This window comes from Zootoca vivipara, chromosome 2 (genome assembly GCF_963506605.1).
Source record: "Zootoca vivipara chromosome 2, rZooViv1.1, whole genome shotgun sequence".
Lineage (NCBI taxonomy): Eukaryota > Metazoa > Chordata > Lepidosauria > Squamata > Lacertidae > Zootoca > Zootoca vivipara.
The window spans coordinates 29,544,324-29,616,412 of NC_083277.1; the positions used below are offsets into that span (position 1 = coordinate 29,544,324).

General features: G+C 43.6%; 1 protein-coding gene across 1 annotated transcript; it reads right to left on the reverse strand.

The window, feature by feature from the left end:
* Positions 1 to 32,112: 32,112 nt before the first annotated feature.
* Positions 32,113 to 59,013, reverse strand: EIF4E3 (eukaryotic translation initiation factor 4E family member 3). The gene is made up of 7 exons (XM_035106632.2): positions 58,681 to 59,013; positions 43,585 to 43,657; positions 40,659 to 40,753; positions 37,756 to 37,816; positions 36,756 to 36,822; positions 34,608 to 34,763; positions 32,113 to 34,276 (listed from the first exon to the last, which is right to left on the reverse strand). Exons 1-7 carry the CDS (start codon positions 58,878 to 58,880, stop codon positions 34,230 to 34,232), a joined length of 699 nt encoding a protein of 232 aa, XP_034962523.1. The 5' UTR covers positions 58,881 to 59,013; the 3' UTR covers positions 32,113 to 34,229.
* Between the last annotated feature and the right edge of the window lie 13,076 nt (positions 59,014 to 72,089).

A 72,089-nucleotide genomic window follows, 5' to 3' on the forward strand; every position in this document is an offset into this window, starting at 1 on the left:
CTAGCTCACAAAACATTTGACCACAATGCCTTTTCCATTTCACAGAAGCTTCATTGGCTGGTTGCAAGGAGGCAATTATTGCTTGTCATAGTCAACCAGGTAAGTTACTAGGTAAGTTACAAGTCAGTGATAGGCACAAGAAACACTGAGTAAGTTGATAATTTAGGTCAATATAACACAGACATGGGGAGCCTCTGGCCGAAGAGCAAATTAGGCCAGGGAGGGATCCTAATTTAGCCTGCAAGTCTGGTTTTCTCAAACAACGCCTACCTGTGACATCAGCTGCAAGGAAGGACACAGGTGCAAAGGAACCCTTGGAGCTTAAAGTGAGCTCCCAGTTGTTCTTCAGCAAGCAGGGCTCACTGGTGGGCATTGACAGCAAGTCCTACTGAGATGGGCTGTACTAGGGAGTTTTCCACCAGGAACTCTCTGGTGCAGCTGAGGTGACTCACTGGTTGCCACTGTCCCTGATGCAGGAGGCTAGGATTTTGTTTTCTGCTGGGAAAAGTTCCCCAGTCCTGATTTAACAGTTACATGTAGGTAGCCATGTTGGTCTGAGTCGAAGCAAAATAAAAAAATTCCTTCAGTAGCACCTTAAAGACCAACTAAGATTTTATTTTGGTATTTGGTTTTTATTTTGATTTAACAGATTAACCTAAGAAGCTAAATATGGTCTTCTTCCTACTTTTACTAATGCTGTGCTGAAAAGTTCTTCTAGATATTTTCCTGACCATTCTCCATCAATTAATATGACTAGAAACTGCATTTGAGAATTATTCAGGGGAGAGGAAATTGTGGTGTGTGTTTGTGTGTGTGTGTTTTTAAGTGATTACCTTACTTTGGAGGTGGTGTTTGTGAGCGTCCATTCTTTCATTCTATGCATTGTCTCTCAAGCGATCTGCAGCCTTCCTGGGTGCCAGTACTTCGATCAAAAATGCCTGGGAAAGGCATCTTGAGATAACTCCTCCCACAGGGCTTTTTCCGGAAGTGCTAGGCAGCCAGAGAAGCTGCAGAGTGCTGAAAAAATGTTTACTGGGAAGCAAAGCGTATATACTGCTCTTGGTCATATTGCATAAGTAAGCTTAAAACTCTACACATAGAGATGCAGTGTACGACTGCCCCCCCCCCCGATAGCAGAATTGCTGCCACTGGGGAAATACAGGGGCAGATCTCGAATGCGGCTAGGATAGAGCTGTATGTGCACAGCAATGGACACATCACAGTGGCTCACAGGCCTGGCTTGCCCATTGACTCTAGTGGCGCACGGCGCCTGGGCGATCAGGGGGCACTGAGGGGCGCCCCAGCAAGTGGGGGAGCTTCACGGCGGCCTCCCTTTTCCCTCCACCAGCCGCACCGGGAGAGCAGGGAGGTAAGCGAGCAGAACAGGGACACTAGGACCCTGTTCCGCTCTGCAGCGCCAGGGTCATCCCTCACCCCGGCGCTGCGTTTCATTGGTAGAGGCGACGCCACATGGCAGGACCTCTACCAATGAAACACAGCACCCTGTTGGCGGGAAGGAACCCGGCGCGGCCCGGCCTGCCCAGGCACCCCAGCCCACTGGGAGAAGGGAGGAAGGCCGCGCGGAGCCCCCTCCCCCACTCAATCTGGCATCGGACAGGCGGGCGGCCTCCAGCACAGCGCGGCCCCGCTGTGAGGCGTGGGGGCCACCGTGAGGCTCCTGGCGCCCAGCACGCCAGGAGGGATCCCTGCACCAGGGCGCCCGATGACCTTAAGACGGCCCTGCTGGCTCAGCTGGTGCAGCCCCACCCTTGCTGCCACCCTGGATCATCCCAGTGAGGGACAGTGCTGGCACCACGGAAGGATGCTAGCGTATCCACTGAAATTCTAAATTCTAAGAGAGGCTGAAAAAATGGAAACGTCTTTCATAGAATCATATCATAGAATCATAGAATCATAGAGTTGGAAGAGACCACAAGGGCCATCCAGTCCAACCCCCTGCCAAGCAGGAAACACCATCAAAGCATTCCTGACAGATGGCTGTCAAGCCTCTGCTTAAAGACCTCCAAAGAAGGAGACTCCACCACACTCCTTGGCAGCAAATTCCACTGCCGAACAGCTCTTACTGTCAGGAAGTTCTTCCTAATGTTTAGGTGGAATTTTCTTTCTTGTAGTTTGAATCCGTTGCTCCGTGTCCGCTTCTCTGGAGCAGCAGAAAACAACCTTTCTCCCTCCTTTATATGACATCCTTTTATATATTTGAACATGGTTATCATATCACCCCTTAACCTTCTCTTCTCCAGGCTAAACATACCCAGCTCCCTAAGCCGTTCCTCATAAGGCATCATTTCCAGGCCTTTGACCATTTTGGTTGCCCTCTTCTGGACACGTTCCAGCTTATTAGTATCCTTCTTGAACTGTGGTGCCCAGAACTGGACACAATACTCCAGGTGAGGTCTGACCAGAGCAGAATACAGTGGTACTATTACTTCCCTTGATCTAGATGCTATACTCCTATTGATGCAGCCCAGAATTGCATTGGCTTTTTTAGCTGCTGCATCACACTGCTGACTCAGGTCAAGTTTGTGGTCAACCAAAACTCCTAGATCCTTTTCACATGTACTGCTCTCAAGCCAGGTGTCTCCCATCCTGTATTTGTGCCTTTCATTTTTTTTGCCCAAGTGTAGTACTTTACATTTCTCCTTGTTAAAATTCATCTTGTTTGCTTTGGCCCAGTTGTCTAATCTGTTAAGGTCATTCTGAAGTGTGATCCTGTCCTCTGGGGTAGGATCACACTTGTCCTCACTGACAAAGAAACTGGAGGACCGATTGTGGCACGGTGTTAGCCCTTACCACAGTGGACGCTGGTTATTCTAGCTTCTTAAATCCATGCCCTTTCCGGTGACTACTGACTCACCTATCTCATTTGGACTGTGAGCCTTCCGCTCAAAGACCATGTCATTTCCATGCTCTGCGCAGCACCTAGAAGATTTGATGCTGGAGGAACATTAAATGATGATAAAAGCTGTGGCGGTAGTAACTATGCATCACTGCACAAGGAGCACTCTCACACACACACTCAAAGTTATGTATATGCTTATCACATTATTCAACCATTTAGGCTACGTCTAGATCATAACAGGAAGAAGGCATACTTGAGAGTAATATGCAAGAACATGGAGGCCCTATGCAGAACTTCCTTTCCTTCCACAGGCAAAGGTCCTTGTGCTTAGCCACAAATCTCGGTAAGAGAATGCTGCTGGATTGTAATTTATACTTCTGCAGCCTCCTACTGGTAAACCCCAACACAATACATCCATTTGCCTGCAAATTGAGAATTGTGTTCAACCCACTGTGGTTCTGATGTAACAATATAATCTTGCTGAGAAGCTTTTCCCGACTGCTGAGATGTTCAGCACTTACGCTGAACAAAAAGCAAGTTCCCAGCAGCAATTTCAATCCTCACCTACCACCCCCTATATTCTTATTGAGTTCTACTATAATATAATGTTAAAATACATATCAGGCAGCATATTAGCACCGGCAATGTCTGCATTTGTGCTGAATGCGTTAACACTCTCAACTGATATTATAACATGAAGTGACTCTTACGAGTTCCTGAAGTCTTTCGTGCTTTCCTCGGAGATGTACGTTGATTTTGCTCAGCAGAACATCTGCTCATTCTCACAATTTTGCTGCTTTCTGTGACATCTAGTTTTGCATGGTGCACAGTCTGTCACACAAAAAGAACATACAGTATATGTATGGCTATTAAACTTGCTTCCTTTTTAATCTGATAACACAGACAGCAATAGAAGCGTCAAGTCTGAAGAGAGATTCTGTGGCGAGTTTCTCGATTTGCACAATGTTTACTAAGTTCTGTAGCTAAAATCCATGCATGCCCCATGGAGTACATTTGAGTTATTTTGGCCGTGGTTCTTATAACAATTCTTCTGGAGCATCCCATTGGTTTCAATGATCTGAGGTTTGCAGGCTTTAACTTGGCAGTGCAGTTTGAACTAAGATGCCAAGCTGGTGCTTTCATGATAGCAACAATAACTTGAGTTTCAAGCTGGAGCCTGTCAATCTGATCCTAAGCATTTGCAGCAGCCTATCAACCTGCAATGCTGGCATAAAATCACAGCTTGTGATGTTGTGTTGGTGCAGCAGTCGGAAAGTCATTCTGTATTAAGCACTCGCTTTCTAGAGCAATGGTATGCATTTAGACTGGTCTGTTTATAACTTTATGCTTTCACTGCAGTAAAAAGCAAGAGATACATACACATATTTTCTCCCTACCCTCATATTTCAGGTAACCATCTTATGCAAATATTTTTGCTGCCCTGACACACACCAGGAAGGAGGGCAAGCTTACATATTTAAAAACGGGGTGGGTAGGGGAAACCCAGCCAAATGGGTGGGGTAGAAATAAATTATTATTATTATTATTATTATTATTATTATTATTATTATTATTATTATACAGTGGCGCCTCACTTAACAAATTCCCTGCTTAACGAAATTTCCGCTTAACGAAATGTTTTTTCTAGCGGAGGTTGCCTCGCTAGATGAATTTGTTTTATGAAAAATTCGTCTAGCGAATCGCAGTTTCCCATAGGAATGCATTGAAATTCAATTAATGCGTTCCTATGGGCAAAAAAAAAAAAATCAAAAAAATTCAATGCATTCCTATGGGATTTGCTAGACGAATTTTTCATTATAAGAAAAGACCCGTGAAATGAATTAAATTCGTCTAGCAAGGCACCACTGTATTATGAAAACATCTGGGCATAGTGGAGATGGTGTTGGAGCTGAACTGGGGAACCTGATCTCAAATCCTTTCTTGGCCAGACTGCTCACTGTCTGAGGTCCATTCTTAACCTGAAACTGTTCTTAACTAAAGGCGTGCTTTCGCTAATGGGGCCTCTTGCTGCCGCTGCGCCGCTGACACACGATTTCCGTTCTCATCCTGGGGCAAAGTTCTCAACTCGAGGTAACTCTTCCAGGTTAGCGGAGTTTGTAACCTGAAGCATTTGTAACCGGAGGCGTTTGTAACTCGAGGTACCACTGTACTTCCCGGGCTCTGCAGCCTCCAGCAATAAATAACTCATCCTACCTTGATTCATTCAGTTTATACAGTCTTATCTAGTCCCTTAAAATGCAAGCTAGCAATTGAGGAGCTAACTCAGGCATAGGCACACTCCGGCCCTCCAGATGTTTGGGACTACAATTCCCATCATCCCTGACCACTGGCCCTGTTAGCTAGGGATGATGGGAATTGTAGTCCCAAACATCTGGAGGGCCGGAGTTTGCCTATGCCTGAGCCAACTGCTGCACTTACAGTAGTTCTGATGAAAAGGAGAAAGAGCAGAATATGGATGACAACTCCATGCAGATTCATGTAGATATTAAACAGCAACAGAGATGAGATGGAATCCATGGGACTTCACGACACAACTGCGAAATAATCAATAATCGTGCTATGGAGTCCCTCTGCACCAACTTTGGGACTCTATCTGTGACTTAGGAAAAGAATTGCTGCCAAGTAGAATCCCTAACTCCCCAAAAGTGCAGGTGATCCAAAAAGTTGATAGTATCAAAGACTACTGAGAAGGTTTGGAACAAGATTGCAAAATGGGCAAAGATGAGTTCTTGCTCAACCTCAAGGAAGCTCTGGGTCACTTTTGGACATTGAGAAAACCAGAGAGAGAAACCTATGGAGATCGGCCTCACCATCAGCCTGACAAAGGCCAACATCCTGGATCGGGAAGTCACCAGCACTCCACACATCAGCACTGGTGACCGCATGCTTGAGGTAGTAAATGATATTGTCTACCTGGGCTTCACCATGACCAGAAACTTCTCAATCAACTCTGAGCTGGACAAGTGTATTGGCAAGGCAGCTACAGCACTGGCTTGCCTCTCCAAAAGGGTATGGGAGACTGTGATGCTAATGACCAGTACCAAGATGAAGGTCTACCAGGCTTGCCTGTTGAGCATGCTGCTTTATGGAAGTGAGTCATGGGCAACTTGCACCCGCCAGGAGCGATGCCTCAATACCTTCCATTTGCGCTGCATTAGGAGGATTTTGGCATGGCAGGACGAGTCTCAAATATAAGCTCTCCAAGCCCACATTCCCAGCTTATTCGCAACATCTACGAAGGCTCAGTCATAAACATACGATGGAAGATGGCAGGATCCCCAGGGATCTATGCATTACAAAGATCTCTGCAAACATGACATGAAGGCCAGCAACATTATCCCTGCTGTATGGGAATCCCTTGGAGACAATTGCGGTGGCAGGAGACACACAGTCGGGCCATGTATCCACAGCAGTAACCAGAGAGGAATGACCAATAAGGAGGAGCACAGTTTGAAGAGACACCTTAGCAGCAAAACCAGACGCAAGGGCAATAAAACCCATATCGGTCTCCACAGCCACAGGAGGCACTGTAACTCTCCAATGGTTTGACTTTAGCTAACCCTGAAGGCACACTTTCCCATTGTCTCCCAAGGTAGACAGATGCCAACAAATGTACTATGCTCGTCCACTGCTAGTCGGTACTTTTCTCTTGAGGTAGTCTTTGCACAACTGTGGCTGTCACCAACATCAACTGCTACTAAAACATATGTAGGAGAAATTGATGTCTGGATGCCTAATCAAAGCCTGAAGCTCTACAACTGTACAAAAAATGGAAACCGTAAAAAATGGAAACTGTGCTAAGTGGCAAGCATTAATTTTGCTACATACCATGAAATAAAACATAAGCGTTACTGTGGAGAATACTTTAAAAAAAAAAACCCCAGAGGTCATTTCAATTCTAAGCCTGCCAAAGCAAATAATTGAGTATTTGGATTTTCTAAAATATAAAAGGGGGGAAATAAATATGTTTCTGATTACTCGGCACTAAATGTTGTGTTCCGTCATTATAGCAGATTGCTTAATTGTGCTACTGATTACTTTTCCTGAATTCTTCATACCGATGTCGTTTCTGCAGCAAGCGGTGGAAACACTAATTACCAGGAGGAATGTTGTCTCAGATTTTGTTACAGGCTTGTACACATTTTTAAAGGATGAGATATATAGAGTTTGCCTAATTCTCCATCCTGGCTTGTTTGTGTAACCCATCTCACTTGCTATTCACTCCTCCTTGGGGACTGTCAAAAGCAGAGACCAGAAAGCTGCCAAAACAACTGGAAAGCTCTTGGAACACAAATAAACAATTTTGAAACACCCTCCAAATGATGTCGTCTAGTCCCTTGGACTTCCTTCTCACTCAGCAGCTGCATATTTATTTACCTCATTGCTCGGTGCTGCGTGAGGCAAGGCGGTACCTGCCTGCATCTCAATGTATGCAAAGTAAGGTTCGTCTAATATGAACATCTGCACTACGCAGTAATTGTACCACATACCCAGCACCCCTTTCTTAATGGCCCATCAACAAAACATAATTTGATGTTATTTAAGTTGTTTTCTAGTCACCTGCAGACTCCATCCCTCTGAACCTGCTTCTTAGGTTTCCAGCAATGGAATGCTTCACACACACGAGGAAGAAAAGCCTTCAGGTTTGTTAAAATTAATTTGACAAGCTAAGTAAATAAATAAAATACCTTTCCATTAGGGCCTCCTGTTGATAACCGCCCAGCTTACTCGCTGTAAAGCACATTAATGTGCTATCCTTTATTTTTATTTTTGTCATGCTAACTAATGAAGTTAATAGGGAGAAGCACATTGCTCATAGTTTAGAAGCCTGGTAATTGCAACGGCCATTTATATGGATAATAAGGAAAATGCAGGGTAATGATTATGTTAGGGGGGGAAACAAAGAGCAGCTCTGACAAGATAGAAAGCGCTCCCTGCTTTGTGAAATTAATCTCCATATTAGTAGGAAAGATCTGCAATGTGCTCTGGCGTTGTTGGTTTTTGGCTTTTGAATTCATTCTGATGTATCTTGTGGGTCCTTCTGGTGTCTGCCCCATCCCAAAGGGTGGTGTCTGCCCCATCCCACCCCACAGCCATTTAAGTCTGCTGCCACCCACCAGCTCTGAGGCTTTTTGTTGCCATCTAGAAGCACCTGTTGCTTGAGATGCACTAGCCTACCTAAGAGAAGGGAAACTCTGATCCGAATCCTCTGCTGCCTTGTGGGGTATCTTTGGAAGAAGAAAACGCAAATCTGGAGTAGGAGTTCCTAAGATGGTTGCAGGGCACCTTCCTATACCTCCTTCTGGCAACTCTAATGTCCCAGCTAGTGCTTTCCTTTGGACCACATCAGTGAGGCTGGGGGGGGGGGGGTTCTTGTCTTCTGGGCAGCTTAGGACCTCCATACATACTGCCCAGGCTTGCACCCTGGGGAGGTCACTTTGATGCTGCTAACACATATTGGGTGGGCTGAAAAGTGTCCTTTCTCCATATCGGGGGAAACTGTTTAATGTGCACAGAGGTAAAAGGGACAGGAAGTGTTTTCCAAAGCACTGTGGGTTAAACCACAGAGCCTAGGGCTTGTCGATCAGAAGATCGGCGGTTCAAATCCCTGTGACGGGGTGAGCTCCCGTTGCTCGGTCCCAGCTCCTGCCAACCTAGCAGTTTGAAACCACATCAAAGTGCAAGTAAAAAAATTAATTCCAGCAGCACCTTAAAGACCAACTGAGTTTTTTATTTTGGTATGAGCTTTCGTGTGCATGCACACTTCTTAGGTACCGCTACAGCGGGAAGGTAAACGGCATTTTCCTGTGCTGCTCTGGTTTGCCAGAAGCGGCTTAGTCATGCTGGCCACATGACCCGGAAGCTGTATGCCGGCTCCCTCAGCCAATAATGCGAGATGAGTGCCGCAACCCCAGAGTCGGTCACGACTGGACCTAGTGGTCACGCATCATGCAGGCTAACCCCCCCCCCCCCCCGCAGCTCACAACACTATTATTGATAGTTGGGATAGTTGGGTAGTGGCTCCGGGTTCTCTCTCTTTTTCTGCCCATCTGACAAAACAGTTTTGTTGTTGTTTAGTCGTGTCTGACTCTTCGTGACCCCATGGACCAGAGCACGCCAGGCACTCCTGTCTTCCACTGCCTCCCGCAGTTTGGTCAGACTCATGTTCGTAGCTTTGAGAACACTGTCCAACCATCTCGTCCTCTGTCGTCCCCTTCTCCTTGGGCCCTCCATCTTTCCCATGTGCACCACACAAAACAGTTACTGCTTCCTTACACCATCTGACTGAGGGCTAATGCTTCCTGTGTGTTGTGGTTGCCACTTGCACATAGTCAGGCCTTAAACTACACCAGTAATGTTGGAACCACATTGGATGGGAGTATTATGTGGCTGCTTCCCTATCTTGTTAGCTCCCGGCACTGCAGCAGGAAATAGCCACATTACCCATCTGCTCACATGGTTCCCTCCTTCACCTGGAATCAACAAACATGCCACACTGGCAACATTAGACCCACCCAATGCTATCTTTCTAGAAAAAGAAGTGCTGGAACTCATCATGGACACCTTCCTCATTCTCTCAGCATGGCAATGGAGAGGTGCTGGAACTGAGTTCTAGTGAGTTCCGGCTGAGCAACAGGAGCTCACCCCATTGCAGAGATTTGAACCGCTGACCTTCCAATCAGCAAGCCCAAGAGGCTCAGTGGTTTAGACCACAGCGCCACCCACTCCTTTTTTTTACATACATAATGACCACCTGTGGTTGCTCTCCCCATGCAAGCCTCTTACAGGATTTGCTGACCTGTGGGTCAGGATCATCATAATACTGCTAGTGGCTACTGGGGGGGGGCACAATGCTTAAATCAGCTCAGACTTTGAGGGACAGATTTTCTGTGTTCATAAACATGTGCACCACACGTTATGCAAGCTGAGAGACATTCTAAGCAGTCACCATGAGGGAGAAAGCCACCTTAAAGTAGTCTTAGGAGGAGTGTGCTTACAAACTGGTGAATTTTTGGACTGTTCCTGCTGAAATCAAGACAGCTGGTAGCCTTAAATCCACAAAGGACTCAATGGCTCATGAACATTATTTATCTGAATAGGTTTCATGTCAAAATACTACATAATCCCAATTGCAGAGCCTTCCAAGTTTTTCTTGTCGGTGACACGCTTTTTAGGCATGCATCATTTTGCGACACAGTAATTCAGTTTCACTAGCAAACCAGAGGTTAAACCAGGTATCCCCAAACTGCGGCCCTTCAGATGTTTTGGCACACCTACACTGCAACCGACACACTAAGTGTCGAGACACACAGTTTGGAAATCTCTGCCCTATGGGAAAGAATGGAGATCTTTCCATCTGCACTGATAAATGTTTTGTTCTTCTTCACTCCACCCCTCCAACTAATAGGTGCATGTTGCTCAAATCTATACTAGTTAATGAAAAAGTAATAGACCAAAGTAGCTTGAAAATCATTTAGTTACCGTCAATTGTGACGCTGGATCAATGAGGGACATGATTGTCAATTACCCTTTTGCTTTTTATTTTGTCCATTGCAATTATTTGAGATCAATACTTTCAATCTTAGTGGATAATAGATATCAACAGTACTGTACTGCCTTGCTGTAGACAGACGTCTATATTATGGTAGGGTAGCTATCATAACTATTTAACTAAGTGACTTCATTTCCACTCAACTAGGAGAAATATGGCATCCCAAACCAAGGGCATGTATATCATTTTTTGAATGATTGCATGTCAACAAGCAGTTCACCATGAACGGCAAAGGAAGTGAAACATCTACGTTTCATTCAATGGTATGGCATTGGATGAAAAATACTATTTAAATATTGTGGGGTTTTTTTTAAAAAAAATCAGGGACTGGATAAGGATGATAGATGATAGATACAAAAAAGAAGCACTTGGGGTTGTGCTCACATGAACATGCATTTCAGTACGATCTGTTTTACAGGATTCAACTTGTGCACTGTCTGTGCACATGTGCACCCTGCCTCCAGGGGTGCCCAAACTTTTTTCAGAGAGGGCCAGGTTTGATGATGTGAACATGCATGAGGGCCGACCAAAGTTGTTGAGCTTTTTTAGGATTTTCACCCCATGACATATACTGCCACGGGGCCGGATTAAATCAACCGGCGGGCTGGATTAGGCCCCCAAAACTGACTTTGGACATGCCTTAGGCACTCCAGGCACTCTATTCCCTCTCCTTATTCCCACAGCACCTGCTTTGCACTGCCTCCCCTACTGTTCCATTTCCCACCCGCTTCCAAGTCTTCCAAACTGCTCCCCCCCCACTCTTTTAGGTGCTCCACTTTCTGTTCAGCTGCTCACAAACTGAAAAGAGGAAGTGGGAGAGAGTACCGTTCTTCTACTTTGTTCTTTAGCTCCATTTACTTTTCACCGAGGGAGGGAGGTAATCACCCCCATCAACTCCCGATGAAGGGGGCCAGTGAGTGGAGGGGTGGGCTCAGCGGCTTTGTGGGCACCAGAGAAACCACTCACCGTGGCCCCCTCCACCTCTTTCCCCCTTTTCTTCCTAATGTAACACTAATGTCTCAACAAATGAAAACTGATCTGTAGAAAATGTAACTTGGAAAAAAGAGAGACATTGCACGTACTTTTGTAAACCAAGAAATCTTTAATAAAAATGTTTTTTTAAAAAGAGAGAGAGAGTGCCACTGCACCCAGAGGCGGCACACTGGTGACCCCTACCATACTGAGTGTTCATAGAATTGTACAGTTGGAAGGAAGGGTCATCTAGTCCAACCCCGTCCAATGCAGGAATAACAACTGTTCTAGCAACTGAGCCAGTGAATTTGGGGGATTTGAAGTTCAGCAGGAATAGGTCACATAGCACATCAGAAAATCTTAACCTCTGTAGCAGCTATGAACTATCCCATCCATGTCGAGATTCACTGATCCATAATTGGACCACATTTGTGACTTTTCTGCCAGACTGTATACAGGCCTGACTTTCCAGAGGCCTTCAAAATAAATCCTAGCTACCTTACACTTTGCTCATTTTAATGTTCAGATGCCACAGCACTGATGTTAATGGGGATTAACCATTAGCCATCTGATTGCAACATGGGACATTGCCAAGGCTTGTATCTCTCTGTTAATAGACAGTGCACATGTTAGACTGAATCGCCATTGGGGGCAGGATTCACCCATGCTAGGATCTGAAAGTATAGTAATGCTTTACTTATTGGCATATGCATTGATGAATAAGTTGCAAGCTGTACAAAACTACAGCTCATCCGGGTGCATAGATGGCAGCAAAGCAATTGGGTCATGTGACCTTTTACCCCTTTGCACTTTAGCACCATCAGTCAGGATTCGTTTTAGTTATAAATGTATATGCCACTAGATTTCTCGTAATAAGTATCATTCAATGCAGTGGTAGCTGCTGGAATAATCCTTGCTCCATTGAAGTTCATGGGTTAATTCCCCATTGGCCTGCCTTTAAGATGTCCAATATTTCACCACCTAGGCAAAGGGAGTGATGCACAAGCAAACCGTGTTTGTCCTTGGCAAATCCAAACATGTTTGGCCTTGGCAAATCCAAAAGATTTTGTACCCATGAATGAAACCAATCACTGTTCCCACTAATAGAGAAGTGGCTCCATACTGGTTAGTATGGCAGTGTATCAGGGCCACTCATGAAGAAGGAGATTGCTTCATGCCTGGGAGACACCCTAAGTATGCAGAAGGATGCTGCTTTTAATGCCCCCGTACTCAGCTAAAATAAAGCTTAGATTCATGTACATTTGGGAGTAAGATTCAGGTAGGTAGCCGTGTTGGGCTGACGCAGTCGAAATAAATTAAAAAAATAAAAAATGTCCAGCAGCACTTTAGAGACCAACTAAGTTTGTTCTGGGTATAAGCTTTCGTGTGCATCTGAAGAAATGTGCATGCACATGAAAGCTTATACCCAGAACAAACTTAGTTGGTCTCTAAGGTGCTACTGGACAATTTTTTAAGTTTTTAATTTTGGGAGTAAGGTATGCCTATATTTTGGGACTTCCCCATTTTAAGGCTTACTGCATAAACCAGTGGCAAAGGTTCTATCAACCTGACAGAAATGTATCTGACTCAAGAGGAAGAGGATGTGAGGAACAGCTGGGTTGGATTCATGGCTCATTAACATTAAAACAAGTCCAGTCCTTCTCTGTATTTGGAAAAAACTCCAGTTCCTAAAGACTACTTATGAGTGCCATGGAGGGCCTGCGATCAGTTGTTCAGAACAAACCAGACAACACAGAGGTTCCTTTGCTCTCTCCCCCTCAGCCTTCTTCAGTGTCTAGCTGAGCTTTAATCCACCGTGTCATTGCCAAGTGCCGTTTTCAAAAACAATGTGCTCAGAACCAATCTCCCCTGGCTGCTGGATGGTTGCTGCATTGTGCCAACTGAAGGGATTGTTTGGCAGGCTGCTGTTATATAACAGAATGTGACTAAGATGGCCAGATGTGGCCTGTCACCTCAGTGATCAGCCAGCATGGAAAAGGCAAGGACAAGCTGCTCTCCACAAACACGAGTTACAAGGGTGGAAATATAAACAGAGCCTACCCGGATATGGGAGAAAGCGCAAAATAACCGAAGCTTTTGGGGGGAATGTATAAAGAAGGGGACCAATTATAAACAGAAGAATATTTACTAGTGCTTATTTTATTCTCAGTTAATATTCTACCCCACAAGCTCCAAATTCTCTCATACCTTTAGGAAACCCAGGCCAAATAGCAGAATTATATGTTAATACAAGCCAATAATAGTTGCATGTCCAAATGCAGTTTTAGCTAGGCACACTTTTGTGTAGCTTCTTTGGAATTCTTAGGCAGGGATAAGTAAGGTGGGAAGAGAAGCCAAGTGAAAGGTTTGGTAATAACAAATAAGTGTTGGCAGGCAGGGTGGGGGGGGGGCAGTTCGACTGGAAGGCGATGGAAGAGAAACCCAGGCGTTCTGTTCTGAACAGAAATGTCTATTCAGATCAATTAAATTCCTGTTCAGGTCATTTCCAGTTGGGTTTTTTTTAGACTTTGTGTGATGCAACTTACATAGCTCCAATCTTATCCCTGCAATGATGATGTCTAGAAACTTGCTTTAATGCAAAGAAAGCTGGAATCCTGCGGACTTCTCTTTCAGGACTCTCCAACACTGAGGGAAGGAGAACCGTCAACCACCTCGCCCCCTTGGTGTTCCAGCTGATGTGACCTTGACCTCTGCCAGCTACTACCAGAGGGCCGAGCAACATCTTGCCTTGAAGGGAAGATAGAGGACAGAATGGCCAACATCTCGCTCCAGCTGAGGTGCTCACTGCCTTTCCCAACCACTGCAAAGACTGTATAAAGGCCTGACTTTCCAGAGGCCTTCAAAATAAATCCTAGCTACCTCACACTTTGCTCATTTTAATGTTCTGATGCCACAGCACTGATGTTAATGGGGATTAACCATTAGTCATCTGATTGCAACATGGGACACTGCAAAAATGATCTTGCCCTAAGATGAGGAAGGATACAGCTTTCAGCCACCAACACCCCCCCCCCAAAGTGGTATATAAATGTCTTAAGTTGGTATATAAATGTCTTAAGTTGGTATATAAATTTCCCCATACAAAACACCAGATTTCACACACACACACACACACACACACACACACACACACACACACACACACAGCGTGCCCAAACACAGCTTGGCTTGTATGTAATCACAGCTTTGAACATGCACTCACCACCACATCCAAAGTGGTGGGTTGTTTTGTTTTCTGTGCATTGTGCCAAGTGCTGCATATACAAAAATACTCATGGCTTCAGAAGTGGTGGCAAATGTTTATCCAGAGCCACCTGCATGTGCTAGCCAAAGGGGAAACAGGGCTCCTTTTCATTGACTGCAAAGGCTGCTGTCACACTTGGTGCATTTGAAACCTAAGGTCTCTTAACACCCTCTCCAGATTTCTGTAGGTGCTGGACTTATTGGACTCATTGCAACTAGAAAGGAATATGAAGTCAGTCTGAAGGTGCTTTTCTTACATTGTACTGACTGCAGAAATCGAGTCCTGTTCATATTATTTGGGTCCAGGATGGTGTTAGTGGTCAACCAGGTTGGGCACTGGCCAGGGGCCCTTTACTGGCCTGGCCTGACTGCACCACGACTTACCATCACCCCTTCTGAATGGTTGTTTAAGGAGTGGGCAGGTGCCACCGCCATTGCTTTTAAATGGGAACCAAGCTTGGCTCCTATCTGTGGTGGCTTCCTCCTTTCTTAATTTACCCAAAATGCAATGTGTTGGCCTATAGATCTATAAAATTCATGAAACTCAGCCTATGTATCTAGAAAACTAGAGGTATCACAGAAAACCCAGTGATGGGCAAACTTAGGACCATGAGTCAAATGCTTCTCTTATCTTGCCCTCAAGGCTGTCCCAGTCCGCACTCCTCACTGGCTTTGCTCCCCGACTGGGTGCTTTTACCTGGCTAAAATGTGCCCTTGAACTTTGATAATGCACCTTGCTTGGAGGATAGCATAGTCTCCACCTGCCCTGAAAATGCTGGTACTGTCACAAAAAACCTTAAGCCCTCCCAGCTTCTCACTTTCTCATGTTGTTGTTTAGTCGTTTAGTCATGTCCAACTCTTCGTGACCCCATGGACCAGAGCACGCCAGGCACTCCTGTCTTCCACTGCCTCCCAGTTTGGTCAAACTCATGTTGGTAGCTTCGAGAACACTGTCCAACCATCTTGTCCTCTGTCGTCCCCTTCTCCTTGTGCCCTCCATCTTTCCCAGCATCAGGGTCTTTTCCAGTGAGTCTTCTCATGAGGTGGCCAAAGTATTGGAGCCTCAGCTTCAGGATCTGTCCTTCCAGTGAGCACTCAGGGCTGATTTCCTTAAGAAATCATACCGAGTCCCAAATCCCCCTCTTTGTTAAGGTACACTAACTAGAAATGGCTTCACATAGGGCGAAGAATAAAGAGTTGCCGGCTGCGACAGTCTCCTCCCCCTCCTGCTTTGCCACTGCTCCTGGTTTTCATCTAAGGAAGGTTGTAGGGTATGGGACAGAGACAGAGATGTGACCAAATGAACACCTGTTGCTCACACCACTTTTGCTTCTCTCCCTGCCCACCACTTGTATGTGGCCCCCAGAAGATTGCATCTCCCACCCCCTTATTGCCATCATATTGCCCTGAAGGGAAGATAAGAACACAGAGTGGCCTAGAGAGCTTCCAATCATATTGGAATTTGCTGCCAAAAAGTGTGGTGGAGTCTCCTTCTTTGGAGGTCTTTAAGCGGAGGCTTGACAGGCATATGTCAAGAATGCTTTGATGGTGTTTCCTGCTTGGCAGGGGGTTGGACTGGATGGCCCTTGTGGTCTCTTCCAACTCTATGATTCTATATAGAATCATAGAGTTGGAGGAGGGAGAAATATTGTTTTCTGCTGCTCCAGAGAAGCGGACACGGAGCAATGGATTCAAACTTCAAGAAAGAAGATTCCACCTAAACATTAGGAAGAACTTCCTGACAATAAGAGCTGTTCGGCAGTGGAATTTGCTACCAAGGAGTGTGGTGGAGTCTCCTTCTTTGGAGGTCTTTAAGCAGAGGCTTGACAGGCATATGTCAAGAATGCTTTGATGGTGTTTCCTGCTTGGCAGGGGGTTGGACTGGATGGCCCTTGTGGTCTCTTCCAACTCTATGATTCTATATTGCTCCCTGTGCTCCAGCAATATTACAATTAAGGGAAGAAAGGAAGAAACAAACTTGGATATTGACCTGTGTGCTGAGATTCCTACATTGCAGGGGGTCCCTTCCAACTCTGCAATTCTATGATTCCATTATTCACAGTACAACGCTTTGCATATCTATGCAGAAGTAAGCTCTACTTACTTCAGTGGAGCTTACTACCAGGCAACTGTGTATAGGATTTATTCATTTTTGTAGGCAGTGAAATAATCTTCATTATACAAGTAAAAGCGCTTTGTGATACCATAAACTTTTAAAGCCCTGCACATTTCCCCTCTAATCAAAGTGATACATGTCACTTTACCTCCCACTGATATATTATTATTCAATATCTGCTTATGTCTTGGAAACACTTTGTTTCAGAATATGTTAGACTGATGTACAAATCAGCTGGGACATTAATAAAAAGACTGAAACAAAGGGGGGAAAGGCTTCGGCAGATATCCATGCTTTTAAAATTCTGTCTTAATGCACGCCACTTAACGTCCTCGGATTGTCTTCAGTACCAGAAGTGGGGAGAGAGAGTTGAGGGAAGAAGGGAGCGAAAGTTAGATGTGTGCCAGTTTTCAAGCTAGCTAGCATATCCCTTTATGCTAGTTTTCTGTTTCATATAGAGATGACTTCTCCATACATTAGGTTATGGTGCCATCTTATGGCAGCTTCTTACCACTATTTTATGTCTGTTTAATGATTTCGTAGGTATCTTCTTGATGACTTTAAAGGTTTACAGCAAGTTAAAAAACAAAGCCTGATGGTCATTTAATGTAGAACTTGAAAGGGAGTTATGGAACAAAACTGGACACACACTCAAGCAACTGATTTCCTTAGAGGTTTTCTACTGTCTTATGGATAATAAAAGCAAATATATTGTTTATTAACTGTATTCTGCACACTAGTTCCCCATCCCATTAAAAAGAAGTGTTAATCTATAGAATTAGATATTATAAGAAAACCATGAGAAGTGTTTAATTCACATGGCATTGAAAAGAATCAATTTCCTGCTATTGGCTGTACTATTGCTAACTGTTTATAGTATGCAGAACCTCACTGTGGTGCTTTACAGCCTTCAGTTAAACACTTAGCTGACATTGATTATGGAAGAGATGTCTCAATTCCAAGTGATCTGCAGCCTGAGGCCTTTCTTCCATGTCAAAATCAGTATGCAATCACATGTCCCAAAGTATGGCATGAGGGGACATGACGAACCCACCTTGCTGAAGTGAAGGAGATCTGGGTCTCGATGGGAGAATGCCTGGGAAGTCCCCATATGCTGCTTGATGGGGAAAGGATGGGACATAAATGTATTGAAAGGGTTAGAAAATGCATGTGCATTTATTAATCTTCATGAGTGTGCACTGAGGATATGCAAGTGCTGGATTAGACCAAGGTCCACATAGTCCAGCATTCTTTGCAAGAATTCCAGCAACCAGCAAGTAGTAGGAGATCTAACAAAATATGTCAGTGGACCATGATCTACTCCAATGTTCTTCAGCTTTGGGTCCATTGATGTTGTTGGGTCAAATACCATCATCCCCAGCCATCTTAGTCAATGGTCAGGGATGATGGGAGTTGAGGAACTTCTGGGGTTGAGGAACACTGAACTATTCTATCTCCCACCCACCTTTGTCCTAAGATATAGGTCGCAATGTTGTATAGTGGTAATGCCAAGCTATCAGACAGAAACGGCATTGAAATACAAAGCAAAACACTAATCTTTACTGGATTTTCAAGGATAATAACTTCAAGGAGTAGCAAAGAGTGTTAAGACAGAATTCATAGCTGCAAGTTGCAGCTAGAAAAACCTTTTATTATTTCAGTCAGAGGGTTCTTCCCCTAGAAAGGTCTTAGCTGATATTCTGCATATGTCAGATCTGTACATGCAATACAAATCTGAACTGCAGGTCCTGTATTGATAGTTGGTATAATAAACAGTGACACAGAATAAAGAAAAGGTAGAAATCGGAGACTGAATCTGTTCATTGCTGTCATTTCAGCATGGGGATTCTCTTTCAGAGCAAATACACGGCTCAATACTTGTCTGAGGCACCACCCTGCTGAAGCTAAACAGCTCTGAGGCTGGTCTGTGTCAGGAGTGTGTGCAGGAGCCAGGCCCTGTGAACAGTAGGGCTTCGCAGGACAGGGGCTTTCCTAAGTTTGTTCTGAAGAGGCAAGGCGCAGCCGTACAGCTGAGGCCGATTGGTAACGCACAGCACCTGGTGGCAAGAGCCGGGAAGGGATATAAGGTCAGCATTTCCCTTTGGCTCTTTGCCACAGCAACACACTTCCTGCCTTGGGCTTCTTGATTCCTTGCTCCCTGATCCTCGATCCTCGGACCCTTGGCTTCCTGACTCCCGTTCCTGACTCCCACCCCGCCATCTTGCCCCCGGTCCCGACATCCTCAGCCAGGACTTCGACCGCCCGTAAACTGGACCGTGACAGCCTGTGCCTCTGGATAGCAGGCCACCTGAGAGCCACATATATGTGTCTGCGAGTTCCACACTGGAGGAAAGGTGGGTATAAATGTGAGAAAGTAAAATAAATCTAAAAAATTCCAGACTTGAATCCTATGCCATTAAGTTGTAACATGGAGGAATTCCCCCTCCCAACCACATTCAAAACAAATGAGGAAATAAACAAAGTTGTTTACTGTATTGCGTAGCTTCTTCTTCAAAGACCAACTTGTTTGACAGAGAAACAGACTAACCAAGAGGAACCTTACAGAGGGAATGGCGCTTCTTCCTCCCCTTTCACTCTGCTGTAAATGGGCAGCAATTAATTACAGAGCAGAAATGAATGCCAAAAACTTAGGTTTCCCTGCAGCGAATTAAAATGAAATCCAGTCTTACCCAGTGAAATATAATTTTAAAAAATTCCTTCAGTAGCACCTTAAAGACCAACTAAGTTTTAATTTTGGTATGAGCTTTCGTGTGCATGCACACTTCATCAGATACAAACGAAAAGCATGCACACGAAAGCTCACACCAAAATAAAAACTTAGTTGGTCTTTAAGGTGCTACTGAAGGAATTTTTTAAAATTTTGTTTCGACTCAGACCAACACGGCTACCTACCTGTAACCAGTGAAATATGTGAACTATTAATATAATAACAAACAAATCAGTAATTTGTGTTTTTTTCAGACATTTCAGACACCAAATGCCACAGAAAGGCCATTTGAATTTCTGGTTCTTGCCTCAGTTCATTTTGCAGTTGACCTGAAGGCGAGAGAATTTCCCAAGCCCCAAAGGGCTACTTCTGCCAGTGAAGCCTTCCTGTTTCCTCTAGCTGTTTTGAGTCCCTGAATACTCTGGATAATGCCCCTTTGACCATTTAGATAAAAGCAGTCCTATCATAGCTGCCTGAAAGTATCAAATATTAAACAGAAAGGCAATCACACGCTGGCTTGAAAATCGGAAAGCTGAACTTTAATTTAAAATGTTGCTTCAAATGTAACTATATGCCTAGCATGACAATTTCCTCTTTCAATTAACAACACAGTCATTAGCCAAGGAAATGAAAAAAAGCTTTCCCTACCCAAAAATGTTTCTCAATTCTAGACAGGGAAACATTTCCTCAGCTCTATAGAAAGAGGCTTTGTGAAACAACCCTCTTTCTAAATGTTCCATATATTCTGGATGCTGTACAGTATTAATCTCACTGAGAAACACCCAGACCCAGACATTGTAGTATTTTATTTTTCTGCTCTTGCTCTCTTGATACAGGACAGATCACCAGCAAGTTCATCTCTAAACTGAGCTTGACAAGAACTGAGTGTCCAGTCCACACACAGGTATATTACAGATGCCTTCTAATTTTCTATTAATTCTGATTTGTTGAAACATGTCTTTATGTTAAGCTTGATCTTGCTCTGCTGGAAGCTATTCAAACCATGCTATTTCTAAAATGTGTAGGCTAGAATAATTTCAAGAGTCCTCAAATGACTTACTTTAATTGACTGAAAATTGTAGCACTTGCAAGTAGCTTTATCGTCAAGAGTGGCTGCAGAGCAAGCAGGCTACATCTCTAGCCAGCTCCAACTATCTTACAGTCATACCTTGGAAGTCGAATGGGATCCGTTCCGAAAGTCAGTTCAACTTCCAAAACGTTCAAAAACCAAAGCACGGCTTAGCCAATCTGAAGCCCCGGAAGCCCCATCGGAAATTTTTCGCAAACCGGAACAGTCACCTCCGGGATTGCGACGTTCAGGAGCCAAAACATTCGGGAACTAAGCTGTTTGACTTCCAAGGCACGACTGTACTATAAAGCAAAGATGGGGAAATTCTGGTTCTCCAGACGTTGTTGGGTGACACGTCCCATTATCTCTAACCACTCGCCATGCCGGCTGGGGCTAATGGGAGTCCAACAGCCACAGTTTTTCCACCTCTGCTGTAAAGTAAGTTTAAAAAATAAATAAATAGCTGCATCCTTCCAATGTCAGAAAATGTTCTTGCTCCCATTTTAAAACTGAGATTGAAGGAATCCAGGGAGAGCATATGTGCCTCCACTGAAATGTGTGTACTCCCTGGATTAATGTTCATCAATTTCTTTTGGAGAGCTTCACACCACTGTCTCACCTTGGGTTGTATGGACAGAGCGCACTCTTCGTTGGTGCTTCTAGATCATCGTGTGTATATTTATGGGGCTAGAAGATGCACTGCAGGAATGATTAAACCCCACGGTGACAAATGGATACATACAATGATCTCAAAACACGTTTTAGGCGGATAACTCCCAGACAAGATAAAGCCCTCAGATTTAAGCTGCTCCAGACACTTTGACTTAGAAGGAAAGAAAGTGAACCCATTTCCAGGTTTTTCCTGGTTGCAGATAAGACCCTGTTACTAAGTTTTGTATTGTCTTTTTGCATTTTTGTGAACCGCCCTGTGATTTTTGGATGGAGGGCAGTATACAAATCTAATAAATGATAATGTTTTGATCAGCTTATAGTTATATTCAGCACAAATTGCCTGTAATTTTTTTAAAAAAAAGGTTCACTTCAAAGCAGACAAATTGAGGTCTGGGCCTTTAGCCACCTCTCCTAATGGCACTCGCTGTTTCAGGCCTGTTACAATGCCATTCTCTACAGACTGATCCATATTCAGCTTTGCAAACAGCCAGCCATCCCTGAAGCCCATCTTTGTAGCTCTGCTTAAAATAAGCTCTCTTATTTGTCTTTTCACCTCCACTCTTTCACCAAGAAAGCAAATCTACAGTAATACTTGGGGATAAATGAGGAGAGCTCTGCCAGATCACATTCCTCAAAGTGGTCAACCATAGGCTTCTGGAAAGCTCACAAAATATTCTTCTGTGTTTTGAGCCTCAAAGAGCTATAATCAGAGATTATCCTCCTAGCGGCAATTTAGTGCGTGGCAATGTTACCTTGAAAAAGAGCCTGTTTTAAGCTGGTGTAATACCAGAGATGTTGAATAGTTCTCTCCCCCCCCCAAAGCAAACAAACAAACAATCCTTCACGTTGTGCATTCAGTCAATTCTCCCACCCCCCTCCTTCTCCAAAAGCCCACACTTACCAGACACAGCTCTGTCTCCTACGCAGAAGAATGGAAGCAAATAATTAATTCAAACTGCCTACCAGAGGATCCATGCGTAGAAAAAGCTCAGGCCAAAGGGACCCAGTACTGTAAAGAGCTACATTCCCCAGAATTCCCTTGGAAGAGAGATTGATTGGTAAACTCCTCTGAGAACTGCAGCTCTGGGAGGGGAATAGGGGGTCTTCTAACAACTCCTAGTACCCTTAACAAACTACAGCTCCCAGAATTCTTTGCTGGAAAGAGTGACTGTTTAAAGCAGGCATCCCCAAGCTGCGGCTCTCCAGATATTTTGGCCTACAACTCCCATGATCCCTAGCTAACAGGACCAGTGGTCGGGGAGGATGGGAATTGTAGTCCAAAACATCTGGAGGGCCGAAGTTTGGGGATGCCTGGTTTAAAGCGACACCATAGTGCTTTAAATGTATATAGTGGGAATGTGGCCTAACTCTGCCCAACATTCCATTCTAGCCCCCTTTCAACAGTGAAGGAGGGAAGAAACCCATAGAAATTAGTAGAGGCAAGGGAAGCAAGAAATAGGACATGAGAAAATGTTGACTCAGGTGCCCTTAGGCTTAGCTTCACTGAGGGCCCAGGCTGCAGTTATGACCTAGTGTCCTAGTCCTTATAATACACATTAACTGGGACAGTATTGAGCATGGAATGGGCTTTAGCCGCTTTACACACACACACACACGTGTCCTTGGCTTTGTTAACACAGTCCGATGTCCATTACAGGAAGTTAAAAGAACAGAACTGCAATAAACTACAGTATATAGATAAAAATAACCTAATGGGTTTCCTCACACAAAATCATGATGTTATAAACCCATCACTCCCGCCCTCAATTACAATCAAATTCATGTTTTCCTCTCTAGGCTTTCGTAGAAGCAGGTTCTGTGCTACTTGAGGATGTGATGGATGGTTCATGTATTGGTCTTTGCCTTCAGCCTGCCTTGGCTCGCTGATTTATGGAGTTTTATTGACAGCAGCTGTAGCGGAAAGCATTTCTCCTAGCCCCTCTCCATCACAGATAACGTGTCATAGACAATGATACTAAAAGCAGACAGTTTGGAGGCTTGATAGAGGAAATTAGGCATCAGTAAACCATGAAATACCACTGACTGGCTTGTCTGTGGCAGAACAGCTTAGGAGGGGCTGTGGTGTCAATTCTAGAGGAAGAATACAGATCACTGCTCACTTGAGAGACGTTAGAACATTTTCAGCTCTTAACTACCCCTCCTGGAGGATTCCCCCCCCCCAAGACATGAATCCTCTGCCTCTCTGTCTATGTAGCAGATGCAAGCAACTGGCAGCCAAGCACGATAGTTTCCATATAGCAAGTGGAATCATGAGGGCATATGCCAAACCCAAACTTTTCTACATTCTCTTATTTGTAGAGTTACTGTTTCCTGAGTGGCTTCCAGGTTTATGTTAAAGCACCAGAGTACATGAAATACCTTAATATCTACTTTGTACCATGCCATTAATAACGGGAATCTAATTTATCATTACAAAATAAAAAAATCCTTCCAGTAGCACCTTAGAGACCAACTAAGTTTGTCATAGGACTCCCCTGCTCAGCGCCTGGAGGCCCCAGTCCTGCCACTCACCACCTGGCCCAGGGCGGGGCCAAGGCCTTTAAGAACTGCTGCTGCTACCAGCCAGGAGGACTCCCCTGCTCAGCGCCTGGAGGCCCCAGTCCTGCCACTCACCACCTGGCCTGGGCGGGGCCAAGGCCTTTAAGAACTGCTGCTGCTACCAGCCAGGAGGACTCCCCTGCTCAGCGCCTGGAGGCCCCAGTCCTGCCACTCACCACCTGGCCTGGGCGGGGCCAAGGCCTTTAAGAACTGCTGCTGCTACCAGCCAGGAGGACTCCCCTGCTCAGCGCCTGGAGGCCCCAGTCCTGCCACTCACCACCTGGCCTGGGCGGGGCCAAGGCCTTTAAGAACTGCTGCTGCTACCAGCCAGGAGGACTCCCCTGCTCAGCGCCTGGAGGCCCCAGTCCTGCCACTCACCACCTGGCCTGGGCGGGGCCAAGGCCTTTAAGAACTGCTGCTGCTACCAGCCAGGAGGACTCCCCTGCTCAGCGCCTGGAGGCCCCAGTCCTGCCACTCACCACCTGGCCTGGGCGGGGCCAAGGCCTTTAAGAACTGCTGCTGCTACCAGCCAGGAGGACTCCCCTGCTCAGCGCCTGGAGGCCCCAGTCCTGCCACTCACCACCTGGCCCAGGGCGGGGCCTGATGGGCTTTATAAAGGACTGTTGCCGCCGCTGCTGCTGGGCAGAGAGGGCTCCATTTTGTTTTGTTTTTTTTGTTTAAATCCCTGTTATTTTTTACCTATGTTATTTTAAACTGTATTAAGGATGTATTCTTAGTTTTAGATTTTGATTTATGTCAAAATTGTTTTCTATTAGGTTGTGTATTTTTTGATGTGGTTTATGTATTGTTTGTGACTTTTGTAATTGTACTATTGCTGTATTGTTTTGATATTCGACTGGAAGCCGCCCAGAGTGGCTGGGGAGACTCAGCCAGATGGGCGGGGTACAAATAAAAAATTATTATTATTATTATTATTCATAGGTATGAGCGTTCGTGTGCATGCACACTTTGTCAGATACACTGAAACAGATACTGTACACTGAAACAGTATCTTATCTGAGGAAGTCAGATTATCTGAGGAAGTGTGTCAGATTATCTGAGGAAGTGTGCATGCACACTGTTATGTATTGGCTTAATTTGTGTACATGAGTTTCTCTGCTAGTCCTGTAACTACCTTTCCCGCTCTTGGGCGATTCAAATGGGTGCGGTGACAGTTGCTATTGGTTAACTTGTTAGCACAATTTAGATCCTCACTCTGATAGGTTCCCGCCAAAATCTAAATGTATCCTTTCTCCAACCCCTGCTCCTGAGAGTATAAAAGGAACTCACCCTTTCCCTCCAGTTCAGTCAAGATTCCTACTGCAATAAAGAAGACTGTTCCTGTTATACTTGACTCCTAGCAGTTCCTTGCTAGTATGCTGAATCACTATTCTGAGCTGACTTCACAAAGAGCTGAAATCACACTCACGACTTAACACACACGAAAGCTCATACCTATGACAAACTTAGTTGGTCTCTAAGGTGCTACTGGAAGGATTTTTTAAATTTTGTTTTGAATGGCCTTTTAAGTTGTCTGGCTTGCTATTTTTGATGTATCACCTTCTTTAACCCTCCATTATTTATTTTTATTATTATTATTTATACCCCGCTCATCTGGCTGGGTTTTCCCAGCCACTCTGGGGAAGTCCACATGTAGACTCATCCAAGGATAATATAATACATCTCAAGTTTGCCTTTTTTCCTTTCTTCAGTGCTCAGGTGCTGCTTAATATATTCCCTAAACCATGACTTTCTGCAGTACCGGTACTTTGGGCATCATTCTGAAGCCCCTAAAAAAAATCTAGGTGATACACAAATATTGAATTTTTAAATAAAAAATAGTATCAACAATACCTGCAAAAATGCATTCCCTGGAAAGGACCTTTTAATATATTTATTCAGTCAGCAATTTTAGAAAATGTTAACACTGCTGTTCTTCATTGCTGTTCCACTCATTTTTGTTTCACTTTCTCTGTTTTGTAGCTGTTGCTGTCCAACCTAATCATAGATAGTATTTTGTCTGCTGCCTAGAAAACCCTAATATAAAGGTGAGACAAAAATGTGTGCAAACTGTTCTAAGGGTTTTGTTTTTTTACAATCAAATGGTGTATAAATTTTATGAAACAAAATAAAAATAAAATAAATGTAATGGAGCTGATTTTTATGATAACTACAATATGACTTCCTACTGCAATCTGCCCTGGCTGTCTTCTAACTCTCCTAAGAATGAGCTCCATGTACTAAGATAAGCTGACAAAAGGACAGCACTTGCTTTCCCACTCAATGGCAGTCTTACAACTTTACAACATTAACCCTGAAGTAGCCAAGCAGATGGTGCGGTTTCCTGTGTGCAGTTTACTACAACGTGAAAGGGGAAGTGAGTGGTTTGATTGCATAGCTGCACAGGAAACAAGACAGATCTAGCCTAGTGTGTTCTTCTGTTCTAGCCCAGGCTGTTCTATTCTGACTGGAAGCTGCTATCAAGGGTCCCAGGCAGAGGACTTTCCCTTCACTGGTTCTTAGGGGCCAGCCAGATGCCTATGGGAACCCTGCAAGCAGCACCTGAGCGTAAGAAGCCATCTCTCCACCTGCAGTTTTCAGGAACTGGTACTTAAAAGGCGTACTGCCTGCCTCCAAAAGTGGAGGTAGTGCATAGACATCATGGCTGGTAGCTACAGATAGCTTCCTTTTCTGTGTATGTGTCTAATCCTCTTTTCATAGAATCATAGAATCATAGAGTTGGAAGAGACCACAAGGGCCATCCAGTCCAACCCCCTGCCAAGCAGGAAACACCATCAAAGCATTCCTGACAGATGGCTGTCAAGCCTCTGCTTAAAGACCTCCAAAGAAGGAGACTCCACCACACTCCTTGGCAGCAAATTCCACTGCCGAACAGCTCTTACTGTCAGGAAGTTCTTCCTAATGTTTAGGTGGAATTTTCTTTCTTGTAGTTTGAATCCGTTGCTCCGTGTCCGCTTCTCTGGAGCAGCAGAAAACAACCTTTCTCCCTCCTCTATATGACATCCTTTTATATATTTGAACATGGTTATCATATCACCCCTTAACCTTCTCTTCTCCAGGCTAAACATACCCAGCTCCCTAAGCCGTTCCTCATAAGGCATCGTTTCCAGGCCTTTGACCATTTTGGTTGCCCTCTTCTGGACACGTTCCAGCTTATCAGTATCCTTCTTGAACTGTGGTGCCCAGAACTCGACACAGTACTCCAGGTGAGGTCTGACCAGAGCAGAATACAGTGGTACTATTACTTCCCTTGATCTAGATGCTATACTCTTTTAAAGCCATCCAACTTGGCAGCCATAACTTCCATAGTCTAGCAATGTGCTGTGTGAAGAAGCGCTTTCTTCAGTCTGTCCCGAATTGTCCTAACATTCAGCTTCATTTATCCACCCACTTTCTCCACCTACTATTTAATTCTGCTTGATGTTAGAGATGGAAACTCAAGAGAGCCTGCTCCAGTACGTAAGTCATTTGTGGGATTTAGAGAATTTGAAATTGAGGAGAGGATGGTATTTTTTTTTGTCCTATAGAATGACCACCAGAATGATCGTTTCATACTCTTGTAGGGGGGAAGGCTTTAGGGTTCACAAAAGTTTGAAGACAGAGACCTCAAAAATAATCTAGTCTAACCCCTTATTTTAGTCTTTAGAAATCTGGCAGAGATGCTGTTCTTTAGTTTAGGAACCATTGTTCACACATTAAATCCAATTCCTGTCAGCTACCCACAATGGCACACCACATATTTTAAGTCTGTTTCAAGTAGCATGAGATTTTTGACAGAACTTCATTCTTCATTAACTTGTCAAATTAGGAAAATTAGGAGATCTGTCAGAGTTAAGTGTAGTTAAGATTGACGACGGTTTTTTTAGATCAAAATTTGGGATATCCCTCCTCTACTTCTTTTATCTAATTTCCCTCATCTCTCCTCCTACTCCCCCAGCATCCTATGAGAAATTAGCACAAGGGGAAGATGAACTGTTATGCACTCAAAACTGCTCATGATACTTTTTTTTGTTAATTAAAGAAAAAAAGATAAATTTTGACATTTAGGTACATGTGAAAATGTTTATACAAGTAATTCACTATGTCAGTTATTGTGTCTCTTGCATTCAGTTATTTGCATTATAACAAGTCTCTCTGTGTGTCTCTCTTTCCCTCCTCCCCACTCGTAGTTCGTAACTCTTCAAGTTGATCCCATGGCAGGAGGAACACACACAAACCATTCTCCTCTGTACATCTTCCAGTTGGCAGAAAAATGCATTGACAGTCCTTGGGGAGCTGTCGCTCCTTTGTACCCACTATGTAGGAGGACAACATTTAATTAATTGGCACTGATAGAAGTGTGTGATCTCTTTGGAGTTTTCCTTTGAAGAATATGTAAGACATGGAATTCAGGAGATGAGTGAAGGCAGACGCGGCAGTTGTAAGAGATACAGGTCATTGATGTACCGTCTCTCAAGTAGCAGGTTGCTGTCTTTATTCCCCCTCCCCGTTTTACTTCCATCCAGTTAAATTCTTTTATCCAAGGCAGGAGTGTTTTGAGATCCAGAGTAACAGCCTCAGCTTTAGCGCAGTGGGACAATTCAATCCTCCCAAGCTGTCAGCAATTCTTGAGCCAGATGTTTTTCAATGTGTAATATGAAGATGTAAAAAAAGTCAATTGCTCTAACTGGAAGTGAACTTGAATACGGTTTCGCTTTCAAATCACAGCATTTCTGAAGATGTTGAATAAGTGCTGCTTATTAAAAAGAGAGGAAACATCTCACAAAAAATATGATGGATATAAGATCTACATGTAAGATCATGTAGATTCAAAAGGCTAACTTTCTCCGCTGTGATGCAAAAAGAGTAAGTTTCTTCTAAGTAGGAATTGTTAGAGCCATTTCAATGCATTTGTTCTGCAGATTCACATGGAGTGCTTGAGACCAGCACTTGCCTTGCCTTGTGAAGCATCTGAGCCTTATTGAATTGCTACAGTTACAGCATTTATTACATATTGAATTTATATTCCGACCTTTCTCCTGATGCAGCCCAGGGCAGCAAATTTTAAAAACAAAGCAAAAACGTTACAAAACAGTCAAAATATTAGAAAAAACTACAGTTAAATATCTCTAATAGCAGTTACAATTAAAAACATTCTTCCATCCAGGGATCTTGTGGATGTCATCAGCCACCCTAATGCCTGAGTAAACAGGAATGTTTTCATATTCCTCCTGAAAGTAAGGATGGAGGCAGGCCCACCTCAACAGGGAGGGCATTCCCAGAGCCTTTTCAGTAGTGGTTCCACAGCCAAGGGATATGCCAAACTCATCAGTCAGAACAAGAAGATTGGGTCCACACAAGAATTTCCACAAATGTCAAGAAAACAAAGAGCAAGAAAAGAGAGCCATTCTTAACAAACCTCAGGCATTTAATGACAGATCAGGAAAACAAAACAAAAGATGCTAATAATAAATGAAATAAGGTGGATAGAGAAAAAACTAGACATGTGGGTCAGAGAAAGGAGAGAGCCTGAGGTTATGGGAAATATGAACTTTTCCTACCTCAGGTTTCTGACATTTCAAATGTTTCTTCAGATGAAGTGAGTGCAGCAGAATTCTATGTAATTACTGCTGTAGACGCCTCTTTAATTAGTTGGCCCAGCGGACAGCCTTTCATCCTTATTAAGAGGAATTTACAATTAAAAGGCATTGTGTTAACTGCAAAGCTGTACTCCGGGGAGCTATGAGCCCTGTTTCACTGAAGAGGCCCATCTCATTTGGAAGAAGCGTTAAACAGGGCCAGAGCTCTTTTTATGCCAAGGCAAGAGCAGCAGAAGAAGTACTGTGTGCATGAGAGCAAAATCATAGAATCATAGAGTTGGAAGGGACCATGAGGGCCGTTTATAATAATAATAATCATCCAACCCCCTGCAATGCAGGAAACTTCCACAACCCTGAGATTAAAAGTCTCACGCACTACCGACTGAGCTGTACTGTGGCAGCACTGGAGAAAGAGGCAGTGTTATTGAGCACCTTAACGGCACACTCCTAAGGATATTTATAAATTAAGCCCCCCATCAACAAAGCCACTTACACCACCCAAGTAAGGGCTAGAAGCCTCTAGATCAAGGGGCATCCCAAAGTTGCAAACTTGAATCGTCAGTGGGCAATGCAACCCAAAAACAAAGAGGAATGTCACCACCCAAATCCAGTGACTCCCCTCCCTAACCGTACTTCCATTTTGTCGGGATTAACTCCAAGTTTACAGTTTGTCCACCTTCATCCAGTCCATTAACTACACCATGAGGTACCTGATATAAATAAACTGGCAGTGATCTACCCATTGAATTGACCAGAGACCAGAGTTGTTGAGCTTTTTTTTAGGGGGAGACAGCGGTTTCTTCTTCTTCTTCTTCGGTCGATCAATTGAGATCACACAATCAACACCAGGATCGACCAGGGACAGCCTGCAATCGACCAGTTGGACAGGCCTGCACTATATCAATGGAAATAGAAGTTCTGACTGTTACAACAGCTGACTCCAAACAACATCATTTGGTGCTGTTGTTGTAGTACGTTTTATGGCACGGCGAACAAAAATAGCACTGCAGGATTTCACAGCACAAGTGTCAGAAAACAGAGCGAGAATTCCCCAGCACCAGTTTCAGGAGTTAATTTGGCAGGTAGGAAAAGAATTACAGTCGTACCTTGGAAGTCGAAGAGAATCCATTCCGGAAGCCCATTTGACTTCTGAAACATTTGACTTCCAAAGCGCGGCTTCTGATTGGCTGCAGGAAGCTCCTGCAGCCAATCGGAAGCTATGGAAACCCTGTCAGATGTTTGGCTTCTGAAAGAATGTTCAAAACCCGGAACAATCACTTCTGGTTTTTGATCATTTGGGAGACGGAACGTTTGACTTCCAAGGTGTTTGCAAGCCAAGGTATCCTAAGGATACTAGGATGAGTTCAGAAGGATACCATGGCTGATTTGTGTCAGATACCAATGATAAATCCTGGGAAATTGCCAACATGACACTCCCTTGCCTTTTCCCCAGTACATATTGTTCATCAGGGCAGCCAAGACTGTTTTGGTGCCAATCAGGCTAAAAGTCACTCCGAGTTGGACTCTTATAAAATCAGTGCCATCCAAGAGTGGCTGGAGTGGAGGAGCTAGTGTTATGAAAGGGAGAAAACTTTTTTCATGCATTGCATTTATTTTTTTCATGCATTGCATAATTTTATAGACTTCTATCACGCCAACCTTTTCTCTAAACTAAGATGTGCCAAACTTTATCCCATTCATCGTTTTGGTTGCCTCTTTCTAAACCCTTTCCCAATTCTACAATATCCTCTTTGAGGCAAGATGACCAGAACTGTACAGTATTCCAAATACGGCCACAACATAGGTTTGTATGAGAACATAATGAGATTGGCAGTTTTATTTTCAATTCCATGCCTAATGATCCCTAGCAAGGAATTTGCCTTTTTAATAGCTGCTGCACCCTGGTGGGTCAATATCATAATTGAGCTACCCACTATGACTCCAAGGTCTTGTCCTGGTCGTTCATTGTCACCTCCTGAGTCACCTCTGTTGCCGGCAACAGACCAAAAGGAAAGAGGTCCCACCAATGCAGGTATGGTTGCTAAATGGTATGGTTTTATTGTGCATGGTCCAAGAGGGTTTTATCCAAGAGGGACTGCAGCAGGCAGACTTTACTATGTTGCTATGGAAGCCAAATAAAATAAAAGTTAGAGAATGACAGTGACATATTGTAGAGCAGGGGTCAGCAAACTTTTTCAGCAGGGGGGCGGTCCACTGTCCGTCAGACCTTGTGGGGTGCCGGACTATATTTTTTTTTTGGGGGGGGGGGAAATGAACAAATTCCTATGCCCCACAAATAACCCAGAGATGCTTTTTAAATAAAAGCACACATTCTACTCTACATTCTACTCATGTAGAATGTCCGCAGGCCGGATTTAGTAGGCGTTTGGGCCAGGTCCGGCCGCTGGGCCTTAGTTTCCCTATCCATGTTCTAGACTAGAGCATCTTGTGATGTTCAGTGCTGAGCTGCCTCTCCAATGTTTCCTCAATGAGACGAATGGTATTTATGAGCCCTTTTCGGAATTCTGTAAATACTGTGGACATACTGTACTGTTAGGTCCTTGAAAAATATAGACAAATGTCTACTCTTATGTATAAAAATAGCATATCAGGGTGGTGACCTTGAAGAACACTTAAATTTCTTTATTAAAAACCCAAAAAAGAGAACCCAATAATAAATGCAGTTCTGAATAGACGTGTACGAGTTTATAAAACTTTTAATAATGCTAGTTAAAATGCACAAATCTTAATTCATAAATACAAATGAACTAGTACAAAAATTAAAAAGGGGAAATTGATTTATTTAGAAACACACTGAATTCCAATGGCTGCCTCTTGTAGGATTAAACGGGTTGTTATCAGTGCAGTCAGAACGATTTCCAAAATACTAAATGCTAATCCAGTAATGTTGCCTAGAAAAAAATGCACATTCCTCTAGCTCATTGTGAGGAACTAAATAAATCTTTGGTACTGTAATAAAAAGCAGAACAAAAACTCCAATAATTAGCACGGAGAGGAAAAAAACACACAAACTAATGTTGATAATTTTCACATTCATGCTTCAAAGTGTAATCAACTTTTCTTCTCTATCGAAAAATGTATTTAAGGCGCCATCATAGCTTGCAACTAGATACAGTTGAACAGTTGGTTATGTTTACAATAAAAATTACTATGCATTTGATACTGACCTTCATGGGTGAAGAACACATCTGATATGATTGCAGGGGGGTAAGAGGGGACGATCTGTTTTATAAAAAGTTTGCTAAAGAAGATTTGTTAAGGTTCCTATTTTAAGTGAGAGCACAGCAGAGGGGTTTACGTTTTGGTGTTGTTTTTTTAAAAAAGAAATATTATACTTATTATTATTTTTAATTCAAACTATATTAGGCACCTCTGGAACAAAGAGTTGTGATTTCATTTCATTCTCGCCCCGCTAAATAGGTATTTGAAATAGCTAAAAACAAATGCCAATCACTTACCTTCCAAGTCCCGGACTGCAGAATCCGGGACCGGCAGCCGTGTGACACCGGAAGTTACGTCGACGTAACTTCCGGTGTCGTTTTGCCCTTCTATGGGCACCAAAATGGCTGCCGCCGGCTTTGAAAGTTGCTTCTACGCATGTCAGGAAGTGCGTCAACGCAACTTCCGGTGTCGCTCTGCCCATCTATTGGCCCCAAAATGGCCGCCGCGGACACCGGAAGTCGCGTCTATGCACTTCCGGACATGCGTAGATGCGACTTTTGAAGCAGGCGGCGGCCATTTTTGGTGCCCATAGAAGGGAAAATCAGAAAGAAAAAAAATGGCCGCCGGCAGGAGAAAACAACGGAGAAAAACGGGAGACGAAGTGATACAGGGGACCACCGGGAAAAGGTAAGTAAAAACGGGGGTTTCCCGGGGGAAACGGGCTATTTGGCAGCTATGCAATCAAGAACTGACTGCTCCACACCTGATGGCAGCTTCCATCAGCATAACTGCATCTGTTCCAGTGTGACAATGATCACAGAAATCAACAGTGATACATGATCACAAACAATGCTTCAACCCAAGCAATGTCCACCTTCAAGCCTCCCCATGCTCTCGGGGCAGATATGGGCCATCATCAAGTGGGAACCAGCCCCTTATTTTAAGGGGCTTGTATTTAAAGAGTTCAAAATTAGTCACAACAGAAGTGTATTTTCAGTCTACAGGCTCTGTTCAGTGATCATAAAAATATATTTACAGTATGCGCATTATCAGTGCATAAGCAGAGGACATTGGAAGCAATCCAGGTGCTGTGCAAGCTCCCTTCATTTCAATGGAGCTTGAGCAGGATTCCCCTTGGGATTTCTCCCACTGCCTATTAGGACAGTGCATATTACAACCTCTCTGGGGGACAAATCTGTGTGTATCTCTTAACATGATAGGAATGTCTCAAAGCAAAGTATTACAGAAAAACATGGTTCACAAAGCTATTAATTTCTCTAGGTACAGCAAGTCTAGAAAGAGCAGCATATCATGCTTGTGCATATTTGCATTTGAACTAGGTATAGTAAACTACTTAACTGTAAAGTCTTCTACCTTAAAAAGAAAGGAATACTAAAAAGTAAAAGTGACTTTTTTTTGTTAAGCAGTCATGAAAGGAAACATCACAATCAGCAACTGAGGCAGCAATACTCCTTACTTTTGAATAGCACCAGCTCAAGAGGAATATAACAATCTAAAATAACAGGCTTTGTGGTGCTTTTGCAAGTGTTTTTGTCCATCTTTCCACTGTGATGATCTCAAAAAACCCCAAAAAACTAAAAATTACAACTTGAGTTCAGGACTGTCTCCTGTGTTAATGTCTCCTGCGTCCACCTTCAAAAGCATGGTGCTCTTTGTGAGCTGAAAGACAAGATGACACAATTATTAAATATGCAAGTATTAAATACATTTTGTTGATTAAAGTCATTTGGATAGCGCACACTGCTTCCTGCTAAAGTGGTACCTCGGGTTATGAACTTAATTTGTTCCAGAGGTCCGTTCTTAACCCGAAACCGTTCTTAACTAGAGGCACGTTTTCCCTAATGGGGTCTCCCACTGCCACCACCGCGCGATTTCCGTTCTCATCCTGGGGCAAAGTTCGCAACCCAAGGTACTACTTCCGGGTTAGCAGAGTTTGTAACCCAAAGTATTTGTAACCCGAGGTACCACTGTACATGCACACTTTACTTACGTTTATAAAAAACTGCTTTAAAAGATGTTTGGGGCAAAAGTTCATAGATCTTTTCTAGAACTGTTGCTTCACTTGCTAACGACGCGTTTACATTCCAAACTTGAACAACATCTTCCCTATCACGAACACTGACGCTAACTCCTATTACTTCATCACCTGCCAAGAGAAAGCATCATCATCATCATCATCATCATCATCATCATCATCATCATTTAAAAGCTATCTTTGTTACTGAAGCCAGTATGGACTCTTTACCCCAAATCAAAAACACACCAAGAATAAAAAACAGCAAATTAGTCCTAAAGGACATTTGGGGGGGGGGGGGCTTTACTGTAAACATGCTTTTTGTACAACTTTCCCATGTAACTGGTATAAATTCTACCTCAATAATTATTAGCTATAAATAGGTAATTTTAGTATTAAGCTTATCATAGAGATTTTTGAAATGTGTTGCCCTGTTTGTGCTTTTGGCTTGTTTTTGTTGGGTTTGCCTGAACCACAGGGGTCTGGGAGATGGCGAGTAATCCAACCCTGCATGGCTTTCCAATCCAATCAAATAATAGTATTATTTTATTTTACTACCCATTGACACTTATTACTTATTTCATCACTGTAAGACAGGCATCCCCCAACCTGCGGCCCTCCAGATGTTTTGGCCTACAACTCCCATGATCCCTAGCTAAGAGGACCAGTGGTCAGGGATGGTGGGAATTGCAGTCCAAAATATCTGGAGGGCCGAAGATTGGGGATGCCTGCTGTAAAACAACTATACCTACAAAAGGCCATTTATTTATTTATGGTTGGTACTATATTGGGTATACAAAGCCAGGAAGGGAGACCAATCAGGAAAATTCAGATTTTTACACAGAAAAGCACCTATCCTATTTCTAATGCTATTTGCTAGCATTATCCCAAGAAGTGCTACATAAGAAAATATGACACTACAGATAAAAGTGCAGACCAGTAAAAAGGTCACAAGCCACATTATGGGGATAATGTAAACAGCTGAGCCCTGTATCTGATTTTAAAATATTACTGTATATGCATATACAAAAAGACCAAATATGGTCAGGCAGTAGCTGAATGCCTGGCTCAATGCATCTTTTCTCATAAGACAATTCTGTTAAATTCAATGGGGTTTCACCCAGGTAAGTGTGTACAGGATTGCTGCCCTAACCACCAGTATAATTCTGTCTGCTCTAATTATTCTGGGGGGGACGGGGACGGGGGACAGAACAGACTATTTAGACATCCCAATCACTATATATAGTGGACATAACTTAAAATGGTACAACAATTGTATTGTTTAGTGTTTTTAGACAATTTAAGAGGTCCCCAAATCACTAAGACTAAATCTAAGCATGATTGGTAACACTGATATTCTATTATATGAAATTTAATAGCATTTGTATTTTTGTTGTTGAAGGTAAGCCTGTTCTCAGAATAAGAGCACAGGAGTCTAGAGAGATGCAAAGAACATCAGCATGATTCGTGAATCTTTTGCGCATAACATTTCTAGGACCCTCATTGCATTGCAGTGTGTGGTGCAGACTTTCTGTTGGTGCATGATCAGGAACTAAGGGAGGCAGAATCTTTTGCCAAAGCACCAGTGCCCTCTTACTTGGTCAAGAAGTACTCCTTTCAAATCATTAACCAACACAGCAGGAGGATGCCTTTCCACTGAAATGACGGAAAGTGATGGCAGCCAATGAAGGGGCAACCTCTTTCCTCTAGGTTCTCTTTTCTTCCTTTGAGTCACTTTGTGCAGGATCTGTGGCAGTCCTGTTCCCACTCTCTGTCCACAAATTCTACAAAAAGCGAGCAATGCTGATATGTCTAAAGTAGGATGGCAAGTGAAGACATTTACATTCTTTTCCTGGCAAGGATCAAACAGCTGGATAATTCTCTTGGATTATGGAGGTCCCCTAACCAAAGTTAGAGAAAATCAATACCTCTCCCTAGAGGCTTAATCAGGCAAAGGGACAATGCACTTTGATAGGATGAAAAGTGTTAGCAGGGGATTTTTATTTGCAAGTTGTGCTAGCAATGAGTAACGTTTTCTGTGTTGCACCTATTTTATTCTTAAAACTTAAGCAAGGGGTGCTCAAAAATCAAAACAAAAGCAAATAACAGGAAGTACTTTCTCACCTCCTGCACAGCGGTCTGTAAACTGTTCCCCAATTGTAGCAAGCAACAGCTCTTTCCAAACTGCAGACTAGCAAAAAAAAACCAAGAAAATGAAGAACCTGGTTACGTTGCTGGAAGTACAGTATTCCATTTGCAGTTTGAACAGCTATACTGTCCGCAACAGCCACAACATTATTCTGGTGCATTTTAATACAATTTCACATAAATTATACCTATAGGTTTAACTTGAACATATTCAACAGGTGATATCCAGCTAATTCATGCTCAAAGCAGAACCATAAAACCAGTGGACTTGCCCATTAATTTCATAGGGTCTACTCAGAGTATGATTTAGTTGGATATCACATCAACTTCAATCAAGACATCAATGATCATGCATCCAAATCTGTTCTGGAGCAAACCAGATACTATAGGCAGGAAAGAGGACAAAAGTAAAAGTGAAGCTACAGGCTGTCTGATAAATATACAGCGGTCATTTGAAGAAAATAATAACAGTGACAGCAGCTTTTAAGCAGCCAGCACCCACATGAGTGGAAGACTGATGCTCAGAAAACAACACACACTTCAGAATGCTATTAGAGGAAGAGGAGGAGGAGGAGGAGTTTGGACTTGATATGCCGCCTATCACTCCCCTTCAGGAGTCTCAAAGTGGCTAACAATCTCCTTTCCCTTCCTCCCCCACAACAAACACTCTGTGAGGTAAGTGAGGCTGAGAGACTAGCCCAAGGTCACCCAGCAGATGCATGTGGAGGAGCGGGGACGCGAACCCGGTTCACCAGATTACGAGTCCACCGCTCTTAACCACTACACCATGCTGGCAGACATAAAATGTCTTGAGCTATCTATGATAAAAAATAAAAAATAAAATAAAAGGCCATCCCATTATACAACTGAAGTTTAGTGTGAGTGATCTATTACTGTTTAATAAGTAGACCACATGCACCTGCATCACCATAACCAACTGGGTACGACTATATACTGTACAGTGTTAAGCACATACCGTATTGTCTTTGGGGACCTTCATTTTCCACACACCTCCCTTGGCATTGCTTTCTTCTTCCCTGAGTTGTGAGAAAAAACAACGCTTGGCTGCACAGGCTGGTAATTTATTTACACCTGGGTACAGTGCAAAGGCACAGATTCCAACAGCCCAGAATCTTACCTCATTTAAACATAAAAATAACTGCAAGTTTTTAGCTCTGGAGCAGTTGGAAATGCCTAGGGAATTCTCAGAACATAGGAAAGGACCAAATAGGATGCCTAGTGGTCAACAGGTCAGGCTTCAGTTCAGGCATTGGCAAACTCGGCCCTCCAGATGTTTTGAGACTACAATTCCCATCATCCCTGACCACTGCTCCTGTTAGATAGGGAAGATGGGAGTTGTAGTCCCAAAACATCTGGAGGGCTGAGTTTGCCTATGCCTGCTTTAGTTCTTCACCCCTTCCCAAGCCAACACAATAAATCGGTCAAAATAATAATAATGGAAGATTTTTTCTGAACATAGCCTGATCATACCTAAACATGTATTTATCATGGATCATTTCCAACAAGTTTGTCCCAATAGTGCAAAGACCATCTTCCTGTGTGATGAGACTTTTCTACCTTCCCTCCCCAATCTGTTTTAAAGCGCTGGAGGAACCTCTAGAATAGATTGATGGATGCAGAGGGAGAGGACATTCTGGTGCACAGGTGAAAGTCTTTGCGCTAATAGAATAATTTAGTTGAATACAATACTGCAATTTAGGTAACCCTACTTCAGAACCTAACAGTTATGATACAAGTATACATTCTAGTGCCATTTAAAGCAAAATCTGGGTTGTGGATAGGCAGCTCTGGTGGTAAAAGTTTCAGAACAAGTGAAAATGTCAGGGAAGAACCACAAGTCTATGGTTTATTATATACAGTGGTACCTCGCAAGACGAAAATTATTCGTTCCGTGGGTCGTGCCGTCTTATGAAAATTTTCGTCTTGCGGAAATGAACGGCAGACAGAAAAAAAAGCGGCCAAAAATAATCCGTCTTGCAAGACGCGGCCATAGAAAGCTTCGTCTTGTGAGGCAACAAAGAATCGCTAGACGCTTTCGTCTAGCGAGTTTTTTGTTGCATGAGGCATTCGTCTTGCGAGGTACCACTGTATAATAAATACACTCCTCAAACATTCATGAATTGGAAGACAAAAACAAGGCCACTATCAAAATAATTAAAAGGAAATGACTTAGCTGTGACATTAGTGCTACCAATTTTGCGCTACAAAAAAGTGACTGTTAAACTTTTGATCAATGGGACTTCAGAAGAAACAAGCATATTTTTTCAATTATGACCTTCAAACTATGACCCCTCTTAGATGCAGCTTTCAAATACAAGTGCAGGTATGAAAGGAAACCAATCAGCTTTCATTTCCTTTTGGCATCTTTCTAGCACAGAAAAAAAAGGGAGCAAATCCCCTATAACAAGTCTAAAATAATTTCGGAAGAGGCAAAAACACTTGCCCAAACATACTGCTCACCTTGATCACTTTTTGCATCAGACAAAATTATAATAATTTTTTTTTCCAGTAGCACCTTAGAGACCAACTAAGTTTGTCATTGGTATGAGCTTTCGTGTGCATGCACACTTCTTCAGATTTTTTTTATTTTGATTCGAATACGGCAGACCAACGCGGCTACCTACCTGAAACTTTTTGCATCAGGTGCAGGTGGAACTTGTCAGCAAACTAGGTGAGGCTCAACAAAGCAGCAATTTTATCAAGTGTTGCTCACTTTTGCAATCTGCCCATGTTTACACCTATACTGTAGACTGGTGCAGCCCCTCATAGCATTAACTTCCTGAGTCTGCAAGATTGGCAGAATGGTTTATTGCCTTTCCCCATTGATGGCCAGTACTTTTTTCAGAACTGCAGCTTAAGCAGCAAGTGCCTTAAAAAAAACACCATCTCTGTGGTGTTTTTTTAATGTATTCATTTGTACAGACTGTTTTATGATTTACAGCAGGCATCCCCAAACTGCGGCCCTCCAGATGTTTTGGCCTACAACTCCCATGATCCCTAGCTAACAGGACCCAGTGGTCAGGGAAGATGGGAACTGTAGTCCAAAACTTCTGGAGGGCCAAAGTTTGGGGATGCCTGATTTACAGTATTTGTCTTGCTTTCCTCAGTAGACTCTTCTCATGGTTTTAAGGCAAATACATTGTGCGTGTAACAAGAACGTGCACCACATTTTGGTCTTAGGTTTTAAAAAGAGCAGACTGTCACCTTCAACATTCAAGTATGCAGAAGTTCGATTCAAGTCAGCAAGATCCATAGGGGTGTTTTGTATAAATACATTGGACTGAGCTACTTCAGGCATGTCCAAGATCTTGAGCATACCCAGCACAATATTTCACTTTGTGATCATAAGATGTGTCCCACCACCACTACCCGCAAAACCCCACTTGTATCTCTGCATTTGTATCCATTTCAAAGGTGGTCTGCCACATGAAAAAGTGCTCTACTGTTCAAGAAACATAAATCCAAAGCTTCATGCTGAGAGAGGGCAACAGATTGCACAGTTCCCTGAAGCCCAGTCTTGTCTATGTAGCACTTGCTACAAATAACACAAATTTCAACATATTTTAACTTGATTTTGCAAGGCCTACTTTTAGGCAATTATATGCAAAAATCATATTGCATAATATTAATGTTTAAAAAACACCGTGGGCAAACATAAACAATTTCAGTGTAATTTATCATGTTTACTAAACATAGGTTGTTTTTTAAAAAAACAACCTCCTGGTCTTCCCCCTGCCCCCACCTCTCCACTTTTGTTCATATTTTTTTTAAAAAAATTATTCTAACTTGCACGTAAATAAGCAAATAATGAATGCAGTTTGTGCCCAGAGCGCCATAATAATGTGAATATAAACATACCACAGTGGCCGTCTTTCTCCACGCATTAAATGATAACTACATCTCAGAGGCAGGTTTGTCACAGGAGGAATATTGTTATAAACACTCCAGAAGATCTAAAGAGAATTATTACACTATATAAATTCACACATAACAGTATGGCATTTCCTTGCTTTCTTTAGCTCTGTGGTACAGCACATGTTCTGCCTGCAAGAGAGTCACTGCCCGTCCAAGGAACTGAATTGGTATAAGAGAGCTCTCCATGTTCAGGAATAGGGAGCAGGGTGTTGCTCTTGGTTTTTTCCACATGTTTCCCTATCCTGAAGGATAGCTGCACCAAGACTTTTTGATTTCCTATATGCCCTTCACCAGAATATGCCAGGGTGGGTTACTATAAAATATAGTCCAAAACCTTTACAGTGATTTAAAAAGCAATAACCAAGTGAAACCGTTTCAAGCAAAATGCAAGGCATTGGAACAAGACCCAGTTGTGTTTCCTAAGGAAGCTGGTTTTCTTTCACCGTGGTAGAAATTAAGCCACTAGCCTACAATTGATCTTCAATAATGCAACAGTTCTATATTCAATGCCCTCTCAGATGAGCTTGTAAGTCACCACTTAAACTTACAGCCCCTAACGTTTGGCAAAACTGACACATTTTAAAGTAAATTGTAGCTATAATGTTATCTTCATAAAGAAAACAGGAACCCCCAACATCCTAAACAACAAGGGAATTGAGTCAACAATAAGTATCTTAAACAATGATTTTAAACATGACATTTTAAGCATGCTTTTTAAAATTATTTTTAAAAGGACAACTATCCAGTATACCTATAGCTAACTAGTTCTGCATTGAACATTCAAAGGGTTGTATCCAATGAAGCAATTGCACAAGCGGAATGAATTCTGTTTCGGCAATGAATCTTCACCTTCCTTTTCATGTGCCTCCACACACACACACACCCATCTGCTCTGTGGGTTTTTTTTGTGGGTACAGATTTTTGAATGTGCATGGGGGGAGTGCATGGAGAGGAGAAATTCTGTTATGCCACTAGCTGCTACTAAGAAATTGGGGAAGGGGAATCCTGAGGTGCAAAATCTTCAAGACAATCATGCGCATACCGTATATTCCTACCTGGCCTTTACTCCCCCAAACTAAAGACTATGGGCGGTATTCAACTAAGTTCTGCTCACGGTGGACTCACTGAAATTAAAGAACGTGACTAAGTTATGTCCAGTGATTTCAATAGATCTGTTCTTAGTAACACTTAGGAGACTACTCAGGGAAGAATTTTATGCAAGACTATGTACAGCTAGTTGCATCCAACCAAATCACTGTGTGTGTGGGGGAGCATCTTCCACTTGTGCAACGGAACTTCTCCCCCCACAAATATCTGCTCTAAGGGACCCTCCAATTCTCCAGAGCAAGTTGGGGGGCGCACACCAGGGGGGGGGGAGCGCTACAATCCAAGGCATGAACAGACTTTATTCCACTCATGCAATGACGTTGTTGGACTCATCTTTGAAACAGATCATTACAATCCCTGTACACTGAGAACAAGAAGTACAGCACAACTTTCAAATGCAAGAGTAAGTTGCCCTTCTGCTTCCAAGGCGGCACTGGCATTTCCCACAAGGTAAGGGAGAATTATTCAGTGCCTTTTTTGCTTGTTGATGTTTGGTCTACAGATTGGTGGGTCCATTTCTGTCTTCCTGAGTAGGCCTCAAAGGATGGGGAATGGACACTGGAAGCAGGAATGAAGCCTAGGATTCTGCCAAACGCATCTGTACTGCAACATGGTGAGAAGGCCTTTACATCACAGGGCCTCCAATTCCTTTTGTTTCATGCACCAAAATTAGTATTCACAGAAACCCCTGCTTACTGAAAATGAGTGCTTTCTGTGTCTGCTTGACACCGAAGAGACCAAGTCAGAATACACAGTAATTTCCTTTGTTTTATTATAGCACTGAGGAATTATTCTGTTCTCAGCTTCAAATTTTTGCCTGTTTATCGTAAACTAGCAAAAACTAAGAGATGCTGGATTCCCTACAGTTCAGCAGCTTGAAGATCCATTTGTGACAAAAAATATTTTTTAAAGTAAATTAGTAAATGTGTGGGTGTTTTCTTTTAAAAGAATAAACTATACTTTTAAATTTAACATATAAAGAATGATAATTTTAGGGCAGTGATGGCCAAACTCGACCCGCCAGCTATTTTGGGACTACAATTCCCATCAGCCTTGACAACTGGTCCTGTTAGCTAGGGATGATGGGAGTTGTAGTCCGAAAACAGCTGGAGGGCCAAGTTTTAGGAGCAAACTCAGTGATACGTAGTAGGTTTTCTATTCCTGTAATAACAATGACTTTAGACCTGTAAAGGGTGTTCACAAAAGCATTTCCCCCCAAATTTCTACCGATCGTAATACAGTACAATGCCTTATTATAAACCAAACTGACTGATTTTTCAAATGTTTTGTTAGATTAGAAGTTACATCTCAGCTCTGGGGAAAAAACCTGTTTGGTCTCTCTATTGATAATAGGTAAAGGGACCCCTGACCATTAGGTCGAGTCGTGACCGACTCTGGGGTTGCGCGCTCATCTTGCATTATTGGCCGAGGGAGCCGGCGTACAGCTTCCAGGTCATGTGGCCAGCATGACAAAGCCGCTTCTGGCGAACCAGAGCAGCACACGGAAACGCCGTTTACCTTCCCGCTGTAGCGGTCCCTATTTATCTACTTGCACTTTGACGTGCTTTCGAACTGCTAGATTGGCAGGAGCTGGGACCGAGCAACGGGAGCTCACTCCTTTGCGGGGATTCGAACCGCCGACCTTCTGATCAGCAAGCCCTAGGCTCTGTGGTTTAACCCACAGCGCCACCTGCATCCCTATTGATAATATCTGGGATTTTATATTGCCACATGAAAGTCTCGTATGCAACATCTTTGTTACCTGTACAGTTTGTACTGTGTAGATCTTCTTTAAATTTGATGCACATTCAGCAGCTGTTGTCCCAGGAAGTGACCTTGAAAAAAGAGAAAGGAAGAAACCATATATTTAAAGATTCAGTATAGTAAGTGTACTCATCAGATTTATGAAAAAAACATTGATATAATAATAATTACAATAACACAAAAGCATGCTTTTAAAATACATTTATATACGATGAGAGCAGGTACCATAACTTACATTATGGAAGTTGACATGGTAAAATGGTGAATCTGATCAATATATTTTGGTGGTTTTTTTTAAAAAAAATCCATATATTTGTGTGATCATCCAAGTCTGCTTCACAACGAAGCCGTGTGTTTGAGAATTACCAATACCACGCGGTTTGTGGGTGGAAGGAAAATGGAAGTCATTAAAAAAAAAAAACTATTCTGTTTTGAAGTCAGGTTTGGGGAAGGTGATGGTATTTCTTGTTTCTCTCTTTCCCTCCCCGCTTCCTTCCAATCCTCTTTTTCGATTTGGTTAATTCATTTTGAAGTAGAACACAGTTTTTATTTAATTTTACAGACATTTTGTTGTTGTAATTCTGCATAAGTTCTATGTGAATCCAGAAATTTCCCTATTTTTTTCCTAAACTATAATCACAAGCGTTGTTGTTGTTTTTAAAAGAAAATAATAATAATAATAATACTGGAAAGAGGCAACATGTGCACATTTTGTTTTGTTAAATAAAAATATTAAAGTTCCAATCTTCCAAAGCCATTCAACTCCTATTCAGAGGGTGTTAAAGCTGTGTAATACTGCAACACACTTGCCTCCATTGAATACAGTAGGAAATTACTTCTTTGTAAATATACTGAACACTGTCAAATGGGAAGAAATGCTGTCTGAGGAGGGTGGGCTGCCCATATACACCAAAACCTCCATGCGCATTATTTAGCTTCAACCCTTATTTTAGCCACAGGCAGTGCTTTTTTCGGGGGGTATGCATACCCCCTACACATTTTGTGAAGTTCTGTACTTTTGTCCATTTACTGTACAATCAAACCTCGGTTTACGTCTACCTCTGTTTGTGACCGCTTCGGCGAGCGACCGCCGCGGACCCGAAAGTGTTTACATCCAGGTTCCGCGGCGTCGGATGCGCAGACGTGATCTGCACAGCTCGTGCATGTGCAGAAGCGATCTGCGCAGCACGTTTGTGTGCAGAAGCGCTCTATCGGCGCTTCGTGCACGCACAGAAGCATGCCTTTTGGGGAGTGACCGCTTCGGTGAGCGACCGCCTCCGTGGAACGGATTGAGGTCGCAAACCGAGGTACCACTGTATTGATTTTCCCCAATTTGAACTGTAAAATGGTAATTGTCTTCAGTCAAAATGAGAGTACCCCTAAACATTTTTTTAAAGAAAACAAAGCACCAGCCACAGGCATATACGTATTTTAAACATATTCTGCATCTCACAAGGCTTAAAAGAGCGTTATCCTCACAACACAGGGGTTTTTAATAAATTATTCTATTCGTTTTACATCTGTGCCACTAGATGGCCACATTCTATAAATCTAGCAAGACCCTCTCTATAGTAAGTAAAATCCAAAAATAAAAGCTCACACAAGTTAATTAATGCCATGTTATTTCTTTTATCATGGGACCCTGTTTTCATACTGAAACGGGCCATATCTATACCATAAATATATCTGCATACATTGCCTACAAATACAGCACAGTACAAGAAGAAGGAGAAGAAGAGTTTGGACTTGATATGCCGCCTATGACTCCCCTTCAGGAGTCTCAAAGTGGCTAACAATCTCCTTTCCCTTCCTCCCCCACAACAAACACTCTGTGAGGTGGGTGGGGCTGAGAGACTTCAAAGAAGTGTGACTAGCCCAAGGTCACCCAGCCATAGCTGCCAGGTTTTCCCTTTTCTCGCGAGGAAGCCTATTCAGCATAAGGGGAAATCCCTTTAAAAAAGGGATAACTTGGCAGCTATGCACCCAGCAGCTGCATGTGGAGGAGCGGGGACTCAAACCCGGTTCACCAGATTATGAGTCCACTGCTCTTAAACACTACCACCATATACCTGTGGTTAAGTTGTCCATATAGACAGTGCTTTTTTCTAAAAAAAATGTTTAGGGGTACTCTCATTTTCCTACTCATATTGAAATACTGCCCCCAATGAGGCCAAACTCAGATTCACAAAATGTTTAAGGGTATGCGTCCCCCAGCATCCCACCCCCCCAAAAAAACACTGCATATAGATACCCTGGAATACTTTTTAAGAGAGACTGACTCTGGCGGAATCATGTTGCTTCCCCGTGCGAAACTAACCTGAACAGCATCCTATGGACTATTAGGTTCCCAGGATCTATCTAATTCTAACCTCATGCAAGCGACATGCACCCAATATGCTTCAGTAACCAATTACAACCACAAACTGACAACCATAGGAGCAAGATGGACAAGTCTTGCCAAGCAAGAAGATCCCATTAGCAGCATCTGTAGCAAAGGGATAGTGTTTTCTTTGGGCTTGGATCCAGTCTTTGCTCACCTACAGAATTACTGAAACCCACAGGCACACCTTTATAGCTACAAAATGGGAACACTTGGCTTGCTGTAAGAATTGACCTTTTTTTGTACCACAAAAAGCTCCAAATTGGCATAATTTATCAAGCAAGCTATCTTTTGGGCCTTCAAAAGAGACCTCCAAACTCAGGATAGCAAAGAGATTATTTATTTATTTATAATAGAAGATGAGCCAAATGAATGTGTGCTTGGAGCTACGTGTCTTCTGATAACAGTTTCATAAGCAAATGATAAACAGATGGAAAGTGAGATAATGCTTAAATGTACTGAAAAAGTATCCCTTCTTGTAATGTTTGCTCTAGCCAGAGGTAATCATTACATTACAACATCTTATTTTAAAAAAGCAACCCAAATCCATGACAATATAGGGAATGAGTGGATTTAGACTCTGTCTGGAAAGCACGTAATGGACAACATCAAAACCAATGGCTGACTGTTGGAATGGCTAGACATAAAGATTTCACTTCTAATTGTACATCTCTCTGGATCACACCTCTTGTTTTTAGTTCCAAATACTATTTCTGTTGATTGGAGAAACACTCAGTACATTTGCAGATGGCAGAAAACTTAGCTATCTAAACTATTTTTAAAGTATGGGTAGAACAGAGATTTTCCAGTAATTTGCCTCACATAGCGATGAACCACATGTCATTTTACAACAGCTTGAGAAAACTGATTTCTCCTTTGGTATGCTGAAGAGACATATTGAATCATCTTATTACAAACTTAACTAGAAAATGCACATGCACTCAAGTCAGATTTTACCCAACCTGATAGCTTCTAACAAAATAAAAAAAATCCTTCCAGTAGCACCTTAGAGACCAACTAAGTTTGTCATAGGTATGAGCTTTCGTGTGCATGCACACTTCTTCACGAACACTTCTTTTTCACGCACACTTCTTCTGCACACGAAAGCTCATACCTATGACAAACTTAGTTGGTCTCTAAGGTGCTATTGGAAGGATTTTTTAATTTTGTTTTGACTGCGTCAGACCAACACGGCTACCTACCTGTAACTGATAGCTTCTAGTTAGCTGCTTAGACTATTAACTTCCATCCGCTGCACCTAACACAAAACAGATTCCTGAGAACCTACTAAAGGTAAAGGTAAAGGGACCCCTGACCATTAGGTCCAGTCGCGAACGACTATGGGGCTGTGATGCTCATCTCGCTTTACTGGCCGAGGGAGCCGGCGTACAGCTTCTGGGTCAAGTAGCCAGCATGACTAAGCTGCTTCTGGTGAACCAGAGCAGTTTTCCCTGTTGGGAAGACATTTATCTACTTGCACTTTGACGTGCTTTCAAACTGCTAGGTTCGGCAAGCCGTAGGCTCTGTGGTTTAGACCACAGCGCCCGAGAACCTACTAGTGATCTACTAATTATTACTATCACAGGCTTCTTTAGTAAGCTTTGATAAGTTGTATTTTAAAGGGGGGAAATACCCAAATGGGCAATAATGGTAAAAGACATATAATTCACTGCAGATTGCCTTCGACAACATAGTTTCAGGATGTTTCCAAGGGCAATCCCACCAAACACACATTACGGGAATCCAGTTTAGAGGTTACTAAAGCATGAGTGACTGTGGCCAGGTCAGTCATCTCCAGGAAAGAACACAGGTGGTGTAATAGTCAAGCCTAGACAAAGGGACTCCTGGATGATCAGGTAGCAGCAGTGATTAGAAGCAGAGACAGATTGACTACAACTCTGCATCCGAAAAGTGGCTGGGGCATGCCCCAGTAGTAAATCTTTGCATGCAAAAGGATCCCATATTTAATCCCTGGCGTCTCCAGGAAAGGCTCCAGAGACCCTTGTCTGAAATCATGGAGAGCTGCCAGTCAGTGTAACCAATAGAGTGCTAGATAGGTTGTTGTTGTTGTTGTGTTGTTTAGTCGTTTAGTCGCGTCCGACTCTTCATGACTCCATGGACCAGAGCACGCCAGGCACTCCAGTCTTCCACTGCCTCCCGCAGTTTGCTCAAACTCATGTTCGTAGCTTCGAGAACACTGTCCAACCATCTCGTCCCGTGTTGTCCCCTTCTCGTTGTGGCCTCAATCTTTCCCAACATCAGGGTCTTTTCCAGGGAGTCTTCTCTTCTCATGAGGTGGCCAAAGTATTGGAGCCTCAGCTTCAGGATCTGTCCTTCCAGTGAGCACTCAGGGCTGATTTCCTTCAGAATGGATAGGTTTGATCTTCTTGCAGTCCATGGGACTCTCAAGAGTCTCTTCCAGCACCATAATTCAAAAGCATCAATTCTTTGGTGATCAGCCTTCTTTATGGTCCAGCTCTCACTTCCATACATCACTAGATAGGTATAAAAGGTAAAGGACCCCTGGGCGGTCAAGTCCAGTCAAACTTGACTATGGGGTGCTGCGCTCATCTCACTTTCAGGCCGAGGGAGCCGGTGTTTGTTCACAGACAGCTTTCTGGGTCATGTGGCCAGTATGACTAAACCGCTTCTGGTGCAACGGAACACCGTGATGGAAGCCAGAGCGCACAGAAACGCCATTTACCTTGCTGCCTCAGTGATACCTATTTATCTACTTGCACTGGTTTGCTTTTGAACTGCTAGGTTGGCAGGAGCTGGGACAGAGCAACAGGAGTACACCCTGTCGCAGGGATTCGAACCGCCAACCTTCTGATTGGCAAGCCCAAGAGGCTCAGTGGTTTGGACCACAGTGCCACCTGCGTCCCTAGTAGTGCTAGATAAGACTAATGGCATGACTTGGTGAAAGGCAACTTCCTATGAGGAGGGCAGCCCTGTCCAACACAGGCTGCATACTAAATCCTGGATTACCATACCTCACTAAACAGAAACAAGCAGATGGGTGCAAAGCAGGGTCTGCCTGGCAGCCTTGGTATATGAATTTACTTCTGTAAGTGAAGCTCTTCTTCCGTTTATGGAACAACTACCTTAATACAAACATGTATCTTGGTGTGAAACAGACCTAAGTGCTGAATCCATGAAGCAAAATGATCCTCATTTTGAATCTGCCCCATAGTGTAGACAAAATGTAGCTCTCCTGCTATATCAGATGGTAAAATATGTTTCCGAAGGATGCCATTGTCTAAATCTGGTTATGTCAATGAGAGATTTATCATTAACTTTATAGAGGTTTGGAATACAGGCCAGGACTGGGCCTGGGTTGACATTCCCACCTGAACGTTAAACTACTTTCTCTAGCAAACTAAAATACGTTTTGGAAGAAGGGAGGGAGAGACTTGGCACAGCAAAGTAAGTTTGGCAATATCAAAATGTCCATGAAAGAGTTCCAAGGGGACAATTAATACTGATGTGAAAACATTCTGTAAGCTCTCCAAGAGTAACCTTCAGGGTGGATTTGATTTAAATCAAACTGATTTAAATCATGATTTAAATCACGATTTAAATCACTAGTCAGTAAGGCTTGATTTAAATCATAGTCGATTTAAATCACATGAAAAACTTAAATACTGTCCACTCCAAACAATCAGAAAAATATTGTTTCTATTCTATTCACTGAACTTCTTGAAACTTAGCACTGAAGGGGTTGTTTCTGTATTCATAGGTTTGTAGAACAATAGGATTAAGGTCTTTTTCTCAACTCTGTTCATGTTATAACATTTTTGCTGTGAAGAAGAGGCATGTGATCTCTGTTGAGTCAAATTCAGTTTTGAGAACTGCAAAAGTAAACCAAGCATCTGTGATAATATCTTGTAGGCAGAGAATCTGCCCAATAATCTTACAAAAACCTCTGGAAGAGCATGACATTGTGAATTGATTAATGGCATTTATTTACCCCCCAAAATAAACATATACAACCTTATTCTACATAATTAAAAAACTAATCTTTATTTCATGATGGAATAACCTTTGGATGGTAATATATTTTCCTCAAAAAGCATTTTATTTTTAAAAAAATCAGATTTAAATCAAAAAAATCGATTTAAATCAAAAAAATCCGATTTAAATAAAAAAAAATCCGATTTTTTTGATTTTTTAAAAAAAATCATTGATTTTTATCCACCCTGGTAACCTTGGCCTGCCAGGCTGAGAATGGTATTTCAGTGTAAATTAAGTGACTGTAATCAGACAACAGTGCATGCCTGAAACAAATTTTGTTGCGTGGTTCCTATACAGCCGCTTTCAGAAGATACTCAATGTAGTTATGGTGATTACAACAAGTTGTTTTTGGCCAGTAATTTACTCTACAAGGCTTTCATTACTTTTACTTCCCTAAAATTAAGAGGGCAAATGTCAGATGGCCACTGACAGTCACCCTATGCCATGGTGGAGTAAGAACTAACCTACTCCAGTGAAACTGGAACTAACAACAGCAGAGGATAACATACAACCGATGCCTAAACAACATGTCTGTTAAGGGTGTGTGTCCCTTAATAGCTGCAATTTATACGCTTCTGAAATAGTTAGTTGATCTCTGGTTTAAAAATATTTTTTATTATATAGTTTTAAGTATGACTGTTTTAAACCACTCAGATATCATTTATGAATAAGCAGTATATAGATATTTGTACAAATTAAATTAAATTTCCTGCCACTGAGTGAACATGAGAAACCCTTACTTAACATGTTAAACTAAACCTTTTTTGGTTAAATAACATCTGGCTGCAGTGCTTTTAACTCACTCATAGTGGGCTGTGGTCAACTTTTATGCATAGTACACACATTGAAATTAGTGACCACAACTAACTTAGGTCAATTAATTTCAATAGATCTACTCCAAGTAAAAGATAGTTGACTACAACCCTGTCTTTTTAACCATGCATAACACATACAGCACCATAAATCCCCCTCACACACCCCAGAGAAATGTAAGTATGCTAGGTGAAACAAACATTTTTCTAAGTTTTTAGTCTACATCATGAATATTTTTGGGCTCTCTAAAAATGTACATGTACATTACATTTCATGCAAAATTATAACCACAAAATACGCAAAAAGTGTACAGTAGTATTAAACAAATACATGCAGAGTAAAATCTAATGTTTCACAATTAGAAGAATGTGGTGCAGTAGCACGGAGAGATAAAAGTCAGATTGGGAAATCCTGGTTCAAGTTACTACTAACATTTCTAGCAGTAACAAAGGTGCTGAGACTCCTGGAAACCACAACCTCTAAATCTGGTGATCCAGTTATGTGCTAATCCCAGATGTGCACAAGTTTTGCAATCCTTATGACCTCCCTCCTCTCCCCTTCTGCAGAGTGGAGTGACAGACCGAACTTTAAATGACTGTGCTGCAAATGTCAGGTGTGCCTCTAGGTGGTGATATGTGCAAACGAAGCTCTCCAAGTTACCTATTCCCTTTTCTTTCTTTCTCTTTCTGGAACAGAGGCTATTTGATCACTATAACAATGCCATACAGAACAGTACTATACAGAGCGATGCTGATTCTCATTAGGTTTATTTCTACGATTATGGATGAAATTCAATGTAGCACTAAGTGGGGAATGTGTGCATGGATGGAAGTCCACTCACACAATGAGACATATCCCCTCTTCCCTCCACCCCACAACCCCTAAACTGTTCTGGGTCTTACTCCTTCAACGCTAGCAGCTGGGGGTCAGGGTGTGGTTTAAAAGGCTATTTAGTGTAAGGCCTCTATCTCGAGCTTTCCACTTGCTGGGAATAACACAGGTCTCTAGCTCCTAGTTTTTCTGCCTTACCTGAACTACCTGGGATAGTGCCCTTGGACTGTTGCCTGACTTTCTCCCTAGGTCACATTTGAATCTAGATTGATTCTTGATGCTTGATCCTGGTTTGTTTGAACCAGGGGTTGGCAAACTTAGTACCGCGGGCCAGATCAGGCCCAACTGCCTTCAGGATCCAGCCCGCCGACTGTCTGTGGATCGGTGTGGGGATTCTGTTTGTTTGGGCTGCGCCATTCCCCCCCGCACCATTCCTTTCCCCCCCCCTCACAAACACTGCGGCGGTGTCCTCCCTCCCTCCTCCTGGCTTCTCACTGCCCTGCCTAGAGGAGGAAGGGGGCTGAGCTGAGCTGGCTGAGCACCATTTTAAGCAGCCCCTCTCCAGAGCCAGCCCTTTCACACCGCTCATCTTCACTCCACTGCCACTGCCCTTGTGCTCCTGTGGGCCAGAGAGTGGAGTGGACGAGCTTGCTCTGCCTACCCACAAGAAGCAGAAGCAGCGGTGGCGGTGGCAGCCCCTGGGAAGGCAAGCGTAGCGGCTGGGGCTGGGGAGGACTACTTGCCCCCCTCGCCTCTTCTTCCAGCTCCCCCCCCCCAGTGCTGCTTCTCTGGCCCGCCACAAGGTCTGAGGGACAGTGGACTGGCCCATGGCTAAAAAAAATTGCCGGCCCCTGGTTTGGACTGTGTTGTTTCTGCAATGCTACCCTTGCTTATGAATACTTTAGTGAGAGGCTTTTATCTCCTGTCAGTGAGGCCCTAGCATCTGAGGGCATCCCCTGGACTGTGAAAACCTCCTGGATCTAAGAGGTGGGTGATCACAAGTGGGGGCTTTTTCTGGTGTGGCTCCACACTATTAAATCCCCCCCCCCTAGAGTGGCAGCATGTGATTACTATTCAGGCTTTTCAGAAGGCCTTAAATAATCATTTCTTTTGTTTGGCCTACCCTAGCACTGACTGCAATCTAGAGTACTGTTGTGGGGCAGGAGTTCTGAGTCTGTTTCAGTTTTGTCAGTTACTCTTAGTGTATACAATAATTCCTTATACTTAGTAATTTTATTGTTGTAAGTTGCTTTGGATGGGTTTTGTCTGGAAAATTGGCATACAAATATTTGTTAAAAGTCCACAGGCTTTAGCCGGGATTTCTGCATTGCAGGGAGTTGGATGAGATGACCCTTGGTGTCCCTTCCAACTCTTAAGATTCTAATATTCAAGCAGCCGAACACTGCAGCTTGCAAGATTCACCACTTGGCAATCAGGTGGGGTAACTTAGTTGGAAGAACAGGTTCTTCTCTTCCCACACAATCTAAATGGCGTGAATAGCTAACATATGGCTGGGTAAATAAACTGGTAACTTTTGTAGAATAGCCTGTAAGGTTGAAGGTTGTCACTTTGGCTACCAAGCTAACTGCCTTCAATCCACAGAGCTGCTGTGTCAATTGCAGGCTGTGCAGTCGTAATCTGCCAAGTAGGGAAATTCCAAAGGTGCTTTGACCCAATTGGAATTCATCCTGCCTCCTGGACCATAGGTCACAGTAATCTAGCCAAACTACCTACCATGTGAAGCTGGAACATGTGAAGAGGAGGGCGACCAAAAAACGAACCAATGACTTCTGCTCTTTCATACAAAGAAGGCGTTGTGTGCTTACTATGGGCACGTGTTTATTTGCATGTGTTTGGTATTTATTATGAGAACCAACTTTACCTGAATCTGGTTGGCCACTGTTTAAGCAAAATAGATGGGCCTTTAAGCTGGCCTAGCTTTTATGCATGCCTCAGATGGACTGCAAAATGTGACCACCTCACTTTAGTCCATCAGAAACTTTTGTACAGAAACTTTTAATTAACATTAAAACATGAGTAGGGAAACACTGGCCCTCCATATATTGTGGGACTACTACTCACATAATCATCTCTGGCCAGTGATGAGGCTGACTGGGACTGATAGAAGCTGGAATCCAACAGCATCCATAGGGCCCCAGCCTACCCACCTCTGCAAAAAGTATTTCAGAAGATTCTATTCTGCATGTGGGGTCACGAAGAGTCGGACACGACTAAATGACTAAACAACAACAACAACATTCTGCATGTGAGCAGGCCAGATTAACTTGGGGTGGAACTGAAGGCAGAAGTGGAGTCCTGTTCCAGACTTCGCCTGCCAATTACTCTAATTTCCAATCATCTAAATAATAATAAACCTCACAAAGTGCCCAGCTGCCCTGTTCTGTCCTCAAGACTATGGCTTCTAATAATAGCTTAGGGTCGGGTAGGGTCACTGATGTAACCGCAGAAGAAAAGTCTTTTACAAATGTTTCCTTACTGAAAACAAGCCTGTGATGGAAAACGTGCAGTGGGCTGACTTCCTGCTAAAGTAGCCCTCAAATTAGGAGGCACATCTTGAGTGGGGGATTCTCTCCTTGTGTGGCACATTACATAATTTGCAGTATAACCAGCATGTACAGAAATTTCAGAGTATTCCATTTATGTGAGTCTCACTCACTTTGGTGGCATTTCTGCAAGCTGATCTTGGGTTTGTTACCTTTCAGTAATGTCTTACTGTTGGCTTCCAAGTAATTAAACAACTTTGGAAGGATTTGTATCATTAAAGGCCCAATATTTTATTTATTTTCAAAAAAAACAACAACATGAGATACAGACAACTGAAATGAAAGGTTGTAAATATCTATGGCTCCGTGAGTGTAATTATGCATGAAACCAGCACATAATATAACAATAATAGAAACTCAAGAGTATGAAGGGTTGTTTTTTTAATGAACAAAACAGCTTTTGCTAACAGCTTTGGGAAGTAGTTGCCAGCATAGTGCCGTTCAGAATGATCAACTGTTAGAGGTGGGAGCTGTAGTCCAACAAACATCTGGTGGTCACCATGTTGGCCAGGCATAGGCAAACTCTGGTCCTCCAGATGTTTGGGACTACAATTCCCATCATCCCTACCTAACAGGACCAGTGGTCAGGGATGATGGGAATTGTAGTCCCAAACATCTGGAGGACCAGAGTTTGCCTCTGCCTGATGTTGGCTATACCCCCGATTTAGTAAGTAAATTACAATCTGGACAGAGATTTGATTGTTTATCCCTGTCCTCTACTTCTGCACGCTTAAATATTATCTCTCCTTCACAATTCCTGGCCTTAAGAAACTAGAACAAAACTCATTTATACCCCACCACAGTATATAACCCTTTGGGTACTTCATGTAACTGGTGAAAACTGGATGCTATGTATTAGTCCCGAGGGGAGGGGGGCATTTTTTAAAAAAGCAACAACAGGAAAGCACCTAACATCATCTTCAGTGCCACATTTGGTGAATCCCAACTTGGGAGAAAGGTGGGATATAAATACATTAAATAATATAAATGTTGGCTTATAGTGACCCTAGAGATTTCTCGTCACTTTCTTTTGTTGCTTGGTTTGCTTGCCCAAGGCCTTTTGAATGGTTTGGCTGAACTATTCCTGGCCTGCAGACACATTCTGTTTTTGGCACCTTGCTTGCTTCTACAATCAATATGTGGATTATACCGAAGGGGTTTGTAAGGTGAGGTAGCTTAGATCATTCTTTATCCTACAGCAAGATGCCCTGCCATGTGTTAAAATACCTGGTCCAAGATGGCTATAATTTAAAGGCAGCAGAAGCAATCTTGGCCTACAAGCTATGAAAAAATTTAAAAAGAATAATTTCCTGATGAGTTTAAGTGGAGAATGAGATGTGATTTTAGCAGCAAAAATGGGGAACCAGATGAGGAGTGCAGAATGCTACTTCCTTACCTCCTTGCATCTTCTTTCCCAAGTACTTTTGCTTTTGCTGAGCTCCAATACATCAAGTGACTTTGGTTGTCAGAGGTTCCTTTTGCTATTAAAATCAGATGCACTTCACACTATCTTCATGATATCAAGAGTTCCATTTTTAAGTACACAAAACTACCATGGTCACATCCTAGCTTGTCCCTTAGTATTTCATTTCAGCAAACCCTTCAGTGGTTGTAAAAGGTGCTAATAAAATGAAATTGGTCATAAGAACATTGCAGGGTTTATCTAGCTTGCCAGAGAAAGCTGTTTATACCTCAAGGACATGTTTCTTTCTCAAGTTACAAAAGCAGATTGACCAACTAAGTTTTTATTTAGGTATGAGCTTTCGTGTGCATGCACACTTCATCAGATACCTGATCAAGGACATGTTTCTTTCTCAAGTTACAAAAGCAGATTGACCAACTAAGTTTTTATTTAGGTATGAGCTTTCGTGTGCATGCACACTTCATCAGATACCTGATCAGGTATCTGATGAAGTGTGCATGCACATGAAAGCTCATACCTAAATAAAAACTTAGTTGGTCTTTAAGGTGCTACTGAAGGAATTTGTTTATTTTGTTTCGACTCAGACCAACACGGCTACCTACCTGTAAAAAGCAGATTGGTACAGGAAAACAAGCCAACCACCTATGACAAGCTCCGACTGGACAGTGTGCGTGTGCGTGTGTGTGAAGTGACAAGTACTGGGATATCATGGAGTTATTAAAAGCAAGGCTAAAAAAGCAACCAATTGTAGTCTGATGCAGTATAAGAAAGCAAGCATGTCAGTCTTATTTTGTAATGACTGTAGGAGTGGATCTGGAGTGAGAGACACTGGGAACAAGTATTACATGGTTTTGAATCTTGTGGAAAATAAACACCGGATAGAGATTTTAAGAAAGGATTATGCTTTCATAGCAAAACAGAGAGGGATACCAAGGTTTGGGTTTTTTTTTAATAATGAGTGGAGGGAAGGATGAATTCTCAGACAGTTCTACTGTATTTTAAAGCAGTGAATGAAAAACAAGGTAGGAAGAGATCATGTTGCAAATTATGGACAGTTAAGAGCAGATCAAAGTTTGAACCATAGAAGGATATTTCAAGAATATGGGTTGATATAAAATAAAATAGCAACACAAAACTTAATGAGAAGGGAAGAGACCGTAGTTAATCCTTTGTAAAAATTGCCAATGCTCGCCCTGAAGACCTGTTGAATGTCTGTCCATCGTAGGACTTTAAAGGAAAGGTGGAAGGGGGCAACCAAGCACGGATTGTAAGGTTTGTACTGAAATAATGTTTGCCATTGATACATGTTCAGTAAGTGTCTTTGTGTGTGTGAAACCTAAGAGTAAATAATTTGCCTTTAATCCAGAATAACTACCATTGGTTCCCTAACTTTCATTATAATCCACTTCACCAACAATGCCAAATAGGATGGTTAATGGTTGTTAAGGAGTCATCGGTTTGCACTGTGGCCTGGAATGCACACCTTTAAAGGGCGAAAAAAAGAGTCATTTCTAAATTGTGAGTATTACCTATATGGGTCTACCACTATGCTTTCCTCCCAAGATGACTTCTAAAGTGACTCCGTGATGTTGGACTGAAGAACCTTGCAGCACAATCCTACATGTTGTTTCAGTGGGACTTACTCCCAGGTAAAAGTGTATAGGATGTTCTTTAGTGGGTGTGGATGTGTCCCCCTCAAATTTACCTGTGGAGTTGGGTCTAAGGGGAAGACTAGGAAGAATGAGTGGGGGAAACAATAGTAAACAGTCTTGAAAGTAAGCAGGGAAAGACAGAAACTGTTTAGCTGGTAAAAGAGGCCTTAGGGTGGCACAGCCCCTCTCTGATATTGGGTAAAGGATTATGGCTAACTTTTTATGGCTAAGTCTTTGCCTCAATTTATGCCATTTTTTATATAAATAAAGCATATGGACTGCAGTGTCCTCTGCTGCAAAGGAAGTAGCAATACCCCTTTTTAACTTCTTGTCACCAGTGGGGAAAACGGGGTGCACACGACAATAAGTTTTTCATCAAGGCCTGTTTTATGGTACATGCAATTAAAAAACGTTATTGTTAAATTTATATCTCACCCTTCCTCCCAAAGGAGGCCAGGGCAAAACAAATACTTTGTTTTGTTTTGCTTTAGCTTAGGGAATCCATGCCCCTAGGGAATATATTTCCAGACAGCAGCTGGTCTGAAAACTATCAGGAGAAGGTTGGTTAAATCAATAAACAAACCACCTTAAGCACTGGAAGCATTAAAAAGAAGTTCCAAAACTGGCAACAAAGGGAAGCGGAGCAGAAATGCCATCCAATGGGATAAAAACACAAGAGCTAGGATGCCCCAAGTTCTTCTATCCTAAGAGGCAAGCCTTTTCCAAGCAACCCACCGAGTGATGTTGCCCCTTTCCCACCCGGCCAAGGCTCTTGTGCGTCTCAAACCTTGAGGAGGGGTAAAGCTGCACTTGTTGCCTTTTCTGCCTGCAAACTAGGTGCGCGCGTGCATTGTGTGTGGATACCACCGAGTCAGGCAAAATTGAGCCTCTCTCACTTCCCTCTGAGAGCCCCTATCTCTTCAACACGCTTAACAGGGATGATCCCCGGCTATGGAAAAAGAGGTCTCAAGAGTTCAAAACCTCGCGTTGAGAGCCCTGGAAATAGCGAGGAGGAGAAAGCGAGCCTGAGGGCGCCCAGGGTTGGTTTGGTTTGGTTTGGTTTTGGGGGGGGCGAGCCAAGGAAGGGCAGAAGCAGCAGCTCTGGATGGGTTAAGCATAGTGAAGCAATCGGTGGGGCTGGAGAACAGACCCCCCCACCCCCCTTTTCGTTTCCCTCGGCGGAGAAGGGAATTAATTCGCCTTGGGGACGGGGAAGGAGCGAGCTGAGCAGGAGCGGAGGCGGCGGCGAACAAAGGCCGGTCCTACGCCGCCCACCCCCGTCTCTGCCCCCTCGAGCGCGCCTTTTCCCCACACTGCCGGCTCGGGAGATGCGAGCTCCAGGCCGCGCTCTCTCCCCGCGAGCTCCTTCTCCTCCTGCTGCCTTCCCCATCCGGTGTGCCGGCGGCCCCGCACTCACTTGTCGAGCCAGAAAGTCCACGGCGAGTGCAGCGGGATCCCCTCGCCGGCGTCGGGCTCCAGGCCGCTCAGCTGCTGCTGCGGGTCGGGGTCGAGGTCGGCCTCGTCGTCCGCCTGGTGTTGCTGTGGCGCCGCCGGCGCCGCCGCCGGGTTCGGGGGCTCGGGCGGGCCCGGCTGCCTCTCGGGGGGGCTGAGCGCCATTGCCCTGCACTTTCTTCGGCCCAGGCTGAGTCAGCGCCGCCTCGCTCGGCGAAAGCCCGCCTTGTTGCGTACACAGCCGGCGGGCAGCAGGGGGCCCTGGCCGCCCGCTGCAAACCTGGCACGCCGAGCAGGCAGGCCTCGCTCGTTCGCTGGCTGGGGGAGATCTCGCCTATTTATAGCGCCTTTGGCGCGCGGGTTTGGCTGAGCGGCGGCCCCCTGCCCCGAGCGGCTTGCAGTCTCCTCTCCCTCCCATGTCTCCTCCATTCAATCTCGTCACAGTAGAGGGAGGCGCAGCTGGTCCTTTGAGCAGATCCCGGAGTGGGTTTTTGTCACTCTCTCTTCGCTGCCCGCTTTCTGTTGTTGTTGTTGTTGTTGTTGTTGTTGTTGTTGTTGTTGTTGTTGTTGTTGTTGTTGTTGTTGTTGTTGTTGTTGTTGTTGTTTAGTCCCCGGGTGGGTTTTTGTCACTCTCTCTTCGCTGCCCGCTTTCTGTTGTTGTTGTTGTTGTTGTTGTTGTTGTTGTTGTTGTTGTTGTTGTTGTTGTTTAGTCGCGTCTGACCCTTCGTGGCCCCATGGACCAGAGCACGCCAGGCACTCCTATCTTCCACTGCCTCCCACAGTTTGGTCAGACTCATGTTTGTAGCTTCGAGAACACTGTCCAACCATCTCATCCTCTGTCGTCCCCTTCTCCTAGTGCCCTCAATCTTTCCCAGCATCAGGGTCTTTTCCAGTGAGTCTTCTCGTCTCATGAGATGAGGTGGATCACTGCCTTGTGTGGCGAAGGGGCTTGAATAACTCAAGAGAATAACTCAGAGAAGCTATGAGCTATGCCGTGCAGGGCCACCCAGGACGGTCAGGTCATAACTGAGAGTTTAGACTAAATGTGATCCACCTGGAGAAGGAATTGGCAAACCACTCCAGTATTTTGCCAAGAAAACTCCATGGACAAAGACAACAGGCCCGCTTTCTAACTCGCCATAAGTGAGTTTAAAACCAAGCCGTTGCGATAAATTGAATCTGGATGGGTGTTGGTTTTGTTCGAGAAGCTGGGATTCAAATTCCACCTCAGCCTAAACTCAGCTGCCTTCATTGGGTTTGCCCCATTTACACCAGCTTTGTTCAGTGGGCAGAGACGCAGAAAAATTCACCGGCATGTATACTTTGAGCATCCAGAGTAGGCTGAGGTGGAATTTGAAGCCTCTTGGACAAATATTAACACTTTCCACTGGCTCTTTTACCAGTCTACCTGTTCAGACAGGTAAGGTCTTTCACAGCCAGAATCTTTGGACATGATTCTGCTTCCCCACATGTACATTCAAGTTCTACACGTAATGTATGAAGAACTCGTGGTTTGTTTCAATCAGTGTCATGTTCTGCTTCTTTTGTGCATGAATTGCACTTGCAGATTGTGAATAACAAGCACACATGGTTGGACAGCGCACTATGAGCTGGGGGGGGGGGAATCCTCATGAGTTTTTGTGGTTTTTTTGGCATACATGCACACACAGTCATTTTGTATTAACTGGCTAAATTTCATCACTATTCAGTTGGAGCACGATCCCTTTCTGCAAAAATAAAATAAAAATCGCCACATGGATTGAAAAAATAAGCCTCTTCCCACTGCCCCCCCCCCCAGTTACGGTATATGGTTCCATCTTGAAGATAGAAGCTACAATTGGATGCTTCCTGTGATCCTTTCTGTGAGATGCATGACCTTCTGAACACATGAGAAGTTTGAACTTCTACCGTACTACAGTAGTCCTCTGGTTGTTCTGTAAACGCCCCTGACCATCAGGTATATACTGACATAATCACACTGAGAGCCAGTGTGGAGCAATGACCAGAGTTCACTTTGAAGTATGGGCAAGTTACTTTCGCTCAGTCTAACCTCTCACAGGACTATCATAGCTGAAATGCTAGTGTGTTCCACAGAGAAGTAGATTCATAAATGTAATTATTACTTTTGGTATAGGGCCATTGTAATATCAGACAGTTTGTGCATACAGTATGTTCTTCAGATTTTGCAGCAATTACTCCGGAGGAGATACAGCAATACTTCTTAAAGATCTGGCAATCTCTAGTACCTACTTTATTTATGAATAGTCACTAATAATGACATATAATATTTATCTAGAGCTTTTAACTTCACTAACAGTACCTAGCAATGATGTTTCTCAAAGTTTTCCAGACAAAATGTTCAATCTATCTTTTTTGTGTTTCTTCTGTTAGTGGCTGCTGTGTTACCAGCTTTGCTGCTGTTTGAGTGCCATCAGAGAGTGTCTTGAAGATAGCTACTCATGTCTATTCATTAAGGTGGACACTCTGCTGATTGGAATGGGGTGGAGGCAGGTTCGAGACAGCTATGAAGGCAAAGCCAGACTGAGCTCATTCCTTCTTTCAGCAGCAAGGCTCTCTCTGTTGGCTGCCTGGCTGGGATGTTGGGCCAGTCAAAAGCTGAATTTGCTGCGCTAGCATGTAGGAACTCTTTTGTTGACTATGAGGGACACTCCATTTCTTCTACGGGATTCTTGCCCACAGTAGTAGATATGATAGTCATCCGAACTGAATTCGCCCATTCCCTTCCATTTTAGTTCACTGATGCCCAGGATGTCAATATTTATTCTTGTCATCTCATTTTTGACCACATCCAGCTTACCTCCATCCATGGTTCTTACATTCCAGGTTCCTATGCAATATTTTTCTTTACAGCATCGGACTTTCCTTTCGCTTGCAGGCATATCCTCAACTGAGCGACCTTTCGGCTTTGGCCCAGCCGCTTCATCAGCTCTGAATCTACTTGTACTTGTCCTCCACTCTTCCTCAGTAGCGTGTTGGACGCCTTCCGACCTGAGGGGCTCATCTTCCAGCGTCAAGGGCGTACCCACCATGCGGCAAGTTAGGGCAGCTGCCCTACTCTAGAAGCAGGGCTGGTGGGCAGAGGCGGAGCACAGCCCGGCGGAGCGCGAGTTCGCCATTCCCGCCGCACCGCGCCGCACCCTCCCTCCAGTTCCCCGGCGCGCCCTCAGGCAAGGCCAAGCGCGGCGGGGAACCAGGGAGCGCGGCGCAGTGGGCAGGAACGCCGAACTCGCGCTCCGCTGGGCTGGGCTCCGCCTCCGCCCACCAGCCCTGCTTCTAGGGAGGGGCACAGCCCGGCGGAGCGCGGGTTCGCTGTTCCCGCCCACTTTGTGGCCCCTCCCCTTCCGTGCCTTGGCCCCTCCCCTTGCCCCCCCCTAGTTTTGATCCTGGGTACGCCCATGTCCAGCGTCATAACTTTTATATGCCTGTTGTCTTTGTCCATGGAGTTTTCTTGGCAGGGATACTGGAGTGGCTTGCCAGTTCCTTCTCCAGGTTTAGTCAAAACTCTCCACTATGACCTGTCCATCTTGGGTGGCCCTGCATGGCATAGCTCATAGCTTCTCTGAGTTATTCAAGCCCCTTCGCCACAACAAGGCATTGATCCATGAAGGGAATGAAGACCCTGATGTTGGGAAAGATTTGAGGGCACTAGGAGAAGGGGACGACAGAGGACGAGATGGTTGGACAGTGTTCTCGAAGCTACGAACATGAGTTTGACCAAACTGCAGGAGGCAGTGGAAGACAGGAGTGCCTGGCGTGCTATGGTCCATGGGGTCACGAAGAGTCGGACACGACTAAACGACTACTGGTAAACAACAAAGCATGTAGGAAGAGGCATGCCTCTCTTTCCTCCAGCTGCAAGAGTTCAGTTTTACTACTCCTGATTGGATACCTGTAATCCCTTTAGCTTTATCCATGAAAATACTTAGCACATAGTTTGTGGATTTTGGTCTTACATGTGTACTGCCAACAGGATTCCACGTGTTCTAACTCTTGTGCCTGAAACTCTCTTGGGTAATGGAACAAAGAATAATGTAAGACTCTGAAAGGATATTGAGTGGTCTGAACGATTTTCTGCACACTGCTTCTCCAAATAGTCATCAACAAAACTATGTTTCCTCATGCAGTATCTGGGAATCAATGCAAAAGGTCACAAACTACGTATAAAAGACACAAAGCATTTTACGAAAGAGGAAACAAACAAAATAATAATCTAGTCATTTAAATGGAGAATTTTAATTGCTTCCCAGTTGAATAAAATATTGAGCAGCAGTGGCATTACACATGCCTGTTTTTTAAAAAATTAATCTAGTCATTTTCAAATAGAAGGCAGAAGAATGTGGTCACAAGGAACAATCTTTATTTCTGCATTGTGCTGTGCTGCCTGTGAGACTCTTGCTCTTTGACAATGATAGCTGTCTGGCATGCAAAGCTATAATTTTTAGATTGTGCTCTGTCAAAATAACTAGATTGGTTTTGTATTCCCAGAAAGGGCAAAAGGAAAGAATTGACTTGAATAGCAAAAAAGAAAGGAAGGGCTGTCCCAAAGTGGTCTGCTTTTTGTTGTTTTAGCCTTCCCCTCCAATATGTGGCTCTTTTAGGGTACTATTCTGTAATCGATTCTCTCCTATACATTAACCTACGCTAGACCGTAGTGTATAGGGGAGATTATAAGCTTGTTTTGGATAGTGGTCCTGTTTGTGGTGTGGCATATTCTTTTGCTGTGAGGTTTGACTAGCTGGAATTAGTTGCGGCCTCTAATAAGAAATACTGTTGTTAGTGATTTCTGTTGTACTTTCAATGTACAGAACGCTTGATACCATCATTGTATATGTACCCTCTGAGACAGGTCAAAATGAATAGCCGTCTGGGACATACAGTGCTGGTTGTTTGGCTAACATTAGCAATGGCTGAAGTGGACCACAGGGTATTCACCAACAGAGCTTTTTTCTGCATGGAGCGGTTCATGGCTACCTTGTGGAAGATATTAGCGATTGAGGGAGGAGGACTTGTTTAACCAATACAGTCAGTGGGTGAAGTTACGCCTTTTATTTTTACTCTGGACTGAGTGGGCTTACAACCCTGCACAATCCTTAGACCAGAGCTTTCCAATATTTTCATGCCAGTGACACACTTTTTAAAGACGCATCATTTCACGATACAGTAATTCGGTTTTACTAGCAAACCAGAAGTTAAACTAACCCCTTTCACACGACGCACCTACAGACTGCAGATGACACACTAACGTGACATGACACACAGTTTGGAAAGCTCTGCCTTAGATGATAGAACATATTATTTCACTTACTCCAGAATATGGTAACCCAGCCCTGCTGTTTAGGGGGCCTTTCTGTTCATTCTGTTGAGACTGGGGACCTCTGCTACAAATTCAACATCAACTTCGTTAGACTGGTCATGTTGTGCGGATGCCTGATGATCATCTTCCAAAGCAACTATTCTATTCCAAACTTAAAAATGGAAAGTGTAATGCTGGTGGTCAACAAAAGAGGTTTAAAGACTGTCTCAAGGCAAATCTTTAAAAATGTAGTATAAACACTGACAACTGGGAAACACTGGCCTGCAAGTGCTCCAGTTGGAGAACAGCCTTTACCAAAGGTGTCAGTCTCAGGACGCAAAGGAGAAACGTGCTAAGAGGAAGGCACGCTTGGCAAATCCACACCGTGATCAACTCCCGCCTGGAAACCAATGTCCCCTCTGTGGAAGGACGTGTGGATCCAGAATTGGCCTCCACAGTCACTTACGGACCCATTGTTAAAATCGTTTTTATGGAAGACAATATTACTCGGCTACGAGTGGTCGCCGAAGAAGAAGAAGCTACAAAGCCCTGCCCATATGGCATCAATGGATACAGCTGACCCAATACAACATTTCCCATGTTTTGGGGAGGGCAGGAACATGAAACATTAATTACTGTTAGAGACGGTGCATGGCTCATTGACTGCACCGGCAGTGTAGTGGAAAGACATTAGTACATATGGACTTGTGGATATCAGTGATCAGTCAAAAGCAAAGCCAGAACAAAAGAGGAGCATAAGAGTGATATCGTAAACCGATATGCCTTATGCTGAAGATGACAGACATTATTATGATGAAGACGAAAAAGTACACGCATGTGTACATATGTATGTATTGTATATGTGCGTGCATGAGCGTGTGTGTGTACATGTCAGAGTTTTTGTTTTAGTGAGGACTTTACCATCTAGGAAAAATTACATACCTGAGTTTTTCCAGTACTGGTTGTCATGGAAACAGAATGAGTTTTACTGATAATGGGCATATGTAGGGTGCTTGCCGTGGTATGAAATAGGTTCTCTGTGCATTCTAATTGTAAGAGTTCATTAATAATATCATCTCTTACATAACCTTAGCTCTGCTAATATCCCCTACCTATTGCAGTATTATAAAATGTGAACAGAGTTATGTAATGTGCAGGGTGCATTGGACTCTCAAGAGCGAGCCAATCTGAAGCCCTTTCCAGCTGCAATAACTATGTACAGTGGTGCCTCGCTTAACGAATGAAATTTCCGCTTAACGAAAGGATTTTTCGAGAGGAGGTTGCCTCGCTAGATGAATTCGTTTTACGAAAAATTCGTCTAGCGAATCGCAGTTTCCCATAGGAATGCATTGAAATTCAATTATTGAGGTCCAATGGGCAAAAAAAAATTCAAAAAAATTTCAATGCATTCCTATGGGATTCGCTAGACGAATTTTTCGTTATAAGAAAAGACCAGTGGAACGAATTAAATTCGTCTAGCGAGGCACCACTGTAATGGAGTTTTATGTACCTCAAAGCAATTATTTAGCAGTACTGTACAGTGAGGCTTCCAAATCCATAGTAGGTTTTTCAACGGCAACAAATGCCTACAGCAGTGAATCCCCTTCCCATGAAGCTTAATATTCCAAAAGCCTGGCTTAGGACTTTGGAGGCTTTGATTTAGATATTAATGAGTAATCCACATGGCCACTTGCGGAATCTTTTTAGCTCCAAAAAAGTCTATTCCAGGCTTTGTACTGGACCCTAGACATCAGGTAAATAGATAACTACGCTGTATCCGAAGTAAGCTGCAAGATACATTCCCCCCCCCCCCCTGTTAAATTTGACCTATTAAGCATATAACCTCTGGGTTTCTTCCTTTATTTTTATTACCATATTCACTCAAATTCTAAAATGTGTGTCCATTTTAGTAGACTAAAGGTGTTTGAGAAAGAGTTTAGATTAGAAACTGAACTGGTATAAAACTGAGACACATCTATTACGGCATTGTGGAGAAAGATAAGTTTAGGAGCTCAGATAACTCTTTGTTTTTTTTAAACCAGGTCAAGCTATTTCTCCATTTTCTGCTACAGCTAGTCAGGGATAAGGCTCTTTCAGTAGATCCTAGTTCTTAATACCTTATTTCTGGTTCCTAGTTCCTTACTGAATAGTTTCTGCTTTCTTATTTAAGATCCATCCTACACACATTAGGAATGCTTATGCTCAATGAAATCAATTACTTGGGCTGCAATCATAATCGGGAGTTTGAACACTGTGAGACTTATTTCTGTTTCAACATGAATAGGATTTACTCTACATGGCATCCAGAATCAGACAGAAATAGGTTTAGATGCAGCCATACTTAAGATTTCAGCAGCTCTGGGCTCCAAATAATGTTAAGGCCACTCCAAGATAAATATCCATGGCACCACAACACCGTCCAACATGAACTGCTCTGGTATGCCTAACCCAAAGCTTAATCTTGGAACAAACCAAGGTACAAGATCTCCCTTGGTGAGCCACTAAGCAAAGCAAATTCAGAACACTATACCAGGGGTCGGCAACATGCGGCCCATGGGCCAGATGCGGCCCACGAAGACCGTTTTACCGGCCCACAAGCTACCCCTGAACCGAGCTGCCCGCTCAGTGAGTCCCCCACCCTTTGTGCTAACTCATGCAGACTCGCCAAGCAGTGCCGGAAATTCCGTCTGCGCATGCACAGATACCAGAAGTCGCATCTGCGCATGTCCAGAAGCCGAAAATCGCTTCTGTGCAGGTGCGATTTTCGGCATCTGGGCATGTGCAGAAGGAATTTCTGCACATGCCCAGACGGACATGCGCAGACGGAGTTTCTGGCATCGCGCTGTGCCAGTCCGGCCCACAGACGATCTCTGTGGGAGTGATCCGGCCCATGGCTGGTAAACCTTGCCGACCCCTGCAGTATACTGTATAAATTATATAAACTGTCCATTAGAGGGAGCTTCAGTGGTTTTTTATGAATGGAACCAAACAAGTTTCCTTGCTTGCTTGTGCTTCCACCAAGGCTGCATACTTATTGAAGCAACCATATGCAGCACCATTGTAGATAAATCAGATTTCAGAATACTAAACTATCTCTGACACTGGCATTTACTTTACAAAACCTCATTCCAAAAATATCAGCACGCTCAAAAGAACCAGTACTTTATTATGATGGATGCCTATCTCAAGTGTGCAAACTGTGTCCGTATTCTCCCAATAAGTTCTATAGTATATGAGCAATGTTAAAAATGAACCTTTTGCAAAAATTCAAAGAGGATAAATATTTATTATAATCCGTGTTTGTGAACCATTCTTTCTTTCCACATTCTGCTCCTTTAATTGTCTGGGTTTGGCATGCCTTTATTTATTTAGAAAATCCGACCCCAATTCTTCAAGCGTTTCTTCATTACTCCTGCTTATGACCATATTCCCAAGAGAAATTTAGAAAATACCTGGGGAGGCAGACTTACCTTTGTGACACTGGCAACAATCAATCTACTCCCTCCTCTTCTCACACCTATTTGCATAATTACAAGCCGTATTGCCAGCCATGCCCGTTCTATACAGTTAGATCAAATGGTTGCCTAGCAACCGATTGGCCCTCAATGCAAATTAACTTCACGTAGTTGAGGCCCTTGACTATTTGTGCTGCACTGAGGTGCCCACCCTTCACCCCTGACATTCAAAGGGGACAATTAACAGCATTGGGAACATAAAAAGCTCCCTTATTCCAGGATACACAACACCTCCATCTAACCCCAGGGTAGGTGGAGAACCTTCTTCCACTTGAGGGCTGCATTCCCTTCTGTTGTTGTTGTTTAGTCGTTTAGTCATGTCCGACTCTTCGTGACCCCATGGACCAGAGCACGCCAGGCACTCCTGTCTTCCACTGCCTCCCGTGGTTTGGTGAAACTCATGTTGGTAGCTTCGAGAACACTGTCCAACCATCTCGTCCCGTGTCGTGCCCTTCTCCATGTGGCCTCAATCTTTCCCAACATCAGGATCTTTTCCAGGCAGTCTTCTCTTCTCATGAGGTGGCCAAAGTATTGAAGCCTCAGCTTCAGGATCTGTCCTTCCAGTGAGCACTCAGGGCTGATTTCCTTCAGGATGGATAGGTTTGATCTTCTTGCAGTCCATGGGACTCTCAAGAGTCTCTTCCAGCACCACAATTCAAAAGCATCAATTCTTCGGCGATCAGCCTTCTTTATGGTCCAGGTCTCACTTCCATACATCACTACTGTACTGGGAAAACCATAGCTTTAACTATACGGACCTTTGTCAGCAAGGTGGTGTCTCTGCTTTTTAAGATGTTGTCTAGGTAGAGACATGTAAAATAAAGTTTATACACATCTAAATCCAATATTGTGGCCTGTCATTTCACTGCCTGAAAACTCTCCACACAATACAGTATCTTTTATTTTAGCTGTATGTCTAGGGGAGCTAACCCATGTCCCTTCGGATGTTGTTAGACTCCAACTTCCACTAATTGCTGGGATGTTGGAAGAGGGATAGTACCTTTGGTGGGGGGCAGGTCATGCTCCTTCTGGGGTAGTTTGCCCACCTTTAGTCTCCACCCTGCACTCGGCTCTCCCCAGTGGCTCCTTGAAGCTGTCAGCATGCCACAGCAGCCACACCCTGGGAAACTGCTTTGATTGGCCGGCTAAACAGGCAAGGGTAACCGATGGGTCTCAAACCCTTGCTGAGTTAGGGACATGCTTTCCTCTGCATGTGAAGACAGACTCTAGTGGATCAAACAGATGAGATAAATAGTTGGTCCAATGGTCAAGAAGGCGGTTTCTGCATCTGCTGTAGAGGGAGGTGAGTGGCAGATGGGGCTCGGCAACCTAGGTAGGTAGCCCATCTGGGAGAAGGAAAGCTGATCCTAAACCTCTGCTGCCTTGTGGGATATCTTCATGAAAAGAAAAAGCTGAGGACTAAACGCTACACAAATCCAGAGTGGAGTTCCTAAGACGGCTGGATGGCGCCTTGTATGTCTCCTTCCAGCAAATCCTGCAGCCAAGCTGGTGCCAAACATATTGCTCTGCTTTCCTTTGGACCACATTGGGCCGAGAGGGAGGTCCTGTCTTCTAGACAGCCCAGGACCTCCATACACACTGCCAAAGCTTTCACCCTTGCAAGGTCACTGCTGACAACGCTGCAGTTTGACTTCATCCCCAGAGGCACACTCCATTATCTCGAGACAGACAGATGCCAACAGCAATTAACTGCAAGCCACAAAATGCTTGGCTCTCAAGGAAGGGGATTTTTTTTAAACTTGAGAGGAATAATAGATTTAGAGCAAAGAAGTAACAGAGCTTCTAAATGCTACAAGCTACTTATAAATGGACCAAGGAGCTTATTCAGTCATTGTATCTCCACAAGCTCATTAGCTTGTTGCTGTAGTCCGTGCTGTGGTTTAAGGCAGGTTCCCAGTCACTCCCTGTTCAAATATATAAGGAAATAGTTGTAGGAATCAGGTAGCTGGGATGAAAACAAAACAAAACAGGATTCTAGAGAGATTTGAGTAATCCTTTAAGAAATCGGATGAAGAGTAATGTCTTATGAAATCCAAACTAAAGCTGGCATAACCACAGAGATGCTGGACTTTTATCAGAACATACCTTAAGCAGACTATGTGGATCAATTCATGGACAACTCGTACACTGCTGCTTAAAAGTCAAACCAGGTGGGTTCTTGATTCACATGAAAACTCACTTGTATGAAGCAGTACCCATGTGATTCAGTGATGCTAAAGTACACCAGGGAAATGTCCTTGGAAGTGTTTTCTTATTACTCAAATCACAGGGCCGACAAGTTGTTTGTCATACGGACAGTAGCCTTTTCTTCCACGAATTTATCCGATTCCCTTTCAAAACCATCCAGGTTGATGGCAAATTGCTATCGCCACATTCTCTGGTAGCGAATTCCATAGTTAAACTACATACTGTGTGAATAAATACTTCTGTCCATCCCGAATCTCCCATTCAGCTTCATTGGATAACCCCAGGTTCTAGGATTATGAGAGGGGGAGAAACAGAACTTCCTGCCCACTTTCTCCGCCCGCATAACTTTTTAAATTGTTAAACACTTTTTTTCTAAACTAAAATGTCCCAAGTATTGTAACCTTTCCTCCTAGGGGAGTTGTTCCAGCACTGTAATTCTGGTTGCTTTTTTCTGCATCTTTTCCATCTCTACATCTTTTTCAAGTGATAGTGACCAGAAGTTCACAAACTTTCAAGTATGGCTTTATAAAAGGTTTTATATAAAAGCATTGTAATACTTGCAGATTTATTTTCCATCTCTTTTCTAATAAATACATGTGCAGGTAGAATAAAGGGTCATATAGAAACGTTTTGATAAAAATAAATAAGTAGGGCTCTCAAACAACTGAACCACCATTTTAATAACAGTGGTACCTCGGGTTACAAACACCTCGGGTTACAGACTCCGCTAACCTGGAAGTAGTACCTCGAGTTAAGAACTTTGCCCCAGGATGAAAACAACAACGCGGCGTGGTGGGAGGTCCCATTAGCTAAAGTGGTACCTCAGGTTAAGAACGGTTTCAGGTTAAGAGCGGACCTCCGGAACGAATTAAGTTCATAACCAGAGGTACCACTGTATAAAGCATTCCCTTTTCCACCCGTATTTGCCTTTACAGTACTTTTGTTGCTACTGTGGAGGAGGGGCAACAATTCATTCAACTCAAGTTGAGACCTTGGGTGGTTTGGAAAGTTTGGAAAGTAAAGGGACCCCTGGCCATTAGGTCCATTCGTGACTGACTCTGGGGTTGTGGCGCTCTTCTCGCGTAATTGGCCGAGGGAGCCAGCGTACAGCTTCCAGGTCATGTGGCCAGCATGACGAAGCCGCTTCTGGCGAACCAGAGCAGCACACGGAAACTCCGTTTACCTTTCCGCTGTAGCAGTACCTATTTATCCACTTGCACTTTGACGTGCTTTCGAACTGCTAGGTTGGCAGGAGCTGGGACCGATCAACGGGAGCTCAGCCCGTGGCGGGGATTCAAACCGCCCTAGGCTCTGTGGTTTAACCCACAGCACCACCCGCGCCCCGGAGTTTATGTTGCTCCAAAGTCAGAGTGAGAGTCTTATGGGACAGAGTGGGACCCTCTTTGTGTGTGAGACAGAGAAGAGAGAGGGCTGCCTCAGAAGAGAGATGGTGTGCGAACTGCTACTAAGGGTATTTGATTGTTCACATTTAGTTATTTATAAAATAGCACAGGTGGCGCTGCGGGTTAAACTACAGAGCCTAGGGCTTGCTGATCAGAAGGTCGGCGGTTTGAATCCCCGCGACAGGGTGAGCTCCTGTTGCTCGGTCCCAGCTCCTGCCAACCTAGCAGTTTGAAAGCACGTCAAAGTGCAAGTAGATAAATAGGCAACGCTCCGAGCGGGAAGGTAAACGGCGTTTCCGTGTGCTGCTCTGGTTCACCAGAAGCAGCTTTGTCATGCTGGCCACATGACCTGGAAGCTGTACGCCGGCTCCCTCGGCCAGTAATGCGAGATGAGCGCTGCAACCCCAGTGTCAGTCATGACTGGACTTAATGGTCAGGGGTCCCTTTACATGTGTCCTTGGTTTGCATAAGTGGTTTACAGCAATAAAACCATACAGTAAAAACATAAGCAAGTTAAAAGCAAAAAGGTTAAAAACAGACATCAGCAAGCCACCGAGGAAGGATGCTGTACTCTTAACTGCCAGCATAGGCCTGGCAGGACAGAAAGGTTTTCAGCAGGTGTTTAAAACTGGCACAGAAGGCACCTGCAGATGGTCAGGTGTCCTGTTGTTGTTTTTTACCAGGCATTTGGTTAAATTGGACATGCCAAGGAACAGCAGAGGGTTGAAAGGATCGGTGCGGGGCATGCTTTGCAACACTTCCCACACTCTCCCTTTCAATTTCTGATGTTGGGATTTGGGCAGGTGGGCAGGGCAACCTGTATGCTAGTCATGTGACATCATAATTAGGTCCTGTTCCCCCCCCCCGTCTAATTAATGGGTTAGGGGAAGGTTGACAAAGTGTAGGGGGCTGCTCCCCCCCCCCGAGAGGTGGA

Bases quoted from the DNA above. Each gene is read 5' to 3' on its own strand.
- EIF4E3 (XM_035106632.2), bottom strand. From the start codon at position 58,880: ATGGCGCTCAGCCCCCCCGAGAGGCAGCCGGGCCCGCCCGAGCCCCCG. The intron at 36,823-37,755 runs GTATGTGCTTAA...TTTTTTTGCTAG, and splicing joins AGGTCCCCAAAGACAATACG to TCTGCAGTTTGGAAAGAGCT. The intron at 34,764-36,755 runs GTGAGAAAGTAC...TTCTCTTGGCAG, and splicing joins TACAGACCGCTGTGCAGGAG to GTGATGAAGTAATAGGAGTT.